A 60,948-nucleotide genomic window follows, 5' to 3' on the forward strand; every position below is an offset into this window, starting at 1 on the left:
CCTCAGTGAGATGCACCATCAGGCCGTGATGAGGAGGAAACTCAGGAATTTTCTCATGGCCGTGCCTAAAGGGGACCACTGGGACTACTATGGGGTCGGGGGGGGCAGTGGAGGACCGAAAAAAGCAGCAGGAATTTTTCTTAACTGGTATTTGCTTGGATAGTTGATCACTAGGGGTGTAATTTTGACATTGTGCGATAGTGTAAAATGGATGACAGCCAAACAGCAGCCCTCTTTACATCTCTCCCGGTTTTTATTTCCATTGACTTCAAACAGTCTGTTGATTTGCTATCACCCGTTTTACACTATCGTATAAAATCAAAATGACTCTCGCCCCAATCAGTTTTCAGACCGAAGCCAGTGGGAGCTAAATTGGCCATTTTTTAGGCGCTAGGCTGCCAAATAAGACACAAAAATGGGGTCCAAGATGCACGCGCACAATTCCGATGGGAAGTGCGCAGGATGACATCTTAGTAAAGGGGTTTGCGCATGAGCACGCCTAATGACCGCCGGCAGCATGCACAGCAGCGAGATGATGGCGCGAATGAGTGTGCAACGCTGAGTTGAAGCCACCGCCAGCCAATGCCCTGTCTCAACCTCACACAGCTGAACACAACGTTAAACAGAATAAAGGACCCCCCCCCCAACCAGCGCTATTTAAAGGGATCATGAAGTACTTACAGGTTAGTTGCTGGGTTATTTCTTCTGGTTGCTGCTGCAATTGTACACATTTTTGGAGGTTTCCTATACTTGTCTAAAGTTTGAGTACTCTACAGGGAGTTGTGATCCCACTGACCACAGAGTCTTACAGTATGCTTTTTGTCATATTGAACATGACCAGGAGAATGAAGAGAGGCCAGGCAGAGCAGGACAAGCTGCTAGAAGAGGGAGGAGGGGGAGGGATAGAAGGGCACAGAGCAGGAGACCATATCCACGGAGGGTCTTCAGGGAGCAATTCTCTTACCTCAACTCGAGTGAGGACCAGTGCATGAGATATCTTCACTTTATAAAAGAGGTCGTGAGTGACATCTGTCAACTGCTGCAGCCACAACTGCAGCCTCAAAGCAGGGCAAGGACAGCAATGCCTGTGGCTATCAAGGTGACCATGGCTCTTAATTGTTCTGCATCTGGCTCCTTTCAGGCTGCTGCTGGAGATATAAGCAACATCTCGCACTTTGCAGTTTACTGCCGTATAAGGGAGGCCACTGAGGCACATGAGAAACACATTCATCTTATTCCTTCTTGCCAGAGACAAGCAGGAGGAGTGAGCACAAGGTTTTGCCCGGATTGCAGGCTTCCCCAAGGTGCAGTGTGCCATTGACTGCAAACACATTGCCTTGCGTAGTCCTCATCTGAACGCGGCCATTTTAATCAACCGACAGGGATTCCACTCCCTCACTTTGCAGCTGGTGTGCAACCACATGTAGGTGAATACCCATATCCAGGCAGCGGTCACGATTCCTTCATTCTGCGGCAATCCTCTGCGCCACCTAGTTTTTGAACCACCACGGCAAGTCAAAGGCTGGCTACTGGGCGAGAAAGCTTATCCCCTCAGGACATGGTTCGTGACTCCAGTCAGGAACGCACGCGCAAGTGCACAGCAGGCCTACAGTGGGAGCTATGCTGCCACTGGGACATTATAGAGCACACCATCGGCGTTCTCAAGCAACGCTTCCGTTGCCTGGGCGGCTCTGGAGGAGTCCTGCAGCGTTCAGCTCCTGACTAGCGGGACAGTCTGGAGCTTGCTCCTAGGCTCGATGTTCATCTTTATCAAGATTTGTGGTGCTATGCTGCATGCTGCACAACCTGGCCACTATGAGGGACGAGTACTGCGATCCCCATGCCTGTTTTCGGGGGTTATCCAATTTAGCTCCCAGTGTTGCTAAAAGTGATGATTTTGTTAATGATTTATTGATTTTCTGCTTTTTTTATGAGAGAGAAATCATTCCCTCGCTCCTTTCCATCCCCATGTATCATGCATGTTACTACGATAGTGCAAAATCAATGGAGTGAATTTTTACTTGTACGGCTGGCCGGTAGCAGATCAGACGCCTATTTTACACCCCGCCCGTCTTTCATTTCATTTGTAGGCAACAGAAACGAAAATCGGGCAATCATGGAGTAGATCATGGTGTTAACCTTCCCTTGCAAAGGAAGTCCTACAAAGGGCAGTGGCTCTTGCGGAAGAGGAAAACCAAGTTACCCTGAAATTTTGATAGCAAAATACTGCAGATGTTGGAAATCCGAAATAACAACAGAAAATGCTGGAAAAACTCAGCAGGTCAGGCAACATCCGTGGAGAGAAATTTGAGTTGGCGTTTCGGGTCGAACCCTTCTTCAAAACTGGAAAGAAAAGAAAATAGATCGAAGGCAGGGCTGCGATCGGACAAAAGAAGTGAAAGAAACAAGAGAGGTAAAAGAGACAATAAAAGGTGTTCGAAGCTAGGCGAGATGGTAATAGGCTGAGATTAGGTGTAAAGTGTACTGGCAGGGCAAGAGATAGCTGCCAGGTGTGAGAGAGAAACAAAAGGAAAGGGGGGGGGAAAAGAGTGGAAAAATTACAAGTAAAAATGTGAAAGGGGCCGAGGTTATGATCTGAAATTGTTGAACTCGATATTGAGTCCAGAAGGCTGCAGAGTGCCTAATCGGAAGATGAGGTGCTGTTCCTCGAGTTTACGTTGAGCTTCCGTGGAACAATACAAGAGGCCAAGGACGGTGAGGTCCCCTTTCACATTTTTACTTGTAATTTTTCCACTCTTTCCCCCCCCCCCTTTCCTTTTGTTTCTCTCTCCCACCTGGCAGCTATCTCTTGCCCTGCCAGTACACTTCACACCTAATCTCAGCCTATTACCATCTCGTCTGGCTTCGAACACCTTTTATTGTCTCTTTTACTTCTTTTGTCTCTTTCACTTCTTTTGTCCAATCGCAGCCCTGCCTTCGATCTATTTTCTTTTCTTTCCAGTTTTGAAGAAGGGTCCGACCCGAAACGTCGACTCAAATTTCTCTCCACAGATGTTGCCTGACCTGCTGAGTTTTTCCAGCATTTTCTGTTGTTATTTCTGAAATTTTGATCATTTACTTCTAAAAAAAAAACAAAATCTACCTTAAAAAAACAAGTTATAGCTTCCACCCAAAAAATATTCCTATGCAGACATGTCATTGTTTAATGTTTGCAATTGTTCCAAATATCTCGCTGAAATTCAAGTGACAATGAGTCACATCAATTCTGCTGAAACATTCCATTATTAATTTATTTCAAAGTCACACCCTTTACTCCAACAATGTCTATCTCCCATAAATACGCCAAGATTCTGCATTTTCCCCTCCCTTTATCAGCACTGTCTTTGAGGAAACGTAGAACTAATATTTTTCATCAAATACAGGAGCTGAAATAGACTTTGTTGAGATTCAGGAGGTCAATTTATACCGAGCACCGACAGCGATAATCTGACAACTGGAACCCAAGATTTAAAGGATTGTGACAGCTTAAAATATGATGTTTTATTCACATAAACGTAAGTATTTTCTAATTTTTCTGCCTCTTTCATTTTTATATCTCCCCTGCGATACACACTTCCTTCCTCCTGACTAGCGGGACAGTCTGGAGCTTGCTCCTAGGCTCAATGTTCACCTTTTTCCCTGCCAGTTTTTCTTATCTCTATAGTAAGCCAGGACCTTCAAATTCTTAATTTCTATGTGAGAGTATTGTGGGTTTTTTTCTCATTTATATCTGTGACAACACAAGCTTAACATCATCTTCATATATGGTCTTTATCTCCATAAGATAGGGTGCCAGGCATAGCAACTTCATTCATTTATCTGGCTGTGCATGTACCATGTTGTGTCAATAGCTTTAACTCAGGCTCACTTTTCTCTGCATATGTGTTCTTCATCCCTATGCTGGTACTTTTGCCTTAACAGAGTGTTCTTTTTAATAGTCATGAAAGCTCTTGTCCACCTCATTCAGATGGCTCATCAAAGTTGAGCACGAGTTTGGATGCTGTTATGATATATTTGAGAAGCACTCTGTCACAAAGCCAGTTTCTTCATTGCTTACACGTGGGGTGCAACTGCTACACTATAAACCTCTACCAGCAGCACGCCACCACGGCATTAAGTAAATGTTCATCATTAATGCCAGTTAGCTGGCTCGTGAACTGCTTCAAACTTAGGAAAGGATCATGATTGCAGCTATGTCGTGATTAGGCCCATTTTATCTCCTACGAAGCAACACGACAAAATGGCTCTAAGCTTGGTTGGTAGCCAGTAAAATCGTCATTGAGTATTGCTAACTTTTATTACTGAAAATGAATAAAATATAGCATGAGATTAGTCTTGGGGTGACTGAGCTATTATTTTTCCCCTCCCCCAGCAGCTCCCCTCCCCATAGCCACATGGCGGAGACAGCAAAGCCCAGTGAACCGTATCTCTTTTGGAAGATTAAATCATGTTACTGTACATGTAAACAGTTAAATCTGATGATTGGTTATTTTGCTTGAAAAGGGACTGCAGTTGCTCAGACTTAATTGCGTAACAAATCAATATAATAATTGATGTTCCCTCTAATTTTTTTTTCCCGTGCGCGGGCCCTTTAAATTTGCTGCGCGGCAGCACGTGCGCGGTATCTTTTCCAGCGGCAACAGCTGGTGAGCGGCCAGCGCGGGGCCTCCCGATTGACGAGCGGCTGCGCACCTCAGGGGGAACGTTGATAATAATGTAGCGCAATCCCAGTTTTAGAATCTGCGTGATGAATTGTTAAAAATGAGGATGCAGTGGAATAAACCTCATGAATTTCCCTGCTTGATTTTCAACTGAAATTTTTTTTTCCCTATTTTTAAATAAACGGTGGCAGCCACAATTCTTTCGTTGTTCTCAGGATATGGCGATGCTGGCAAGGTCACATTTAGTACCCATTGCTGGCTGCCCTGGAATGTGGTGGTGGGCTTTCACCCTTTAACCACTGTAGTCCTTATGGTGATGGTGATCCCATGATGGTTGTGATTGTGGATTTTCTTTTTACTGACGGAGGCCACTTCAAAGGACATTTAATAATCAACTGTATAATGGGACCTGAGTCACGCATAAAAATAAAACAAAAAAGGTGACTCAACCGTGGCTAACAAGGGAAATTAAGGATAGCATAAGATCCAAGGAGAGGACATATAAATTGGCCAGAAAAAGCAATAATCCTGAGGATTGGGAGCAGTTTAGGATTCAACAAAGGAGGCCAAAGGGATTAATTAAGAAGGGGAAAATAGAATATGAGAGTAAGCTTGCAGGGAACATAAAAACTGACTGTAAAAGCTTTTATAGATATGTGAAGAGAAAAAGATTGGTGAAGTCAAGCGTAGGTCCCTTGCAGTCAGAATCAGGGGAATTTATAATGGGGAACAAAGAAATGACAGACCAACTAAATACATATTTTGGTTCTGTCTTCACAAAGGAGGACACAAATAACCTCCCAGAGATGCCGGGGAACATAGGGCCTGATGAAAGGGTGGAACTGAAAGAAATCAGTATTTGTAGAGAAATGGTGTTAGGAAAATTGATGGGACTGAAGGCCGATAAATCCCCAGGGCCTGATAATCTACATCCCAGGGTACTTAAGGAAGTGACCCTAGAAATAGTAGATGCATTGCTGGTCATCTTCCAGAACTCGATAGACTCTGGAACAGTACCCATGGATTGGAGGGTAGCTAATGTTACCCCACTATTCAAAAAAGGTGGTAGAGAAAAAGCGGGGAATCATAGACCGGTAAGCCTGACATCGGTAGTGGGGAAAATGCTAGAGTCCATTATAAAAGATGTAATAGCAGAGCACTTGGAAAGCAGTGACAGGATCGGACAAAGTCAACATAGATTTACAAAAGGTAAATCGTGCTTGACTAATCTACTGGAATTTTTTGAGGATGTAACTGGTAAAATAGATAAGGGAGAACCGGTGGATGTGGTGTATTTGGACTTTCGGAAGGCTTTCGATAAGGTCCCGCATAAGAGATTAGCGTGCAAAATTAAGGCACATGGGATTGAGGGCAAGGTATTGACTTGGATAGAGAACTGGTTGGCGGATAGAAAGCAAAGAGTTGGAATAAACGGGTCATTTTCCGAGTGGCAGGCAGTGACTAGTGGGGTACCGCAAGGATCGATCCTAGGACCCCAGCTGTTCACAATATATATTAATGATCTGGACGAGGGAATTGGATGTAATATCTCCAAATTTGCAGACGACACAAAGCTGGGTGGGAGGGTATGCTGTGAGGAGGATGTCATGAAACTCCAGTACGATTTGGACAGGTTGGGTGATTGGGCAGAAGCATGGCAAATGCACTATAATGTGGATAAATGCGAGGTTATCCACTTTGGTGGCAAAAACAGGAAGGCAGACTATTATTTGAATGGCAATAGATTGGGAGAAGGGGAAGTGCAAAGAGACCTGGGTGTTCTTGTGCACCAGTCGCTGAAGGTAAGCATGCAGGTGCAGCAGGCGGTTAAGAAGGCAAATGGTATGTTGGCCTTCGTAGCAAGAAGGTTAGAGTACAGGAACAAGGATGTCTTGCTGCAGTTGTACAGGGCCTTGGTGAGACCGCACCTTGAGTATTGTGTGCAGTTTTGGTCGCCTTATCTGAGGAAGGATGTTCTTGCCATGGAAGGAGAGCAGCGAAGATTCACCAGGCTGATACCTGGGATGGCAGGAATGATGTATGAGGAGAGATTGTGTCGATTGGGCTTATACTCACTGGAGTTTAGAAGATTGAGAGGGGATCTCATCGAAACCTATAAAATTCTGTCAGGCCTGGACAGACTAAATGCAGGAAGGATGTTTCTGATGGCTGGGGAGTCCAGAACCAGGGGTCACAGTCTAAGGATAAGGGGTAAGCCATTTAGGACTGAGATGAGGAGGAATTTCTTCACCCAGAGAGTGGTGAACCTGTGGAATTCTCTGCCACAGAGGGCGGTGGAGGCCAGTTCATTAAATATATTCAAGAAGAAATTAGATATATTTCTTAAGGCTAAAGGTATCAAGGGATATGGGAAGAAAGCAGGGACAGGGTAATGAATTTGGATGATCAGCCATGATCTCATTGAATGGCGGAGCAGGCTCGAGGGGCCGAATGGCCTACTCCTGCTCCTATCTTCTATGTTTCTATGTTTCACACACAGGCAGGCAGCAGATTCCATTCCCTGAAGGGAATTAGTGAACTAATTGGCTTTTGTAACAAACCAACAGCTTTTGTGATTGCTTCTTTTCCTCCGCTGCCACTTTCACTGAATTCAATTCCACAACTGGCTGTTGTGGAGTTTGAACTCGGGCTTACGAGTTCAGTGCCATGACCATGACACTCCTGTGCCAACTCAGTAAGATAAAATCTGTGAAGCAGATTCCACTGCAGAATTAAGAGTATGGATTTAGAGAGGTTTAGGGAGAGAATTCCAGAGCTGAGGGCCATGGCAGCTGAAGGCGCGGCTTGCTCCTTTTAATAGTCTTTTAAAGAAAAGTTTGAATGTACAGTCTACTCCTGTAAATTCAAAATTACTGGTAATTCAAATTTGAATTGCGCTTAACAACAACAACAACTTGTATTTATACAGCGCCTTGAACGTAGTAAAACGTCCCAAGGCATTTCACAGGAGCATTATCAAATAAAATTAAACACCGAGCCACATAAGGAGAAACTAGGGCAGGTGACCAAAAGCTTGGTCAAAGAGGTAGGTTTTAAGGAGCTTCTTAAAGGAGGAAAGAGAGGTGGCGAGGCGGAGAGGTTTAGGCAGGGAATTCCAGAGCTTAGGGCCCAGGCAACAGAAGGCACGGCCGCCGATGGTGGAGCGATTATAATCAGGGATGCTCAAGAGGTCAGAATTAGAGGAGCGCAGATATCTCGGGGGGGGGGGAGCGGTTGTGGGGCTGAAGGAGATTACAGAGATAGGGAGGGGCAAGGCCATGGAGGGATTTGAAAACAAGGATGAGAACTTTGAAAACGAGGTGCTGCTTAACCGGGAGCCAATGTAGGTCAGCGAGCACTGGGGTGATGGGCGAACAGGACTTGGTGCCAGTTAGGGTACTGTGCAATTTTAGTGCAATTGCCATATTTGAATTTCTGGATAATTCAAATTTATGGGGGCGGCGGGGGTGGGGGCAAAAATGACTTTGAATTATCAGGAGTAGATTGTAATTTTAAACAAATATTACTAATTGTTCTGCTGCATCAACAAAGCTATTGGAATGACACAATGCCAAATAAGTGTATGGATACCTAATAATTTTGCATAGAATTCAGTAGCCCAGTCTATTTTGAGATTTGGTCACCTGCCCTAATTTATGCTTATGTGGATCGGTGTCAAATTTGTTGTCTTAAAATACTCCTGAGCAGCGCCTTGGGACGTTTTACTATGTTAAAGGCGCTATATAAATACAAGTTGTTGTTGTTGTTGTGTCAACGACTCTGAAATTTGCAGACATAGGAAGTTCGTGAAGTGTTCATATACTATTATTTTCACGCATAATTTCAAGACAAAACTTGTTTTCATCAAATACACCCATCACTATTTAAAGCTATATTTTTATGGCCAGGTTTAGCAGATTTATTAAACATTTAGCTTATTGCAGACACTTAACCAATAACCTGATAATATGAAACTCCATTTGGATCCACAGTACAAATCTAGAAAAGATTTACGAGAATGATTCCAGGAATGAGGAACTTCCGTTACGTGGATAGACTGGGGAAGCTGGGGTTGTTCTCCTTAAAGCAGAGAAGGTTGAGAGGAGATTTGATAGAGGTGTTCAAAATCATGAGGGGTCGAGATGGGTTAGATAGAGAGAAATTGTTCCCATTGGCGGAAGGGTCAAGAACCAGAGGACACAGATTTAAGGTGATTGGCAGAAGGGTGGTGGAGGCAGACTCAATCGTGGCTTTCAAAAGGGAATTGCATAAGTACCTGAAGGAAAAAAAATTGCAGGGCTATGGGGAAAGGGCGGGGGAGTGGGACTAGCTGAAGTGCTCTTGCAGAGAGCCGGCACGGGCTCGACGGGCTGAATGGCCTCCTTCTGTGCTGTAACCATTCTATGATTCAATGATTCTATATGGAGCATGCTAAATAAATGATGAGTTACTGTAATGTTTTGTACCATTTGATTCTAAGTGGGTTAGGGATCATTCAGGCACCTAGTGACATGGCAATTAATTCCAGTGAAGATGCAAAGAACAAATTAATTATAGCTGGTTGTTACTTGTTTTTGAACACTGTGATGTTCTCCAGAATATGCCTCAAACTAATTAATAGAATAAATAGATCATAATACCACTGAAGGAGTATTATAGATAATCTTATTGGTGTACAAGAGACGTTGACCCAAGTCAATGAAATCCACACAAGGCAATTTAATCACTTTACAAGTTGTTCGATGTGAAGCTTGTACCTTCGATCCCATCGCCACCACAAAAACACAGGCCACAACACGTACTCTAGGTGGCATCAACTTACAGTAGGAGTATTTTCAGCGTCAAAATGTCCCACTTTACACAATAATCATGCAATTTAATATTGTTGTCTGAACTAACTACTCTATTTTTATATTTGATATACAAGATAAACAGGAGTATTATGCATCAATAAAACAGTGTGCATCATTTCTCAATATCATAGAATCATACAATGATACAGCACTGAAGGAGGCCATTCGGCCCATCATGCCTGGGCCGGCTCTTTGCTGGAGCTGTGTCAGCTGTGGCTCAGTGGGTAGCGTGCTCGCCTCTGAGTCAGAAGGTTGTTGGTTCAAGTGCCCACTCCAGGAACTTGAACACATAAAGCTGGGCTGACACTCCAGTGCAGTGCTGAGGGAGTGCTGCATTGTCGGAGGTGCCGTCTTTCGGATGAGACATTAAACCAAGGCCCCGTGTGTTCTCTCAGGTGGGTGTAAAAGATCCCATGGCACTATTTTGAAAAAGAGCAGGGGAGTTATCCCCGGTGTCCTGGCCAATATTTATCCCTCAATCAACATCACTAAAACAGATTATTGGGTCGTTATCACATTGCTGTTTGTGGAAGCTTGCTGTGCGCAAATTGGCTGCCGTGTTTCCTACATTACAACAGTGACTCCACTTACTTCATTGGCTGTAAAGCGCTTTGAGACATCCGGTGGTTGTGAAAGGCACTATATAAATACAAGTTTTTCTTTAGCTCTCCAATTAGTCCCACTCTCCCCGCTCTTTCCCCATAGCCCTGCAAATGTTTTCTCTTCAAGTATTTATCCAGTTCTCTTTTGAATGTTACTATTGAATCTGTTTCCACCACCCTTTCAGGTGGTGCATTCCAGATCCAGAGTTAATCCTCTTTTCTTACTGAAGTATAATAATCTTGGTTTACCATTCTAATGTTATAAAACAACCCTCAGATATTCCCTTCTATAATCTACAGGCCTTTGAAACCCAATTTAAAACCTAACCAACACTTCTTGATTCACCTTGTTTTCTCAGCAATTATTTTTAACCTTGGGGGTGTTGTATGAACTTATCATAAATACTGACTAAAATGTTTAGGAAAACCTACAGAAAATTCAATTACCAGTCCTTCTGAAATCTGTAAATCTGTGCTGAATATTTTCTACTAGGTAACAGGATAGATAAAAAAGACTATTGAACTAGTTTTTTGTTAGTCTTTCATGGGATGTGGGCGTCGCTGGCAAGGCCGGCATTTATTGCCCATCCCTAATTGCCCTTGAGAAGGTGGTGGTGAGCTGCCGCCTTGAACTGTTGCAGTCCGGCCGATATATTTCTAAGTCAGGATGGTGTGTAACTTGGAGGGGAACTTGGAGGTGGTGGTGTTCCCATGCGCCTGCTGCCCTTGTCCTTCTAGGCGGTAGAGGTCACAGTTTTGAGAGGTGCTGCTGACGAAGCCTTGGCGAATTGCTGCAGTGCATCTTGTAGATGGTACACACTGCAGCCACGGTATGCCGGTGGTGGAGGGAGTGAATGTTTAAGGAGGTGGGTGAGGTGCCAATCAAGTGGGCTACTTTGTCCTGGATGGTGTCGAGCTTCTTGAGTGCTGTTGGAGCTGCATTCATTCAGGCAAGTGGAGAGTATTTCATCACACTCCTGACTTGTGCCTTGTAGATGGTGGAAAGGCTTTGGGGAGTTCAAAGTTGAGACACTCACTGCAGAATACCCAGCCTCTGACCTGCTCTTGTTGCCACAGTATTTATGTGGCTGGTCCATTTAAGTTTCTGGTCAATGGTGACCCCCCCCAGGATGTTGATCTCGGTGGATTCGGCGATGGTAATGCTGTTGAATATCTAGGGGCGGTGGTTAGACTCTCGCTTGTTGGAGATGGTCATTGCCTGGCACTTTTGTGACTCGAATGTTACCTGCCACTTATCAGCCCAAGCCTGAATGTCATCCAGGTCTTGCTTCATGCGGGCATGGACAGCTTCTTTATCTGAGGAGTTGTGAATGGAACGGAACACTGTGCAATCATCAGCGAACATCCCCACTTCTGATGATGGAGGGAAGGTCATTGATGAAGCAGCTGAAGATGGTTGGGCCTAGGACACTGCCCTGAGGAACTCCTGTAGCCATGTCCTGGGGCTGTGATGATTGACCTCCAACAACACAACCATCTTTCTTTGTGCTAGGTATGACTCCAGCCAGTGGAGAGTTTTCCCCCGATTCCCATTGACTTCAGTTTTACTAGAGCTCCTTGATGCCACACTCGGTCAAATGCTGCCTTGATGTCAAGGGCAGTCATTCACACCTCACCTCTGGAATTCAGCTCTTTTGTCCATGTTTGGACTAAGGCTGTAATGCGGTCTGGAGCAGAATGGTCCTGGCAGAACCCAAACTGAGCATCAGTGAGCATGTTGTTGATGAGTAAGTGCCGCTTGATAGCACTGTCGACAACACCTTCCATCACTTTGCTGATGATTGAGAGTTGACTGATGGGGTGGTAACTGGACAGATTGGATTTGTCCTGCTTCTTGTGGACAGGACATACCTGGGCAGTTGTCCACATTGTCGAATAGATGCCAGTGTTGTCGCTGCACTGGAACAGCTTGGCCAGAGGCTAGTTAAAGAATCCAGCATTTAATGGAACAAGGCACTTCATAGTTATGATCTAAGTAAACTGTGTAGGAGTGGTATTTTGTCACATAATGTTAGTGTTTGGTTTATAGTATTTCATTCAGAGCCAATGCACAGGACTGTTAAAGTTTAATCTGTAATAAACGGAGAAGACTTGTAGGGATTAAGATAAGTGGAATAGAAATAGCAAGTGGTTGTAATCATGTTGTCAACATCCGCGTAGGAACTCTCCAAACCCTGCTTTATCTTGCAGAGTGAACAGCAGCCCTAATGATGTCGACAGGCCTCCATTTCAGTCATACATAATCTCATTGCCAACAGGGAGATAGAACAGGTGGCCATGACATTAGATGATGAGATTAGTAATGAGATAAGTGCATTTAAAATAACAAAAGGGGCTATATTAAATAAACTAATCAAACTCAAAGAGGATAAAGCCCCTGGTCCGGATGGATTGCATCCACGCATTTTAAAAGAATCTAGGGAAAAGATAGCAGAGGCATTACTACACATATTTAATAATTCGTTAGAAAAAGGTGTGGTGCTAGAGGACTGGCCGATAGCTAACGTAATACCTATATTTAAGAAGGGGGATAGAACATGTCCAGGGAATTATAGACCAGTCAGCATAACACCGGTGGTAGGAAAAATAATGGAATCCCTACTGAAGGAGAAAATAGAATAACATCTAGAAACCAAAAATATAATAGTGAATAGACAGCATGGATTTCAAAAGGGAAAGTCTTGCTTGACCAACCTTATTGAGTTTTTCGAAGAGGTAACAGAGAGAGTAGACAATGATAATACAGTAGATGTAATTTATCTGGATTTTCAAAAGGCCTTCGATAAGGTATCCAATAATAGACTGATGAACAAGGTCAGAGAATGTGGAGTCAGGGGACAAGTAGCAGAATGGATTGCTGGCTGGCTTCAGGACAGAAAGCAGAGAGTAGGAGTAAAGGGTAGCTATTCACAGTGGCAGAAGGTGGGTAGCGGTGTTCCACAAGGATCAGTGCTGGGACCACTGCTGTTCACAATTTACATTAACGATTTAGACTTTGGAATCAAAAACCCAATTTCTAAATTTGCGGATGACACCGAATTGGGGAGGATAGTCAATACTGAGGAGGACTGCAACAAGCTACAGGAGGACATTAATAAACTTGCAGAATGGGCAAATAATTGGCAAATGAAGTTCAACACAGATAAATGTGAGAGATTACATTTTGGTAGGAAGAATAGGGAGGTCACTTATCAATTGGAGGGTGCGAGTCTAGGTGGGGTAGAGGAACAAAGGGATCTCGGAGTACAAATACACAAATCACTAAAAGTTGCGACACAGGTTAGCAAGGCCATAAAAAAGCAAACCAAGCTCTAGGGTTTATTTCTAGAGGTATAGAATTGAAAAGTACAGGAAACTTTCGTTTAACCGGACGTTAAATGTCCGGAAAGCTCTATCTACCGGCAAAATTCAGGAGCCGTTTCCTATAAGTTTTTTTACTTCTCGTTGCTTTTTTTTTCCAGTCGTGGCTCCCAAGCGTCTAGCTGAAGCTGTTGCTTAGCTACAGAGATGCTTTTAAGCTGCGGCCGACTGTTTTGAAGCTGTTGCTAAGCAACAGGGTTTGTTGTTTCATACGGAGCTGAGAAGCTCCGTATGTTTTAACATTAGCGCTGATTTATACGGCAGTTTTGATGGTACGGCACCAACTCGGTCCCGTCGGTGCCGGATACCAGAAAGTTTCCTGTAATTGAAAAGCTAAACCTGCATCGAACTTTGGTTAAACCACACTTAGAGTACTGTGCACAGTTCTGGTCGCCATATTATAAAAAGGATACAGGCACTGGAGAGAGTGCAGAGAAGGTTTACAAGGATGATACCAGAAATGTGAGGGTATACATATCAGGAAAGGATGAACAGGCTGGGTCCCTTTTCTCTTGAAAAAAGAAGGCTGAGGGGTGACCTAATAGAGGTCTTTAAAATTATGAAAAATTTTGATAGAGTGGATGCAGAGAGAATGTTTCCACTTGTGGGGAAGAGCATAACTAGGGGCCATCAATATAAGATAGTCAGCAAGAAATCAAGTAGGGAATTCAGAAGAAACTTCTTTACCCAGAGAGTGGTGAGAATGTGGAACTCGCTACCACAGGGAGTGGTTGAAGCGAATAGTATAGATGCATTTAAGGGGAGGCTGGACAAACATATGAGGGAGAAGGGAATAGAGGGTTATGCTGATAAGACGGGAGGAGGCTCGAGTGGAGCATAAACGGCGGCATGGACTGGTTGAGCCAAATGGTTGTTTCTGTGCCGTATATCCTGTGTAATCCAATGTGAAAAGACAGCTGGCAAACGGTGTTATACAGTGGGAGACAAAACTTACTTGTAATGATGTGGAAATAACATTATAGCTTGGAAATTACAGCTGGTGATGTTATTGCATGAACACTTAACAAGATCATATCAAATTGCTTTCTGCTATTTTAAGGGACGAATAAACCCTTTTATTTTAAAGGCATTAATGCCTACATTACAACAGTGACTACACGTCAAATGTATTTCATTGGCTGTGAAGCACTTTGGGATGTCCTGAGGTTGTGAAAAGTGCTACATAAATGCAAGCTCATTCTCTATAGTAATGGAGAAACAAACTTGTTGCAAGCTGTGGGCATGTGTTTAAAAGGGTAAGCTGAGGGAACTGGGATGGAGAGACTTAGCATGCAGAAGGAGGTATATGAACAAGTATAGTGAAGAGGCAAAGAGTCTGAAATAGTAAACTCAAGGGTGGGGGGGTGCATGGTAGTAAATAACTTAGAGCAGATAGGAGAGGGTTTAGGAAGAATGTGAAAGAAGGAATAGAAAAGGATACTAAGGAGTATGAATGGACACGGCTCAGTGTTTAATGAACAAAGCATTAGAAATAAAATTGGGGATCTAGACACACTAATTAGAATGGGGGGATTTGATGTTCTAGGTTTGAAGGAAGATTAACTTCAGCCACAACTGGAAATGAAATATCCCTGGTGATAAATTTTCGGGAAAAATAGTGAGGAAAAAGGGGAGGTGGTTCTGTTAATTGAGGATGCAATTGCAGTCATAGAAAGAAATGTTTCTTTTTTAATGCTGGTGCTTAGTTGGAGTCAGTCTGAGTTGAGTTAAAAATAATAAAGGATATGTGACCGTACTGGGATCATATTAGAGACCACTGAGTAGTGGGAAAGAAATCAAGGGTAGAATTTATGGGCAATTTTGAGGGGTTTCCAATGGTAACAGAGTGGGATTTTAACTATTCTGAGATAACACAAATGTTTGTAGTCAAAATGAAAAGGAGCTCTTAGAATACATTCGGGACTGTTTCCTCAATAGGTACGCTGCATGGTGTAGGAACACTGGGATAGGTAAGCTATTATATTAAACAAAAGAGACCAGGCATATCCTTTACCCCATCACCTTAATTTCTCAAATAGAGCCTACCTTCTCCCATCTAGGGGCAGTGCCAATTGCCTAAATTTGGCTCACTGAACCTCCTACAGAGACCAGTTTAGATTATATCAACATCCGCGTTATCAATCATTTACTGGGACAAGTAGTTGGTCCTTTTTGTACGTCAAAGTAAGTGTTCCTTTTTACAGAATCCTCTACTTCAATGAATCCAGACCTTACCTTCAATTTACAATTCCTTGGACTGACTACTTGCTGGTCAGTTTCTTAGACTAATGCAGTGCTAGATCTAGTCCTGGGTAACAAAGCAGAACAAGTAAATGATCTGAAGGTTGGAGAACACTTGAGAAATCGTGACCATAACCTAATTTGATTCACATCGAAAAGAAAAAGAGGTATCAAAGATAAAGGTGTTGACTGGAAATAAGCTAATTTCAGCGGGATGAAAATAAATCTTGTTCAGGTTAATTGTTTGGAAAAGAATGTCAGGTCAAAGAATGGACCAGCAATGAGAGATCTTTAAATATGGAATAGATAGGGTACATGTTAAATATATTCCCATTAGGAGTAAAGTGGGTGTGATGTGCCTTCAATAACCACAAAACTAGAAGTTATAGACTTTAACAAGTTGGCTTTTAATCACTAAGATCAGAGCTAACATCTCAACACACCGACTGGCTCACAGGAATGAGTCATACAGATCCTGAGATCTTTAAGTAAGAGAAGTCAGGGGCGGAGCCAAGAGCCAAGACCCGGAACCTTCCAGGTTAGTCAGGAAAGAGGAAGTGAAACTATACACCGTGTGGGGGAGGGTAATATACATGAGTGCAAAACGAATACCGGCAAGACAAACAGATTTCATTACAGGGTGCATCAAAGCTGGGCTTCTGTGGATAATTAGAGCAAAAGTGAGATTTAGGAAAGAGGCATGTGATAAATATAGCCACGATAATACAGAGGAAATCTATGAGAGATGTAAGAAGTACAGAAGAGAACCACGAGGAGAAATTAGAAAGGCTAAGAAGGAGTATGAAAAAAAGACTGCAATTCAACATAAAGGGAAACAGGGCTTTTGGAAGTGCGTAAGAAGTAAAACGATATTCAAAGAACTGATGGAACCACTTGGAGAAGAAGAAGGTCATCTTGTAATTGAGAGTGAAGGGAGGGAAGTGATGCTCAATAAATGTTCTACCTCCATTTTTACAGAAGGTGAAAATAGGGCTGTCGGAATACCTGAGGAGAACTTGGAGGAGCTACTGCTGGAAATAAATATTCAAAAAGAAACTACATAAAAAAATGTTAATGGGACTGAAAGTGGAAGAGTCACAGGCCCAGATGGTATGCACCCCAGAATATTTCAAGAGGTTGGGGAACAGATAGTAGAGACACTAACAATAATTTTCCAAAATTGGAATTGTGCTAAAGGAGTGGAGTTTGGCAAATTTTACACCCCTATTCAAGAAAGGGGCAGGGAATAAGCCAGTTAATCTTATCTCAGTTGTGTGTGGACAATTCACTGCACACCCGGTGCGCTCACAGCACTATTCATGCCCATAAAAACTTGGCACATCAGTGCTAGAGTAGGCAAGGTCTGCTTGGCAGGCTTTCTTAAAGCTGGTTTGTTGCTGTTTTAGCTGCATTTGTAAATCAGATTTTTTTGCTACTAACATTTACAAGTTTGCGCATTCATCATTGTGCGATTATTTTTTGGGTTCAGTGGAGCTGACCTTTTGCACAATCCTCACACTTGTGCTTCTGCCGTTACAGAAGGATGGCCCTCGGTTCTAAAAAGCGGCATCTTGATTACTGCAGCTCCTGCCGAAGGGCTCAGTCATTGAAAGGAGCACAACGCCCTTTCCAGTTATGGTGCAGCACTTCCAATGTTGTTCTGATTAGGGGAAAAAGCGACTTCCCTTTAAAAGAGAACATCCTCTCTTTAACAGCTGCTAGCCAATTCAATTTTGTGATTGGCAGAGTGTCTTCCACACACCGGGAGCCTTGACAAATCAGAGAGGTGGGCTAGATTGGGATTCCCTGCACCTTTAAGAAAAATGCCACAAAGTGTAAGATAGTTTAATGATCTATCCACAGGGTTCTGTTACTTAAATTGGCCTACGGGTTTTTCTTTGTCTTCCTTGCCTTTCCCAGGAGTTTGAGTGGCTGCATGTGGCAGGGGGGCATGTTGGGAATAGTGTGCGGAGAGGTCACTCCATGCCAGTGTAGAATAGGCTCAATGGACAAGCTGGTCTTTTCCAGTCTTTTATCGTAGGTTCATGGGTTGAGTGGGAAAGTGCTGAAAGCAGGTTGTAGTGCCTCCTACATCGAGTGTACAGCACAAAAACAGGCCATTCGGCCCAACTGGTCCATGCCGGTGTTTATGCTGGACACAGGCCTCCTCCCACACCTCTTCATCTAACGATATCAGCATAACCTTCTATTCCTTTCTCCCTCACGTGCTTATCTAGCTTCCCCTTAAATGCATCTATGCTATTTGAACGAGCGGAAGGATGAAAAATTACATGAAGAGAATGATTCCCACGCAGTATCTGGTGCCAGGGGATAAAGGTATACAAGGGAAAACTTACACGAATACTCCTCAAAAAATAGAACAAATCTTCAGCAACCAAGTTGGTGTGCTTCCTGATTCAACTCAGATGGCTCAAGTGAAAAAACCTTAATTTTTTTGGCTTCACCCGACGATAAACACTTTGGGCAAGTAAAGAGTCTGTCAGTTTCCCTGGCACCTTTCACTGTGTAATTTCACTCTCAGTGAACCTCAAACAAGGTTACAAGTTGGCACGCTGCACTTTATTGCGGAAGTGAAGTAGCTGCCAGTGGCAGCCTGTTCGACATTTGGCACAGCTGAAACAAACGGCATGGCCCATCATCTCCTGGCAGCCCTGGGAATGTAATTAGCAGAAAAAATACGACATTTTTACCCAGTCACAAGTCAGCAGGGTGGAAAATGAAACCAGCGGAGCTGCCAGAGCTTCAAAAATAAATGTGAATGAGATTCTCGGGCACAGTGAACCAGCCCTGACCTCACCGCTCAGCCACAAGCTGCTATACAGATGTGGTGATAACACAGCTGTTTGCACATTTTTGGAGTGAATTTAACAAGGCAATTACTGAATTTCATGTCTATTTTTTTGGTACCTACTATAGAAAGAACAACTTGTATTTATACAGCATCTTTAATAAGGAGAGCCGGCCCAAGGCACTTCACAGAAACCTATAAGGAAAAATGGATGCTGAGCCAAAGATTAGGAGGAGTCAACAGAGGCTTATTCAAAGGGGGATATGAAAGAAAGAAAGACTTGCATTTATATAGCGCCTTTCACAACCACCGGACTTCCAAAAGCTCTTAACAGCCAATGAAGTACTTTTTGAAGTGCAGTCACTGTTGTAATGTAAGAAACACAGCAGCCAATTTGCGCACAGCAAGCTCCCACAAACAGCAATGTGAGAATGGCAATGTTGATTGAGGGATAAATATTGGCCCCAGGACACCGGGGAGAACTCCCCTGCTCTTCTTCAAAATAGTGGCCGTGAGATCTTTTACATCCATGTGAGAGAGCGGACGGGGCCTCGGTTTAACGTCTCATCCGAAAGACGGCACCTCCGACAGTGTAGCACTCCCTCAGCACTGCACTGGCTAGTCAGCCTAGATTTTTTGTAGTAGTGTAGTGGTTATGTTACTGGACTAGTAATCCAGAGGCCCGGACTAAAAATCCAGTGAACCAGACTAAAAATCCAGTGAATGTGAGTTTAGTTTGAGAATTCGAATTCGTTTTTTTTTAATCTGGAAATTAAAAGCTGGTATCAGTAAAAAGTGGCCATGAAGCTGTTGGATTGTCATAACTGGTTCACTAATGTCTTTTAGGGAAGGAAACCTGCCGTCCTTACCCGGTCTTTCCCTTTATCATTTTACATATATGATTGGCCAAGATTAGGATTATGTGACTATCCCACCAACCTACTCTTAAATTACTCTGCCCTCACAAATAGTATGGCATTATTGCCAGTTTGGGCCAAAAGTGTGAAATGGTTTAACCTGGTATAGGTGAGGTCCACCCATTATAAAATTGGGCCTTTTGGCATTACCATTACCACATCGTTGGTCGTCAGTTTCCTAAAGGATTCATTACCGTCTGCAAAATTGGCAAACTGTGTCATCCTCCAGCTGTGTCTTAGTTGTGACAAAGGAGAGCCCAAATGTTCCACTTACAACATAACAACTGACCACACTTCAAAGGAAAATCATTGTATGTGAAATGCCTTGAGATGTTCTTGGGGGATGTCATAAGGCTCTATATAAATACAAATCTTTCTTTCCTTTTCAATCATTCCAGTATCTCCCTTCCCTTGCAGTGCAGTTTAACCTCAGCAAGTCAAGGTGACAAAATACTCTCAGATTTTGTGCTTCTATCAGACTAATCAGAATCTGATTTTTATTTCATTACCTGTATTTAAGAAGTATGTCATTTCGTATTTAGTCGACAAACCAGTCAACCGTTTCCATCAAAAGATAGTCCCAAAGGCAACTCTTTAAGGATTTCAAAGACAACTGTTCTCAGCAATGACCTCAGTAGTGCCTTTGTTATATCCACACATTTACACTATAATAAACTTCTTCGGTTTCCAAGACCCATCAGTTGTTCCAATCGAAGATCCTTCAAGCCACAAGGGCACCCTTACTTTAGTTGGGACTCTATCTACTTATGATATCTTATGCATGATATCTCACTACAGTAGACACTTTGGAAGTTGTCAAATTCCACTATAAACTACTTTTAAATTTCAAGATCAATAGATATATATATAACTTCTCATTATTCACCCTGGCCCATCTTCATTCATACGTAAGACTGGATGACTTCCTCAAATATGCCCCTTCTCACCCCATTAGATCCTGCTCAGAAGGAAGTGACAGCAGGGTTGCATTCCCAGGTGCCATATTTCCTGCATTTTCTCTGATTCCCGTTATTGTAGGAATTGCCAGAATCGCCAGTTCCTCCTTTCTAAGAAAAGGAACAGGGACTAGCTCGTGATCAAAGAGAATGAACATCCTGTTTCTCTTACTATTGTTATATTTAGCAAGGTATAAAGGAGGGACCATCACAAAGAAGCACTACTTTACACCCACATGTACTTTCTCACTAAAATGAACAAATAACGGAAAAGATACCCTTAAACCTTTTTTTGTGATTACCTGTATTTGCAGGTTCCCCATTGCATTTAACAGAAAACAGTGTAATCATTGAAAATGAATGGTAAACTAAAATGTGTTACCTTTTTAACCAATCATATCTCATTTTATTTGCTATTGCCTAATGATTATTTCCTCATTTTTAGTGTTTCACAGGTCCGTAGGCTTCATTACATTGATGATGTTAGTGCAGAACAGCGCTACAGATGAAGAGTGTGCTACATCAACTTTGGCAGCTCACTATCAAAATGTGATTTCTGTTCTACTGAATGAAACGGTGCGTTAGCTGATCGTTGTTAAGGTTAAACTTATTTAAGTCAAATATTTTGTTCCATTATTTTTTTTTCAGTATTTTAGGATAGCTTACGTACTGGTGCAGCTGTACATTTTGCTTATGTGAAGTTTGCAGCAGCATTGTTACAATGGAGTCAGGATTGCTACGGGGACTGTGGGGGGAATTCCCTTACCGTTTTCTGTGCATTTGTGGTGAATAAGCAGCGCAGCAAATGTTGTCCCGGCAGGAAAATCGGGTGGAAAGCCATTTTCGCCCGATTTCCACCATTACAACTTCCCCTTGCGCTTTTTGTCCCTTCCGCTGAGTCCTGAGCGTGCGGAGACCTCCGATCTGGAAAAAATCTACGGACTTTCCTGAGGACTCCCGAGGTCCGGACATTTCCGATCCTGGGCCTCTCCAAACTCAAAATGCGCAGGGACCACGTATCCCAGGGGCGCAGGCGGTTCGCAAGCGTCCCTGGGATCACGTGGGCCATGGGGAGCCAATAAGAGAAGGGAATCTCCCTTCATACACTTGATAGATAGACCTGTCAAATATATGAATGGAGATCACCCCAAAAACACAGTAAAACATTTTTTAAATCACGTTTTTAAAATTAGTTGAAATGGCAATAAATTAAATATTTTAAACAAAAATTTAATTTTTTGGAATAAATAATTAAAGTTTTTTACGGGGCTAAAAGTAAACTTCGCTTTTTTAAAAGTATTTTAAAATTATAAATGAGTGAAAATATTTTTTTTAACTTTTTTTCAACTCTTATGCTGGTAAAAGCAAGCCTTACGCCTGCTTTTACCAGGTGTAAGATTTCTAAGGGTTCTCTGAGGGCGGAGGTTCTCCAGAAAGCGGAACTAAACACCCACTTCTCCAGGGCAGGCGTCCGATCTGTCAAGAGCATTCGTGACAGATTGGAAATACTGGTTTTCAGCGCATGCGCTTTACATGCCTGAAACCGGCATTTACGATGTCCCTACGGGTGTGTACACAGCTCGTACACACCCGTAGGCATCGGAATATACGGCCTATAGAGTATAATGAGGGCCAGTGGCACTGCGAATCCGAGTTTCCTGCTTTTACATTGGAAGTGCACGCTGGGGAACTCAGACTGAGATTTAGAAGGTGCAGCAGCTGCCAGCATCAGTTGGTACATTTTTTTCATTGAGGTGGTGATCCAGGCTCCTTTGACAGCTCAGAGAGTTTAATCAATGCGTAGTTAGAACCATATCGATAAGGCATGGATCCAGGTTCGATCCCCAGTATGTGTTAAGCTGAAGAAATCGGCCACACACTTCACTACATTTGACTTGGGTTGCTTCCCACCCAAAGTACATTACACAGTTTGCATTGCTACAAAGGCAAGATCATTTTGGATGGACACAAAATGTATAATATATATCAGATATTTTATATTGCATAGTCCAGTCTAGGTCACCCCTTACACAGACAATAATAAATAAAGGGGCACTGCAACCCAGTTCTGTTTTTCTTCGACTGTTCACTAAACAACAATTGAGCAATTCTACAATAGCTTATTCAGCTAAGCTTGGGTCGGTGAGTTAAACATATGCTGGATAATTACGGAACTGCACAGTAATCTATAACCAGGCAATTAATCACCCACCAGAGTTCGAATGTACCACTAGCCCTGATGCGAACTCAACACTTGCTGCATTCAACATGAGCTATCTTATTCAGCCTCTTGAATCAACTGTCCTCCAGAGAGATTACAAATCTGTCAGATTGTTTGGCTGTGAACAGCCTCTTTCACACAGCTATATGTTTACTTTTACCGCCATTGCACTTCACTCCGCACACTGCTTCCCTGTCTGAGGTCCAGCGTTATTTTTAACATTAAAAGCATGCCATTAGTCAATAAAGGGCAACTAACTAAAGAGAAGCTGACATTCGCCACTGCTAATGAGTGGTTTTGGCCTCCATCTAGAACATGGGCAATAGCAGGCAATCTGAGCTCTCTTTCTCAACACCACTATGAAAAGGTCCCTCCATGAACGTCTCAATGCCCTCCCACCCATAAAACGGAGACTGACCACAATGAAAATGGGCAGATAAAGATGAACACTCATGCCAACCCTATAATAGATAGCAACCCAATCCAACATACCTGCCCTCTACCTCCTGAACAAACTGCCCCAGTCTCAATGCATATTGCCACCCAAATAGCATTAGTATTTAGATGGACAATAGCTCTTCCTGTCAATTTAGACTATCTAAAATCATTGAAATTGGTCAAGGCAAAATATTGCTTACTGAAGATGAACCGATGTGAGCCAAGATGAGCTATGATTTCTGAACTGAATTAATTTTCCCCACGTGCCCTCGCTACTGGATGCACGTGATCCTTTGATCTTGAGCTACAACTTATGTGTGGAACATAGATGGCAATTCGTGAGACCCTTCCTATGAAAAAGAAAATGCAAATTATGCAGGCTTTGCCAGAGAAAGAGAAAAAAGCATGGGGCCAGAGAATAATTTGGCATCGGCACCTCCCCTCTATTGACAATGCTCAACAACATTTTTGGGGACAACCACTTGTAGGGAGATGACACTTGAATGTGTGCATGACAGTCTGCCCATATGGATGTGGATGAGGTGCTATTGTATTGGTTTCACAAAGTATGTGCCCAAAGTCTGTCAGTTCGCCTACTTCTAACAAGCACAATTGCCCTTTCACAGCAACTTGAAGTGGAAGGACACAAGGCCACCAATAGGGGGATCAGGAGGTGGAAGAACTATCATGACATCAAACTGCACGAGATCTCTGGTGAAGCAGACCCTGTGGTCCCAGGTGTCATGGATGGCTGGTAGGAGAGGACATTCCCCTTTCAATCAGAGTATGAGCCTCGGGACATTTTTAACATTGATGAAACAGGTCTGTTTTGCTGTAGGTGCCCTGCATTTTTCTAGAGAGACATATACAGGTAGTGAGATAAGTAAGGACTGAGTGACTACTGTGCACCAATATGGATGGCAGTAACAAAATCAGGCCCTTTCACATTAGGACAGCAAAAAAGCCACCCTGTTTTCATTACAACTATTAGCTTCCTGTGCGTAACAATACCAGTTAGGTGTGGAGCAAGACACTAAGCCTGTTCAAGGCCTGGGTGAGCACCTTTTTAAAATTTTTGTTCCTAGGGTGTGGGTATCACTGGCAAGGCCGGCATTTATTGCCCATCCCTAATTGCCCTTGAGAAGGTGGTGGTGAGCCGCCTTTTTGAACCGCTGCAGTCTGTGTGGTGAGGGTACTTCCACAGTGCTGTTAGGGAGGGAGTTCCAGGATTTTGACCTAGCGACAATGAAGGAACAGCAATATATTTAAAAGTCAGGATGGTGTGTGACTTGGAGGGGAACTTGCAGGTGATGGTGGTCCCATGCGCCTGCTGCCCTTGTCCTTCTAGGTGTTCGAGGTCGCGGGTTTGGGAGGTGCTGTCGAAGAAAGATGGATAGCAAGATGCAAGTAGAATATGACCATATCCTTCTCCTATTTTACAATTGCAATGCACATGTAGACATTGGATGGGGACAAAGATCAAGCTTGGCTTGATGCTATCTCATGGTGAAAGAGCTAACTGATACTTAGTAGGGGTAATTTCTGATCTTCTGCTCCCAACAGGATGCCTCGCCCATTGTGAGAGCACACTAGAAATTCAAGCAACTATTTCATGTTGCATTTAAATGTTCAGTGAGTACCCGAACTTATGTTATAGGTTGGAGAATAATTCCAAATATATGGTTTTACACATTAAGAACAGCTACTTTGGTGAGATAAAGCAGAGCTGCTGGTGCCTCCGCATAAGTCATGGACTTCAGGAGAGAGGGAATGAGAAACAATGGAGGAGAAAAAGTAAACATCATTAATTTGAGTTAGCTATAGATAAATTAGTACTAAATAACCTTCAGTTCAGGGTCAGTGTAAACACTAAGACCTAGAAATTCACTATGGCCCCGCCAGCTGGCTAACGGCCAAGAGTTAGAGCTGGGCGCGGAGCCATGTGCGACCGTCCGATATTCACTTTTTGCACCCCAAGTCGGAACCGGCCACTATTCCAGGGTGTGCCCGCCCCCGCTTGGGGCGCTGAAACTGAATTTCAGCGCTCTAAGTGCCACTGCGCCACCCGATGCGGTGCGGCAGGCTGCGGTACTGCAGGCCTCCTCCTTCTCTTAAGGTGGAGGTGCCTGCAACGGGGAGATCGCCGCTGGATTGTGCTGGCAAATGAGCCCGGCACCACGGAGAAGTGCCGGACTCGCGGAAAGCAGCCGGCAATGCCGCGGGGGGGGGGTGGTGGAGGAGGCCGGGGAAGGAGGTGCGGGCAGGCGGCCGCCGAAAAAGCGGCCGGCCGCACCTCCACCTTTATGCGCCCCACTAAAGCTGCAGTAAGGCCCTGGTCTCCGGATGTTAGTAGCGGCCGCCACAGAGGAGGTGGCGGCAACTGAATATGGGCGTCGGGCCGGCATCGGGGCGGAAATGGGGCACTGCGCACACCGATGACGTCATCGGTGCCGGCGCAGCGCTACCGGCTACCGCCGCCATTACCGCCGAGCTCAATATCAGCGCAACCTCCTATACTGGCGCAGAAGCCCTCTTTAGGCGGTAACTGGGCGCAAAGCTTGCAGCGCCTTACTGAATTTCTAGGCCTAAATAACCTACTATAATAAAAACTGAAAGTGCTGGAAATACTCAGCAGGTCAGGCAGCATCTGTGGAGAGAGAAACAGAGTTAACGTTTCAGGTCGATGACCTTTCATCAGAACTGGAAAAGTAAGAGTTATAACAAGATTTTAAGCAGGTGCAGAGGCAGGGAAAGCTGGGGGTGGGGGGGAAAGAACATAGGTTTTGAAATGATTTCTATTGCCACACTATCAGATAGTACATACAAGTCTAAAAGAAGACAAGGTTGTTAGCAAAAATTTTAATTTATATGAACTCAATCATTTCACTGCCTTTGTGCAGTCTATTACTTAATATACAATAGTAAAGGACTGCATTCTGAACTAGGAGAATGATATTTGAATGGTATTTGAGCTTAGGCTACTCATAGAAGTTCAGTTTTGCCAATCTCATATCCATTAAAAAAAGGGAAAAAACTAGGAAAGCCAGGCGTCTTTCTAAATTCTTCAAGCGTGTCACCACGTAAATAGCCACAGTTTGCCCATACTGCTTCACAATAGGTCAGGTAGCTCAGCTGGTTAATTGAGGTCTGATGACCCTGGGTACAAGCCTTTTATCTTTCCGAGGTGGATAAAATTAAGTGGGCAGAAAACTGAAGACTACAGGCACAATGAAAAGTGCTCGTCACCTTGTTAGTTGCATTGATACAGTATTTCCTGGCTTTTCTGCATTAACAGGAGGATAAGTACTGTATGCAATAGGCAGTCTGTGCCAGCTTGGCTTGGTTGGTAGCATTCATACCTCTGGGTCAAAAGGTTGTGGGTTCAAGACACCCTCCGGGACCTGAGCATAAAGTCTTGGCTAACATTCCAATGCAGTGCTGCATTGTCGCAGGTGCTGGCCTTCAGGTGAGATGCTGAACCAAGGCTCCACCTCTCTGTTCTGGTGATTCCAGTGGAAGTAAAAGATCCATGGCGCTATTTGAAGAGGAGCGAGGAGGTCTCCCTTTTTTTTAAATTCATTCCTGGGATGTGGGCGTTGCTGGTGAGGCCAGCATTTATTGCCCATCCCTAATTTCCCTCGAGAAGGTGGCGGTGAGCCGCCTTCTTGAACCGCTGAAGTCCCTGTGGTGAAGGTGCCCCCGTAGTGTTGTTAGGCAGCGAGTTCCAGGATTTTGACCCAGCCATGGTGAAAGAAAGGACGATATATTTTCAAGTCAGGATTGTGTGTGACTTGGAGGGGAGCGTGTAGGTGATGGTGTTTCCATGTGTCTGCTGCCCTTGTCCTTTGTAGAGGTCGTGGGGTTGGGAGGTGCTGTCGAAGAAGCCTTGGCAAGTTGCTGCAGTAAATGTCCTAGCCAACATTGCTCCTTCAACCAACACCATCAAAAATTGGTCATTGATCTCATTTGCTGTTATTGGAACTTAGTTACAAATTGGCTTGTCTCATTTACCCATGTAAGAGTGACTGCATTTCAACAGTGTAATTTATGGGATGTGAAGCGCTTCGGGATGTCCTGAGGGACATTATAAGGCGTGATATATAAAGGCAAGACCACTCGGCTCCTGACCTCATTACAGCCTTGGTCCACACATGGACAAAGGAGCTGAATTCCAGAGGTGAGGTGAGAGTGACTGCCCTTGACATCAAGGCAGCATTTGACCGAGTGTGGCATCAAAGCGCCCTAGTAAAACTGAAGTCAATGGGAATCAGGGGAAAAACACTCCACTGGCTGGAGTCATACCTAGCACAAAGGAAGATGGTTGTGGTGGTTGAAGGTCAATCATCACAGCCCCAGGACATCACTTCAGGAGTTCCTCAGGGCAGTGGCCTAGGCCCAACCATCTTCAGCTGCTTCATCAATGACCTTCCCTCCAACATAAGGTCAGAAATGGGGATGTTCGCTGATGACTGCAAAGTGTTCAGTGTCATTCACAACTCCACAGATAATGAAGCAGTCCATGCCCACATGCAACAAGACCTGGACAACGTTCAGGCTTGGGCTGATAAGTGGCAGGTACCATTCGCGCCACAGAAGTGCCAGGCAATGACTATCTCCAACAAGCGAGAGTCTAACCACATCCCCTTGACATTCAATGACATTATCATCGTCGAATCCCCCTCTATCAACATCCTGGGGGTCACCATTAACCAGAAACTTAACTGGACCAGCCACATAAATACTGTGGCAACAAGAGCAGGTCAGAGGCTAGGTATTCTGCAGCGAGTGACTCACCTCCTGACACCCCAAAGCCTTTCCACCATCTACAAGGCACAAGTAAGGAGTGTGATGGAATACTCTCCACTTGCCTGGATGAGTGCAGCTCCAACAACACTCAAGAAGCTTGACACTATCCAGGACAAAGCAGCCCACTTGATTGGCACCCCATCCACCACCTTAAACATTCACTCCCTCCACCACCGGCGTACCGCGGCTGCAGTGTGTACCATCTACAAGATGCACTGCAGCAACTCGCCAAGGCTTCTTCGGCAGCACCTCCCAAACCCGCGACCTCTTCCACCTAGAAGGTCAAGGGCAGCAGGTGCATGGGAACACCACCACCTCCAAGTTCCCCTCCGAGTCACACACCATCCTGAGTTAGAAGTATATCGCCGATCCTTCATTGTCGCTGGGTCAAAATCCTGGAACTCCCTCCCTAACAGCACTGTGGGAGTACCATCACCACACGGACTGCAGCGGTTCAAGAAGGCGGCTCACCACTACCTTCTCGAGGGCAACTAGGGATGGGCAATAAATGCTTGCATTGCCAGCGACGCCCACATCCCATAAACAAATTTTAAAAAATCTTTCCTTTCTAATGGAGACTGACCTCCACAGGTATTATCTCTCTCATCTCATTCAAGTTCATCTGAACTCCATTGGTGTCGAACTACTTCCATACAGCAACTTTTATAAACTGCAGATTCATACATCTACTTATTAGATGCTTTCTCTTTTGTAATTACAAGTTGTGCTTCAGAAGCAAGGTTGCACAAGTTATGGTTTCTAGAGAATACCTTGTTTAAAAGCAGAGAGAAGTGCATTCACTAATTTTTTTTTCCATTTTTAGATCGAAAAAACAAACTCCATTATACAATTGAGAAATAATGCATCATTGCACTGGAATAAAACTGGGGTAGGCAAATCTATTTTTTTGTTTCTGTTGACAGGTATATTGCGTGCGCATTTCTGCATGATTTTTCTCCAATTATTATTATTTCAGCCTACTAAACTGCTGTTTCTACCCTGCGGCTTCCAGCCTCTCTCACACATCTGCTCACCTATTGTCGTGGTTTGCATTCCATTTTAACACACAGGAGACTGTCTGAAGCATGTCTTAAGCTTTATTCCGAAACATCAACTCATGCCTCAGAGCACATGGTGCTGTTTCTGTAAAATCTCCACCTCATCTGACCACTGGATGGCTCTATTCAGTCTTATATCCATCATCATATCTGGGTGGGTTGCACATGCTTGCAGAGATGCCTGTTTATTCTGCCTGTAATCGGCCAGGGTCAATCAGGTGTGTCCCAAGTCAGACACACAAGGTCCACAGCCCAATTTTGTAACATGACCACCGCCAGCAAGGCTCCGTGTCGTAAGCCTCAGAAAATCGGGGAGCTGAACTATTTTCTCTTAAAATTTAGACTCTATGGGGGAAAAATTCAGTATCGCCCCATTTGGGGCGCCATTATCGGCCGTGCAAAAAGTTTAGCGCCTGGCGCTAATTATCGCCTCCAACAGCAAACTTGGCTTTTATCGCCCCGGCAGGTGTTTGGAACGCTAAATCAGGCGCTTCACACCTGTCTTAAGGCGCAAAGGCCGAGGAGCGAGGCGCTACCTCAGAGTGCTGGCGAAGCAAGGAAGGGCAAATCAAAATAAACCTGCAAAGTGCTGCTCAGTACTCAAAACTCCTTCACACAGTGTTGAATCTCTCCAGAAGTCTCTCTCTCTCAGAATGCGTGGTGCAAACATGTCACCGACAAAAAAAGGCAGGAAGCGGTCGCCTTTAAATAGCGCTCCCCTAGTCCCTTTCTGACAGCATAACGCTCCCCTCAACCTGTCGCTGCTAGCGGCAGGCGGTAAGGCAGGGGGCGCCACTCAATATCCGGTCCAGGGTGCTAACGGGGCGTTGCGCACTCGACTGACCTCACAATCTGCCGGCGCAGGAGTTCGTGGCGGTAGTGTTTAGCTTCGCTGCAAAATGTCTAGTTAATTTCGCGAGCGGCGCAAACATCGCCGCGCCCGGGCACTAGTTGCTTTGCGCCCCATTAAGGCGCTAACAGGAGGCGCAAACAACTGAATTTTTCCCCCTATGAGCATAACAACAATTTTCTCTTTAATGAAGTTGCCTACGATGGATTCTTACTCACAAGACTTGTCAAATTGTTTACAACTCTATTACATATTGACCAATTCTTTCTCCTGGAGCTTGAACCCTGGTATTAAGCACATGTCTTTTGTAGGCAATATTTTTCTGAGGCGTGAAATACTCCTCAAACCATCTTCAAAGTTCTGTTTTCATTTTCTCCATGCATTTATGACACTTGCATTTAGTCTCCGGGACATGTAAACCTTCTGCACCTATCCAGTTCTTATATGATGTAAGGGTTTTGTTGTCTTCTGCCACCCGTGTCCTTACTCGCACCAAGTCCCGCTCACCCATCTCCCCTGTACTCCCTGACCTACATTGGCTCCCAGTTAAGCAAAGCCTCAATTTTAAAATTCTCACCCTTGTTTTCAAATCCTTCCATGGCCTCACTCCTCCTTGTCTCTGTAATCTCCTCCAACCCTATAATCCCCCTAGACCTCTGTACTCCGCCTATTCTGGCCTTTTGAACATCCCCGATTTTATATGCTCCACCATTGGCGGTCGTGCCTTTAGCTGCCTAGGTCCTAAGCTCTGGAATTCCCTCCCTAAATCTCTCCGCCTCTCCACTTCTCTTCCCTCCTTTCAGACGCTCCTTAAACCTACCTCTTCGACCAAGCTTTTGGTCACCTGCCCCAACATCTCCTTGTGTGGCTCAGTGTCAATTTTTTTTTTATAACACTCCTGTGAAGTGTGAAGATCCCAAGCGGATCTTTCGGCCACTACACCCCTACTTTTAAGAACTCTCTCCCACAACCACTTCACCGACTTGCCAGTCTTCCTTCCTCTAAAAGCCTCGTAAAACACTTTTTTTTAACCAACCTTTCGGTCTGACCCTCACAATATCTCCACTCACTTTCTCTTCTTCCCCTATTAAAGCACTCTGTGATACTTTTCTACATGAAGGTTACTATAAAAAACAGAAGCTGCTTTTCAGTCTGCTTAAAAAAAATACCTGGAAAAGGCTTTACCCTTCACTTGAAAATAATAGCATCATAATTTAGAAAGAAAATTGAAATTGGCAAAGTGCTGTTTGAGATAATTAGCAGGGAGCGCTTAATGGCTTCACATGACATGCCTCTGTCAGCAGCTCACCTATTTATAGTAAATGAGTTAACGGCAGCATTAAAATAGCATATAGAGGAATGTCATGTGAACACATTAAACATTCATTTGTTCAGTTAGCAGCAGTAATTTCTGGGCTTATATTTTTAAAATCGATAACAAAAATGCCTTTTTCTGTGGCAAGTCTCCCAATTGAGTTGTGAATTTCAGGCGGCCTTGGGCTGTCATGTTAATACCTATCCAGACATTCTGATCTTGCCAACTCCGATGGGAAATTTATTTTTCCACCCTCTGGGTTACAGATTCATTTTAAAACTGAGGCTGAGACTCCCCTTTTGCTTGTGTTTTTAAAATGTATTTTTTTTTAATCCTTATTCCTTTTCGGTCTTCCTACATGCAGTTACATTTGGGTAGCCAGCCTATCTCATGCGGGTGCCAATCACACTCGGAAAGCAGCCACTAAGGGTGATCCTCTCTCCCTTTCTGTAGGGTTGTCATCACATCGTGGCAGCACAACTGAGATAGGGAACTCATTAGGGGTTGCTTTATGATCCTTCGCCCACTAACGGCGCAGTTAATAATTTGGGTGCGCACGGTGCAGGAACCTTGCCCACCAGCAGTGGCCCAGATTTTCAATCGCGTTGCCAGCAGCCAAGGGGTCGCTGCCAGCAGTATGAACTCCTAAAAGTATCCCCAGTGGGTAGAGAACTGGATTGGAAAGCGGAACCCGTCAAGAAGGAGCAGCGTGTTGATGCTCCAACCCATGGCGCCCCCGCGTTGCGTTGAGCTGAAATCACCTTTTAAAGAAAGTTGATTTAACTTGAGGAGATCCTCATTTTAACGATAATTAATCCAGCTTAATTTTGAAAAATAGATATACAGCTTTGAATGTTGTCCCTGCTGAGACCATCTCTGAGTATCTCCCTGGAAAATGCTGAGCAGCAGTGCAAGTTAGAAGAAGCATTTAGCTAAGTACTAACAACTCAGCCTCTGTGGAACTGGATAAACAGTCCCTCTGATTGGGAGGCAAGGAATTCTCATAACTACTTTAAAAGTATAACCTTTTTTTGAGTTTTTATTGCAGCTTCATAATTTTCAGAAGGGTTCTCAAGGATACGAATATTACAGAGCTCCGCCCTTTTGGAAAAATCCTTCAGAATTAATATACAAACATATACGGTTGTATTTTCCAATCACCATTGCACAATTTGCCATGATTCTCATTGGGAAAGGACTGCGCGCTACTGTCGCCCTGATGTAGCGGACATTGCAGGGAAGATATAATGCACAGACTGGAAATCAGCATTTAAAGGGGCTCAGTTGATTTTGGATTGTTGTACAGTAATATGAAATTGCATATCGAAGTGAAGATTTTTGTCATTGATTATTTTCAGTGCCATTTGGTTGCCCAGTTATTTGTGTAGGTTTTGTGCCAAAAGATATAGCTGAGATATTTTTAGTTGGAGCAATTATAATTTACAATATGGGCACTTCAATGTGAACTGTGTTGTTTGTCTGTTGTTTGAGGAGAGAAAGAGGAGAAAAGAAGGGAATGCCAGACGAGTGGGACTGCACCTGAGTCAGACTGCTCACATCTACCGTTACCCACAGACCTGCATCTACAAGCAGAGGCACAACTACCTTGACCTGTCTGAGAGAGACATATATGAACCAGAGATCAGGATAAGGATAAGGCAGACACAGGGATCCATGAAAGGAAGCAAACCAGTACATACATGAATGCTAGAAGCATTATAAATAAGATGTCAAAGACTGGAGGCTGTTGTGACAGCAGGGAATTACAATGTAGTAGGAACATCAGAAGTATGGTTCATAGAATCATCGAAGTTTACGGCACAGAAGGAGGCCATTCGGCCCATCGTGTCTGTGCCGGCTGAGAAAGAGCTACCAGCCTAACCCCACTTTCCAGCTCTTGGTCCGTAGCCTTGTAGGTTACGGCACTTCAAGTGCATATCCAAGTACTTTTTAAATGCGATGAGGATTTCTGCCTCTACCACCCTTTCAAGCAGTGAGTTCCAGACCCCCACCACCCTCTGGGTGAAAGAATTTCTCCTCAACTCCCCTCTTATTCTTCTACCAATTACTTTAAATCTATGCCCCCCCCCCCCCCACCGGTTAGCTCCTTCCTATCCACTCTATCTAGGCCCCTCATAATTTTATACAGGTTCACTTCGGAGGATTGCAATAAGTGTAACATCCCGGGCTTCAGCATATTTAGAAAATAGAGAGTGGCCAGAAAAAGATATGGTGTAGCCCAATTGTCAGGAACACTTGGAAAGTAAATAAAATCAATCCAGCAGGAGGTAGGAAGCTACACAATGAACTACTCTGGTTAGACATCTCCAATACAAAAAAATCCATAGTAACCAAGGGTGTGCTGCACCACATCTCTCGACCCCTCCACTGTCTCTAAATTGTCAGACTGCTTGTCCGACATCCAGTACTGGATGGGCAGTAATTTCCTCCAACTAAATATTGGGAAGACCGAAGCCATTGTCTTTGGTCCCCACCACAAACTCCGTTCCCTGGCCACCGACTCCATCTCTCTGCCTGGCAACTGTATGAGGCTGAATCAGACTGTTCGCAACTTTGGTGTCGTGTTTGACCCAGAGATGAGCTTCCGACCACATATCCGTGTCATTACTAAGACCGCCTATTTCCACCTCCATAACATCACCCAACTCCACCCTTGGCTCAGCTCATCTGCTGCTGAAACCCTCATCCATACCTTTGTTACCTCTAGACTTGACTATTCCAATGCATTCCAGGTCGGGCTCCCATCTTCCACTTTCCATAAACTTAAGCTCATCCAAAACTCTGCTGTCCGTATCCTAACTTGCACCAAGTCCTGTTCACCCATCACCCCTGTTCTCGCTGACCTATAATTTTAAAATTCGCATCCTTGTTTTCAAATCCCTCCATGGCCTTGCCCCTCCCTATCTGTGTAACCTCCTCCAGCTCTACAACCCTTCGAGATATCTGCGCTCCTCCAATTCTTGCCTCTTGCGCATCCCCAATTTTAATCGCTCCACCATTGTTGGCCATGCCTTCAGCTGCCAAGGACCTAAGCACTGGAATTCCCTCCCTAAATCCCACTGCCTCTCTACCTCTCCTTCCTCCTTTAAGACGCTTCTTAAAGGCCACTGCCCTAATATCTCCTTATGTGGCTCGGTGTCAAAGTTTGTTTGAAATCACTCCTGTGAAGCGCCTTGTGACGTTTTACTACATTAAAGGTGCTATATAAATGCAAGTTGTTGTTGTTGTTGCACACCACCAGTTCAATACAAGAAGGAAGACCGTTTGCTTTATGAAAAGGTTGGAAGCATATGTGAGAACAGGAAATTTATATTAATGGACAACATTAATCAAGCAAACATAAATGAAGAAAACCCAAGCAGTTTATAGGCAGAGTTGATTAATGTAATGCATAACTGCTTCATGACCCAACACGTCCAGGAAACCACAAGAGGTAGTGCTTATCTTGAGCTGCTATTCATGAATGACTCAGACAACATACAGAAAATGGAAGTCATGGAGCCCTTAGAGGATAGTGACCACAGAATTGTTCATTTCAACATGAAGTGGGGTTCAGAAATACCAAAGACCAGGAGCCAGGTATATAACTTAAAAGGGCTAACTTCAAAGAAATGAGAATCAATTTAAGCAAATTGATTGGCAGACGTTGTTCATCAATACTTCAGTAGGGGACAAGTGGAACACCTTTGAAGGCATGTTACGTATTTTGTCCAACTAATTCTGTGTTTCCCAAGCTGTATCTCAGAATAAATCCCCCAATATGTTATAATCTGCAAATTTTGCATTGAGTTTCTGAATCCAATTTGTTAACGAAAATTAGTTGGTCAAATACTCCATAGGACATGATGGCTCCCGTGGTGATATGGCCTGGGAAGGGAAGTTGTTATCTCTGAAGAGCAGCCAGCCAAGGCTGTATAGTGGAGATGTGGGAATGGATAGATATTCTGGAGTTTTGCGAGTACTTTTGGGGGGCAGTGAGTATTTGTACAGAACTTTCCTTCAGGAGGTTTAAACAGGTGGGGTAGAGTCCATGATACACTAGACTATACCTGGTTTCTGGGAGAAATGGTCTAAATGCGTCAAACAGCCATTTTATTATTCTGTCCTTTCTTATGTTTTCATGGCTGAGAAGAGAGGATGAGCCACTTGCTCGAAGCCAGCTGCTATTACTGCTGATCCAGAGTCTCTGTCCAATTTTAATTCCTTTTATGGGAGATGCCTGATCTCCACATGGTGCCTCCCCCTGCAGCACCCCTGAGATTGGAAACTCAGTAGAGTGTGAGAATGAACTTGTGTCCTTTTAGTCCGCAGCACTGTGTGATGCTGTTGAAACACACGCCACCAACCCCATCCACTACTGTCTGGTTATCTAACGAAACGGTCCACAGCACATTGAGATTCTAGGATAATGTGTCAAGATACGCATTTCAACTTAACAACTTTATTTTTGTGTTTTAGAATAGTAGAGTGCAGTCCAGCACACGGACCAAACCTGTAACGTCACCACGTGACATCAAAGCTTTGGTATGTAAGATAGCCGGAATCCTTTAAATCATCTTTTCTGAAACGCCAATCTGAATCTGGAAGTCACACACACTGAACACATTATTTACAATAACAACTACTCCAAATCAGAACTAGAAACACTGGCCCAGGATACTCCGTGGGATAATATCTTACAAATGTTTAATCCATTTCTATGAAATTCCTTCCTCCGCTATTTTAGTAGAGCCATCAACCTGTTTAAAATAACTGGGTTAATGCCTCCACAAAAATAGCAGAGAGAGGAATTTCAGACTCTGTGTTTCAATGTTAATATCCCACAGCGTCAGTTCAAGGCTATTATGATTTTGATTTTAAAAAGTGCTCCACAACTCCTCTTGCTACCCTAATGATGCTCTGTTGTAATATTTTCTACTCTAACAAAAATTTGTATGGATAAGAGCCTGGATATTCTAATGTATCCAAACACTGTGATAGAAATACTGATTCAGCACTCAAGCACACATGACTTTCTGCCCATTCGCTTTAATGGGTGGAAAATTGCATACTGACACGTGCAGAATCAGAATTTCAGCTCCAAAACCTAGGGGGTGAAATGGCTCTTCACCAGTGAAGCAAAATGGGCTGACAGCAAATTAGCAGCCCGCATTACACTGCACCGGATTTTCTATTGATTTTGATTTGCAGTGAGCCCATTTCGTCTTACTGTCGAAGACCAATTTCACCCCTAAATCCCTGCAATGGGGGAGATTAGCAGATAAACAATAATGGTGACCATGAAACTACCGGATTGTTGTAAAAACCCATCTGGTTCACTAATGTCCTTTAGGGAAGGAAATCTGCCGTCCTTACCCGGTCTGGCCTATATGTGACTCCAGACCCGCAGCAATGTGGTTGACTCTTAACTGCCCTCTGAAATGGCCTAGCAAGCCACTCAGTTGTATCAAACCACTACAAGAAACTATAAGACCTTCACGACACGGACTGCAGCGGTCCAAGAAGGCGGTTCACCACCACCTTCTCAAGGGAAATTAGGGATGGGCAATAAATGCTGGCGTTGCCAGTGACGCCCACATCCCATGAATGAATTTTTTTTTTAATTGTCTGGCGGGAAAGGCTGCAGGTAGGTTTAGTGGTAGTGAGAGGTAGAAGTCGTGGGAGGAGGAAAGTTGGGGGGAGTGGAGACATTGTGGGCAGGTCGGTGATCGCAGTTGGGGGGCGAGGGTAGATTTGGGGGGTCGGTGATCGCGGGGGGGCGTTCAGGGGAGATTGTGTCAGTGGGGCGGTCGGACAGATCACGGGCGGTGGGGGTGGAAGGGGTTTACAGGGATAGCTGGTTGGGCCTGGAGGAAATACTCCTGCTCCTCTGGCCCACACGTAGTGCTGCGAAGGCAGTTACCTTATGGATCCAGCCCTTCTCGCCTCCTTTTACCTGCCGGGTTTCCCGAGGCCTGGGAAACCTGGCCGACATGAGTTAAAAATAGAAACCTTGTTAAAATGGAGGCACGCAGCTTTGTTAAAAGGTTTCAACGACCGATCCACCTCCTGAGAGCGGACTGGTCACCCGCCCTAGTCCCGCCTCCTTTAAAACTGGAAGTGGGCGGGTTCGAGGCAGCTTGGGTCCAGATTTGAAATTTTTAACATTTTAACTTACCACCCGAACCAACCTCCCCCCCCCCCCACCGTTTATGGGGATTAAAATTACCCCTGTTATCTCACTAAAGTAAATGACTCGAGATATAAAATTCCTTTGACTGCTATTTTACCAGAGGTGTTAATTAACCTGTTTACAATAAATTATCTTTAATACGTTTATATCAAACAGGGAAATTTGACATGTTAAGTGTTTCCAAGATAATATCGCGCAGCTAAATTGCCAGTCTGTGATGGTCCAAAGCCATTATTTCCTGTAGAAAGATTACCCCGGTTACCGCTTTCGTTCTTACATAATAAGATCAGCTTTTGACAGGAAGCAGCTGTCAGTGAGCCCTCACATCTTAGAATGTTTCAGCACTAACATAGCCACGGAGTCAACTGTGAAGAATCCACTAGGTTTAGGTCTTGACCCAGTATGTTTTTTAATATTCGTTCATGGGATGTGGGCGTCGCTGGCATTTATTGCCCATCCCTAATTGCCCTTGAGAAGGTGGTGGTGAATTAAATAGAACCTACAGCAGAGAAACAGGCCATTTGGCCCAACTGGTCTATGCCGGTGTTTATACTGCCGTATATATTTTAAACAGATTAGCACCGCCACTAAAGAGAGGAATTTCAGACGAGTGCGATTCACATGCTGATATTGCACGGCATCATTTCAAGGTCTTTGTGATTAGAGGAGTGTTAAATTATTGATCACCGGTCTGATGGTCTGCATTAAACAGGCACATGTAAGAAAAGATTCTCATTCCTTTTAAAGTGACAACAGTGGGGTTGGGGTCAGCACGCTGTCTCTCTGACTTTTATTTTGGCTTTGCCCATTTTTTGGACCATAAAGATTGCAAGAGAGTCTGGAGTGAGAAAACGCCACTCAGCTCCTGAAGCCCACTCCTTCCAAAGTCCACACATGTGATTATTCTGTTGTGGTTTTTCCTTCCGTACCAACTCTTAAGGAACACTATGGTCCTGAAATTACCCCACGAGATACTAACCTCCAAGCCTCATTTCCTGATGCATGCTCCCGTTATGCAAAGTTCTGCGCTGCGAGTGCCAATTCCGAACATACACCCATAATGAAAATAATTCAATCAGTGATGAGATGTCCCACTTCAACTTGCCCGGAATGCATTTAGGGAAATTGCGACTTGCAGGCCGGTGGTTTTTCGTTGATTCATTTTAATGGATAGAAAATCACAGGCCGGCATTGCACACTATCCCGATCTGTGCTCCCGGCAAGTGCTGAAGCAGAAAATCTCCCCTAATATGCGTAGTTTCTGTGATAGCAACTATTTGGGGTAATGTGTCTGCATTCCAGAGCTAACATCCTTTTCTCATTTTTATAAGGTATGTGAAATTTTATGGAAAACAAAAGCATTAAATATTGCCAGTGAATCATTAAATGACCTGCGGGAGAGTATACATGTTCTACGCATAAACACAGTCTCTGCCTTGGTACGTATACAGAATCCAGGATTCGAGTCAGTGAGATTACTCAGGGAAATGTAGCCTTTTAGAGATGGCTTGACACAGTAATACCCTCAGTAAGAACTTTCACAAGAGCTCACGTTTTCAAATTAGGTTTCTGTATTTAAATTATGTTTTAAAATTTAACCCTTACCTGGCCTCCAAGGGTTAAATTACAAGGAGAGATTACACAAACTAGGCTTGTATTCCCTGGAATTTAGAAGGTTAAGGGGTGATTTGATCCAAGTTTTCAAGATATTAAGGGGAACAGATAGGGTAGATCAAGATAAACTATTCCTGCTAGTTGGGGAGTCTAGGGCTAGGGGGCCTAGTCTAAAAATTAGAGCCAGACCTTTCAGGAGTGAAATTAGGAAACACTTCTAAGGATGGTAGAGTTTGGAACTCTCTTCCACAAACGGCAATTGATGCTAGGTCAATTGTTAATTTTAAATCGGAGATTGATAGATTTTTGTTAACCAAAGGTATTAAGGGATGTGGGGCAAAGGCGGGTAGATGGAGTTAGGTTGCAGATCAGCCATGATCTCATTGAATGGTGGAACAGGCTCGAGGGGCTGAATGGCCTACTCCTGTTCCTATATTCCTATGATAGCATGTTCGGTTTATGGCATGTATGACCAGACCATATAACAGTGAATGACTATGGCACAGGTGGTTTCGGATCAAGTAGGATAACCACTCAATCATATTGTCCCTTACTGCGTGCTCTTTTTGAGCTCCAGATAAATATTTCAGGGGTTCATCTGATCGTCCACTGTGACTTTGTTTATGCCGTTTATCCTTGGGTTTCCATGGCTTTTCCACCGAAGTTACGGTGGACGAGTGGGAGAACCCCCCCTCCCGTGGAAATTCGTCCCCTTAGACACATCCCGGGGCTGATTGTGCGAAAATGCGCTCCTGGCGCGAAGCCTCATTCACCTAGAACGGAAAGGAGTATTTGGGCGCAAGCCCAGTACATGCTCCTGGCAGGTGAGGCTCTGCACCGAGAGTGTGACGTTACCAAAGCATCAAGTAGTGTTTCAGGTACAGCTGAGTGTACATACAAGTCATCTTGACTTGAGCAAATTCTTTATGAATACAAGTTGTTGCTAGACCCATATTTTGTTCCTTACATGGATTAATAATACAGCTATCCTTTTGTAGTAAAAACAGAAAATGCTGGAAATACTCAGCAGGTCAGGCAGCATCTGTGGAGAGAGAGAAACAGAGTTAACCGGGCGCGATCTTGCCAGCCCTGGGGGGGCAGGTATGGAGGCAGGACTGCCGGGAAAATGGCAGAATTTGGGGGCGGGTACCCAACCCGCCCCCAACCCGCCTCCGTGCCATCTTGCCAGGAGGCGGGTAGCCGTCCCGTGCTGGGTCCCATCTCCTTGGAGGCGGGAAGGGATTACAGCCACTTAACTGCCTGTTAACAGGTAGTTAACAGGCAGAAAATAGGCTTATCACCATTTTGTCCACACAAGTGCGGGCTTCCCAAAGGCTCCGAACCCCGGCAGGGTCACCAAGGCGAGCAATGGGTCTGCGGGGTTGGGAGGGGTGCAAAAGTGTGCTGTGGAGGTAAGTGATGGGTACAAGTGTGGAGAGGTGAATATGTGAGGTAAGTGCAAAGTGTTAGAAAGAGTGTACTTACCTTTGTTTCTTCCTGCAGACTTCAATCGGTGGGTATGCGGAGAGTCTCGCGCCTCCGCGTTGGAGATGACAGATGGCCGTTGCATTCTCCAATGCAACAACCAGCTCATTTCTGTAAAAGAAAGAGGTTTGATGAGGTCTTGAATTCAAGAACTCATCAAACTGTAGAGAATGTCAGTGTTTGACAGCTTCACAGAGCTGTCAAACGATGACAATTCATCTGTCAAAAATTTTTGGCAGATGAAACGTCATATATTGACGTTCTCTGCAATCGGCTTTCCCTTAATTGGCCTGCTAAACCTGCTGGGCGGGCTTAACAAGGTCAATTAAGGGAAGATAGCGTGGGTTGGTCAGAAGTTGATGGAGGCGGGACTGAAACCCGACAAGTGGGAGTCCCGCCTCCAAAAGCTCCCCATTGGCAAAATCGCCCCCAACGTTTCAGGTCGATGACCTTTCGTCAGAACTGGAAAAAGCTGGAGATGGAACAGGTTTTTAAGCAAGTGTAGGGGGCAGGGAAAGGGGTGAGGGGAGGAAAGAACAAAAGGGAAGGTCTGTGATGGGATGGAAGGCAGGAGAGATTAAGAGACAAAAGGGATGATGGTGCAAGGCAAAAGGAGATGGTAATGGGACAAGTTAAGAAACAAAAGATGGCGCTAGATGAAGTGTAAATGGCAATGGCAAAATGATCGACAGCTGCCATGTGAGAGAGAGAGAAACATGGAAAAAAAGTTAGGGGCAGAGGATATGGTCTGAAATTGTTAAACTCGATGTTGAGTCCAGAAGGCTAAAGTCCTTTTGTCGTGTTCACTATTGATTGGTGCACCTCAGTCAATACAACAGGATAGTAGTATGGAAACAGAAATAACACAAATTACAGTAAAGGATATGAAATATGTTATGAATAGAAAATATTGGGATGTTACCTTGCTGTGTGATATTTGCATATTTGTGCGGCTATCCTTTGTAACTTTGACATCCTATTTGGCCCTGAACTGAGCTTCCCATCCCATTTCCTCTCCACCACACAGACTACCTACTTCCACCTCCATAACATCACCTGCCTCCATCCAACCTCAGCCCACCTGCTGCTGAAACCCTCATCCATGCCTTTATCAACTCAGACTTGCCTATTCCAATGCTCTCTTGGCCAGCTTCCCATCCTTCACCCTTCACAAACAAGCTCATCCAAAATTCTGCTGCCCGTATCCTATCGCTCACCCACCACCTCTGTCCTTGCTGACCTGCATTGTCTCCCAGGCTCCCAATGCCTCCAATTTAAAATTTTAATCCTCATGTTTAAACCTCTTCATGGCCTTGCCCCTCCCCATCTCTGTAACCTCCTCCAGCCCTACAAGCTTCCCAGAACTTACTGTTCCTCTGGCCTTGACCTCTTGTGTCTCCTACCCGCCCCCTACCACCAGACACGGTGGCATAGTGGTTAGCACTGTTGCCTCACAGCACCAGGGACCCGGGTTCGAATTCGGCCTCGGGCGACTGTCTGTGTGGAGTTTGCACATTCTCCCCGTGTTTGCGTGGGTGTGCTCCGGTTTCCTCCCACAGTCCAAAGATGTGCGGGTTAGGTTGATTGGCTATGATAAATTGACCCTTAGTGTTAGGGGGGATTAAATACATGGGGTTACGGGGATAGGGTGGGATATGTGTTGGTGTAGGGGTTACGGGGATCGGGTGGGATATGTGTCGGTGCAGGCTCGATGGGCCGAAATGGCCTCTATCTGCACTGTGGGGTTTCTGTGGTTTCTGTGAACACCCCCCTCCCCACCCCCTTAACCCACCTTTGTAGACCCTGCCTTCAGTCACCCAGGAGCCATGCTCATCAATTTCCTCCCTAAACCCCTCTGCCTCTCCATCTCCCGCTCCTCTCAGATCCTTCTGAAAACCCACCTCTGCGGCTAAGCTTTTAGTCACTCCTCCAAATATCTCCTTCTTTGGTTCAGCACCCATTTTTGTCTGACTACGCTTCTGTGAAGCACCTTAAAAAGATTTTCTATCTAAAAGTGCAATATAAATGCAAGTTGTTATTTTAATGGAGATATTAATTGACTTAAAATCAAACACCTTGTTAAAATAGCAGAGGGAGCAATTTTATACAAACGTGTTAAGTAATTGCATGCTAACATTACACAGCATGATTTAACCTACAGATTGAATAATGGTCTCAATTTCAAAAGATTAAATAAACATCAAAAGCAAAATGACAGCCTAATCTGAGGTGGAACCACTTTGATGTGATTGTGCACAGGTGATCTTAGCGGCTGAGGGATTGTCTTGCATGTTTGTGGAGCGGTATCTGATTCTCTGCCGGTCATAGTACATGGAAAATAGCAGTTAGAATTTACAGTGATACCCCGAAGGAAATAGAAGCAACAAAGGATCAGAGATGAGGATGGCAGGGAAACAACACAGCAACTCTCAGTTTAGTAATATTAATTAATGTCACATAAAAGACCTGGTAGGAAATTCTATCCATGGACTCCGACAGGAAAGAAAACTGAGGAAGACCTCAAGACTATTTGGAGAGGTGGCACCACCGAGGGCAGAGTATCATGTTGAAAGGAATGCTATAGCCAGCAAAGGACGGTGACTTTCACATACTGTGCTTGAGTGATCAGAGAGAGATTAGTCTGTCAAAGTGCTCCACACAAACACAAAAAAAATAGCAGTCGGTGGTTTAGTCTGTCATTTTTCTGGTACGTCCACTGTGATGAATAGGGGATCGGTCGCAATTCAAATCCTAAGAAAGGCTATATATTTTTAATAACAACAAAAAACGCTGGGAAAACTCAGCAGGCCAGGGCAGCATCTGTGGAGAGAGAAACGGAGTTAACGTTTCAGGTCGAAGACCCTTCGTCAGAACTGAAGAAGGGTCTTCGACCTGAAACGTTGACTGTTTCTCTCTCCACGGATGCTGCCCTGGCCTGCTGAGTTTTTCCAGCATTTTCTGTTGTTATTTCGGATTTCCAGCATCCGCAGTATTTTGCTTTCATTATATATTTTTAATGACTTTCTGAGATGTGACTGGTCACCAAATTTAGGCTGCTGCCAGTGTGCTTTCCCCAAGCTGGAGAACATTCATATTACTGTCTGGAATGTAAAAGGTCACTTCAAAGACATTCCTATGCAAATTGTTTAATGTAGACTGCTCGTTTTGTCCTGAAATCTGTCAAAGGTAAAGTGCTTGGTGACATACGGCTGGCGGTCTTGCACCTGAGGGGACTTCATTGTGTCAAGTTGACAAATTTGCTTCAACTATGAGGGACGCCTTTAGAGTTGTGATGAAATAACTCTGTGTTCTGGCATTTGTATTGTTGTTGTTGTACTTGTTAATGTCTGGAATGTTCCACTGGTGTAACGACTAATGCTCCTCCCTAGCCCCGCCCCTCTTCTGGAATGTTCTACCAAGGGCTGGGTCGGTGATGACTGTGTTAACTTGATGCCATGTTCTTACTTAATAAAAGCCTTTAGTTTTAAGTTTTAACCTCGTGGATTCAGGCAGTTATTTGGCACATCAATTTTATTAAGTAACAACTTTTGGAAGATGGATCGATTTTTGAAACCAGAGCGTCTGGATATCGATCCCCATTCGGCAGACGCGTCGAAGAAATTTACGCATTGGCTTCGATGTTAACAAGTTGGGTCTTCTAACCAACTTGGTAAGTCATCAAACTTACTCGATAATTGAAGATATTACTACATATGAAGAGGCCCTCGCAGCCCTTAAGGCCCAGTACCTTAAGTCGGTTAATGAAGTATACGCCAGGTATCTTTTGTCTACTCGCAGGCAATTACCCGAGGAATCTCTGGACGATTTCCTGCAGGACCTTAAGGCTTTGGCTAAGGATTGCAACTACAAGGCTGTCTCTGCCATAGTGTATCAGGAAGAAGCCATCCGCGATTCTTTCATATCTGGCCTCCGATCTAATTATATTAGACAGAGACTCCTCGAGAACGACTCGTTAGTTTTAAAAACGGTCATCGCTACTGCTCGATCGTTACATGTAGCCCAGAAGAATTTAGAAGTGTATGCATCAGCCCATGCGTCTCTCTCAGCCTCGTGTGTTCCGAGTATGGAGGCATCCATAACACCAATGTAGCCTCCACTTAATCCTATTGTTGCGGCTGTACCCCATGGGTCTAAGTGTTATTTTTGTGGCCAATCTAAACACCCCAGGCAAAGATGCCCAGCCAGAGAGGCTACCTGTTTTAAATGTAAGAAACGGGGACATTTTAGTAAAGTGTGTAAGGGTAATCCTGTACCCGATGCCTTCTCTGCTGCCGCCCATCGTTTTACTCTAGCCTCGGCTACGGTTGACCAGACTATACTGTGTTCCTTGTCGAAATCTATGATGGACATCAAGATTAATGGTCGTCCTACTGGGTGTTTGATAGACTGTGGCAGTACTGAAAGTTTTATACACCCCAACCTTGTTAACTCCTGTTCATTGAAGGTGTATCCTACTTGAAGTGAAATGTGATGGCGTCCAAGTCCCTTACTTCGGAGGTAACTGGATATTGTAAAGTCACATTGAACGTTAAGGATGCGGAGTATAAGGACTTTAAACTCCTCATATTACCTCAGTTGTGTGTGAACTTAATTTTAGGCTTGGACTTCCAGTGTCAGCATGAGAGCGTCACCCTTAAGTATGGTGGATCTCAGCCTCCACTCACAGTCTGCGGCCTTTCTACTTTAAAAGTAAGTCCGCCTTCTTTGTTCGCGAACCTTGCTCCTAATTGTAGACCTATAGCGACTAAGAGTCGACGGTATAGTTCAGAAGATAAAACATTTATAAAAGAGGAAGTGGAAAGGCTTCAACGGGAGGGAATCATCGAACACAGTAGTAGCCCGTGGCGTGCCCAGGTGGTGGTGGTTAAAACTAATGAAAAGAAAAGACTTGTGGTCGATTATAGCCAGACTATAAACTTGTATATCCAATTAGACGCCTATCCTTTGCCTCGTATTTCTGAGATGGTGAACCAGATAGCTCAGTACCACATGTTCTCCACCATTGATTTAAAGTCTGCCTACCATCAACTCCCCATTAAAATAGAAGACCGACCTTATACGGCCTTCGAAGCTAATGGGCGCCTGTACCAATTCCTTAGGGTGCCCTTTGGAGTGACGAATGGGGTATCCGTCTTCCAGCGGGAGATGGATCGTATGGTGGATGAATACGCGTTGGAAGCAACATTCCCGTACCTGGACAATGTTACTATCTGTGGGCGCGACCAACGGGAGCATGATCAAAATCTCGCGAAGTTCCTAGAGACTGCAAAGAGGTTAAACCTGACCTACAACGAAAACAAGTGTACCTTCAATACCACACGTTTGTGTGTTATTGGTTGCATTGTGGAGAATGGGGTAATCGGGCCAGATCCTGAAAGATTACACCCACTTAAGGAATTACCTTTACCTCACACTGTAAAAGCTTTAAGAAGGTGTCTGGGATTATTCTCGTACTATGCCCAGTGGGTGGCTAACTACTCAGATAAAGTCCGACCTCTTATTAAGTCGACATCTTTTCTGCTATCGGCGGAAGCTCAGGAGGCTTTCCTTAATATCAAACGGGACATTGAGAAGGCAGCGGTATGTGCCGTGGATGAGAAGATCCCTTTTCAAGTGGAAAGTGATGCATCTGATTTTGCGTTGGCAGCAACTCTTAACCAAGCTGGTAGACCAGTAGCCTTCTTCTCTCGTACATTGCAAGGACCAGAAGTTCGACATTCTTCAGTGGAAAAGGAGGCACAGGCGATTATCGAAGCAGTCAGGTATTGGAGACATTATCTCGCTGGCCAATGTTTTATGCTCATTACTGACCAGCGGTCCGTGGCCTTTATGTTCAACACTAAGCAGAGAGGCAAGATCAAAAATGATAAGATTTTAAGATGGCGAATAGAACTGTCAAAATATGACTATGATTTTCAGTACAGGCCTGGAGTATTTAATGAGCCATCGGATGCTTTGTCACGAGGAGTATGTGCTAGTCTAGGTATAGATAAGCTTCAAAGTCTCCACGACGCACTCTGCCACCCTGGGTTTACCAGAATGAACCACTTCATTAAGTCCCACAATCTACCCTACTCTATTGAGGAGGTCCGGACAATGACCAGAACCTGTCGTGTTTGTGCTGAATGCAAACCCCGCTTCTATAAGCCGTCCAAGCCAGCTCATCTTATTAAAGCAACTCGACCATTTGAGCGTTTGAGTCTCGATTTTAAAGGTCCCCTTCCATCAAGCGACCGTAATGTCTATTTTCTTAATATTATAGACGAGTACTCTCGGTTCCCTTTTGTTATCCCCTGTCCGGATGTGACTAGTGGTGTTGTAATTAAATGCCTCTGCCAACTGTTTTCCTTGTTTGGCATGCCTAACTATATACATAGTGATAGGGGTTCTTCCTTTATGAGCGAAGAATTGCGACAGTTTTTGCTATCGAAAGGGATTGCAACGAGTAGAACTACCAGCTATAACCCTCGTGGTAATGGGCAGGTCAAGAAAGAAAATGCGACAGTGTGGAAGGCTATCGTACTGTCTCTGAAGTCACAAGGCCTGCCGACCTCTCGCTGGCAGGATGTCCTGCCAGATGTGCTGCATTCCATAAGGTCTCTTTTGTGTACAGCGACGAATGCCACCCCTCATGAAAGGATGTTTAGTTTTCCAATAAAAGCTACTAATGGAGTAATGTTACCCACATGGTTGACGACCACGGGCCCTGTGTTGTTGCGCAGACATGTGAGAGGCCACAAGACTGATCCACTGGTGGAGGAAGTACAACTCCTCCATGCTAATCCCCAGTATGCGTATATTCAATATCCGGATGGGCGAGAGGATACGGTCTCTATTAAAGACCTTGCACCTGCTGGAGCTCGAAAAGAGTTCGACTCTGAGAGTAGAGTTTTCAATCGTGGTATTGGACCTTCAGAGACACAAACCCTCAGTGTGGAAAATACTGATGATTCTGGGAATTCGAATGAACCGGAGTTAGTACTCCGGGAGGAGCCTCAGCAAGAGTTACATCATTCCCAGAGGATTATAAGACCTCCTGACAGACTGAATCTATAGCAGGGGGTGAATGTGATGAAATAACTCTGTGTTATGGCATTTGTATTGTTGTTGTTGTTGTACTTGTTAATGTCTGGAATGTTCCACCGGTGTAACCACTAATGCTCCTCCCTAGCCCCGCCCCTCTTCTGGAATGTTCGACCAAGGGCTGGGTCGGTGATGACTGTGTTAACTTGATGCCATGTTCTTACTTAATAAAAGCCTTTAGTTTTAAGCTTTAACCTCATGGATTCAGGCAGTTATTTGGCACATCAAGAGTACTCAGTGGTAGTAATCTTGCCTCTGAGTCAGTAGGTTGTGGATTCAAAATAACAACAGAAAATGCTGGAAAAACTCAGCAGGCCAGGCAACATCCGTGGAGAGAGAAATAGAGTCAACGTTTCAGGTCGAAACCCTTTGTCAAGACTGAAAAAGCACAGGAAATGAAACAAATTGAAAGGCCAGTTTGGGGGCTGGGGTGGATTCAAATCTGGCTCCAGACCACATAGCCTAGGCTGACATTTCAGTGCTGCACTGAGGGAGTCTTGCACTGTCCGAGGTGCCATCTTTCATATGAGACCGTAAACCGAAGCCCTGTCTGCCCTCTCAGGTGGACGTAAACATGGCACTATTTGAAGAAGAGCAGGGGAGTTCTCCCTGGTGTCCTGGCCAACATCTATCTCTCAACTAAATTCAGTAAAAGAGATTTTTTGATCATTATCTCATTGTTGTTGGTGGGAGCTTGCTGTGTGCAAATTGGCTGTCATGTTTCGTTACATTACAACAGTTACTACACTTCGAAAGTACTTCATTGGCTGTAAAATGCTTTGGAACATCCTGAGGTTGTGAAAGGTGCTATATAAATGCAAATCTTTCTTTTGTTTCTTTATTAACATCTGCCCTAAAATCTATCACCTACTCTCTACTACAGCTTATTTAAAAAATGGACATAAGGAAGTTATTCCAATGCAGTAAACTTATTTCAGGATTTCTTTGGCAGTTAGAAAGTTCATTGCCCTGGTTTACAATGTCTTATAAACCCAGGTATATTGCTAACTGAAACTGCTATTTGGTGAGTCATTCTACCACCAAGCACGCTCCATTATTTAAGAAGGGTAGGAGAGATAAATTAGGAAATTATATGCCCAGCAGTTTATCACCTGTTGTGGGGAAGTTATTAGAATCTGTTATTAGGGACAGAGTGACTAAGATGAACTGATCAGAGAGAGCCAGCGTGGATTTGTAAAGGGTAAGTCATGTCTAATGAACGCAGTTGAATTTTTTGAGGATGTAACTATAAAAGAGTAGATAAGAGAATCTCTATGGATGTTATTTATATGGACTTCCAGAAGGCACTCGATATGGTTCTACATAAGAGACTGTTAACAAAAATGAGAGCGCATGGAATTGGAGGCATCCTATTGGCATGGGTAGGGAAATGGTTAGGAGGTAGGAGACAGAGAGAAGGGATAATTAGTACGTACTCAAATTGGCAGGATGTGACGAGTGGTGTCCCCCAAAGGATCTGTACTGGGGCCTCAGTTTTTCACTATATTTATAAATGACTTAAATGAAGGAATAGAGAGCCGTATATCCACTACCGAACATCAAACCACCGTTTCCAAGACTGTCACTGACCTCATCTCCTCTGGAGATCTTCCCCCCGCTGCCACCAACCTCATAGTTCCCCAACCCCGCACAGCCCGCTTCTACCTCCTTCCCAAGATCCACAAACAGGACTGCCCTGGTAGACCCATCGCTTCAGCCTGTTCTTGCCCCACGGAACTTATCTCTTCCTATCTTGACTCTATCTTTTCTCCCCTTGTCCAGTCTCTTCCCACCTACATCCGCGACTCTTCGGACGCCCTCTGCCACTTTAACAGTTTCCAGTTTCCTGGCCCCAACCGCTTCCTTTTCACCATGGACATACAATCCCTCTACACCTCCATCCCCCACCCGGATGGCCTGAGGGCTCTCCGCTTCTTCCTTGAACAGAGGCTCGACCAGTCCCCATCCACCACTACCCTCCTCCGCCTGGCTGAACTTGTTCTCACATTGAACAACTTCTCCTTTAACTCCACTCATTTCCTCCAAATCAAAGGTGTTGCCATGGGTACCCGCATGGGTCCTAGCTATGCCTGCCTTTTCGTGGGCTATGTGGAACAATCTTTGTTCCTGTCCTACTCGGGTCCCCTCCCTCACCTCTTTTTCCGGTACATTGATGACTGTATCGGTGCCGTTTCCTGCTCTCGCCCCGAACTTGACAATTTCATTCACTTTGCCTCCAATTTCCACCCTTCCCTCACCTTCACATGGTCCATCTCTGACTCTTCCCTTCCCTTCCTCGACTTCTCCGTCTCCATCTCTGGGGATAGGTTATCGACCAATATTCACTACAAGCCCACTGACTCCCACAGCTACCTGGACTACACTTCCTCCCACCCCGCTTCCTGTAAGGACTCTATTCCATTCTCCCAGTTTCTCCGTCTCCGCCGTATCTGCTCCGACGATGCCACCTTCCACACCAGTGCTTCAGACATGTCTTCCTTTTTCCGCAACCGAGGATTCCCCTCTACCGTAGTTGACACTGCCCTCGACCGTGTCAGTTCTATCTCCCGCACTTCAGCCCTCACCCCTGCCCCTCCCTCCCGGAACCACGATAGGGTTCCCCTTGTCCTCACCTTTCACCCCACCAGCCTCCACATTCAACGGATCATCCTCTGGCATTTCCGCTACCTCCAAAGTGATCCCACCACCAAACGTATCTTCCCCTCCCCTCCCCTTTCAGCATTCCGCAGGGACCGCTCCCTCCGAGACACCCTAGTCCACTCCTCTATCACCCCAAACAGCCCTTCCCCTTCGCCTGGCACCTTCCCGTGCAAGCGGAGGAGATGTAACACCTGCCCCTATACCTCCCCCCTTCCCACTGTCCAGGGCCCCAAACACCCCTTCCAGGTGAAACAGCGATTTACTTGTACTTCTCGCAATCTAGCATACTGTATTCGCTGCTCACGATGCGGTCTCCTCTACATTGGGGAGACCAAACGCAGATTGGGTGACCGCTTTGCGGAACACCTCCGTTCAGTCCGTAAGGGTGACCCCGAGCTTCCGGTCGCCTGTCATTTTAATTCACCGCTCCATTCCCACTCGGACCTCACCGTCCTTGGCCTCTTGTATTGTTCCACGGAAGCTCAACGTAAACTCGAGGAACACTCGATTAGGCACTCTGCAGCCTTCCGGACTCAATATCGAGTTCAACAATTTCAGATCATAAGCTCGGCCCCCATTTCATTTTTTCTTGTAATTTTTCCACTCCTTTCCCCCCCCCCCCTTTCCTTTTGTTTCTCTCTCACACCTGGCAGCTATCTTTTGCCCTGCCAGTACACTTTACACCTAATCTCAGCCTATTACCATCTCGTCTAGCTTCTAATCTCTTTTACTTCTTTTGTTTCTTTTATTCTTTTGTCCGATCGCAGCCCTGCCTTCGATCCAGTTTCTTTTCGTTCCAGTTTTGAAGAAGGGTTCGACCCGAAACGTCAACTCAAATTTCTCTCCACGGATGTTGCCTGACCTGCTGAGTTTTTCCAGCATTTTCTGTTGTTATGCCGTATATCCAAGTTTGTTAATGACAGACACCAAGTTAAGTGGCACAGCAAATAGTGTAGATGGGAGCAGCAAGTTGCAAAGGGACATTGATAGATTAAGTGAGCGGGCAAAACTGTGGTAGATGGAGGTCAATGTGTAGAAGTGTGAGTTCATCCACTTTGGACCTAAGAAAGATAAATCAGAGTATTTTCTAAATGGTGAGAAGCTCGAAACTGTGAATGAATGGAGAGATTTAGGGACCTAAGTACAGAAATCACTAAAAGCTAGTGTACAGTGTACAAAAAATAATTAAAAAGGCTAATGAAATATTGGCCTTTATCTCAAGGGGCCTGGAATACAAAGGGGTGGAAGTTATGTTACTGTTGTATAAAGCTCTGGTTATACCCCGTTTAGAGCACTGCATTCAGTTCTGAGCACCGCAACTCAGGATATACTGGCCTTGGGCGGGGTGCAGCGCAGATTCACCAGAATGATACCGGATCTAAAAGGGTTAAATTATGAGGACAGGTTGCATTGACTAGGCTTGTATTCCCTTGAGTATAGAAGATTAAGGGCTGATCTAATTGCAGTGTTTAAGATGATTAAAGGAGTTAATAGGGTAGATAGAGAAACTATTTCCTCTGTAGGGGAGTCCAAAACAAGGGGGCATAAACTTAAAATTAGGGCAAGGTCGTTCAGGGGTGATGTCAGGAAGCACTTCTTCGCACAAAGGGTAGTGAAAATCTGAAACTCTCTTCCTCAAAAAGCTGTCGATGCTGGGTGAATTGAAAATTTCAAAACTGAGATTGATAGATTTTTGTTAGGCAAGGGTATTAAGGGATATGGAACCAAGGTGGGCAAATGAAGTTGAAATACAGATCAGCTATTGTAATGTATATACCTTTAAGGGGGGAACTACTTTTTACAGCTCATGTATACTGTAGTACTGGCAGTGACCACACCTGTATATAGCACTGAGTGGTAATCTGTACAGTTCAGTTCCAGAGTGAGCCACGTTGAGTAAACACCTGTTGTACCGTTCTCCTGCAGTCTGTGTCTTACTACTGACGGACACAACATTGGCGATGAGGCAAATTCGATCCTACCTGCAACTCTGCATCACCTCCCAGGGATTTGATCCTGGAGACCAGTAGATTGGAGGTCAAGGCCAGAGACATGGGCGTTGACCACGGGCAACCGCCCAGTCATCCAGCAGAGACTCGAGAATTGCGGGGGAGGCTGTTGAGAGCCAGGCTTGGCTTTCCAGTCACGGTGGTCCAGTGAAACGGGCTGGCAACAGGTAGTGCGCAGACCCTTCCCGGACAGCGGCGGGCTAGAGCCCGACCGAGCGGCACAACAAAGGGCCGAGCAGCGTCGACGGGAGAGAGAGAGAGAGGGCAGAGCGCACAGAGCGCAGCTGGTGTTCAGGGGCCGAGCAGCGTCGAGGAGAGAGGGAGAGACGCGCAGAAACCCGCGAGGCGCCGCCATTGCCACGAGGACCGCCGAGAGCGGCGTTGGCAGCAGCGCAGGAGAAGCGCGCGAAACCTACAGGGCGCCGCCATTGCCACGAGGACCGCCGAGAGCGGCGTTGGCAGCAGCGGGGTAGGAAGGAAAGCGCGGGAGATGCCATTTTAAGCCATTTTAAACCACACCCAAAATGCCGAAGAGTGGCAGTATCACCGCATTTGACAATGAAGTCGAAGATTGGACTACATATGTCGAACGAATAGAGGTATACTGCAAGGCAAATGAGGTGTCAGATGACAAGAAAGCGCCGGTATTGTTAAATTTAATGGGTGCGAAGACGTATGGCTTATTATGAAATCTAGTAACCCCAGCGAAGCCAGTGGAAGAGAGTTTTGGAGACATAGTGACGATACTACAGGAACATTTAAACCCCACACCGCTGCTGATAGCAGAAAGATTCAAGTTTCACAAACGGAACCAGCATAAGGATGAAAGCAATGCTGAATATTTAACAGAACTGCGCAAACTATCGAAACACTGCCAGTTTGGAACGGGACTGGCAAATACCTTAAGGGACAAGTTTGTGTGTGGGCTTCAAAGTGAAGGAACCCAGAAACGGCTTTTATCTGAAAAGGACCTTACGCTGGACAAGGCTTTTAGCATTGCAGTATCATATGAAGCAGCAGCATGGGGCTCTGCAGAGATACAACAGAGACCGCAAGAATATGGCACAAACGAAATGTCATACAGAACAGAGAAGTGCTATCACTGCGGCAGAACAACACACGACCACAATGATTGCTGGTTCAAAGACAAAGTGTGCAGACAGTGTGGAAAAGTAGGACACATAGCACGAGTCTGCAGGTCGGGAAAGAAAACCAGCAATAAGAAATCTCCAAAAGAAAAGTACCAGAAGGTACATAAGGTGATGGAGAATAGTTCAGACGAACAAAAGAGTGATACCGACTCCGAAAACAGGGAGCTGAGTTGTCTGAAACTACATAATGTGATCAAAACGGAGGATCACCGAACCATTTGGGTCACTCTCAAGATAGCAGGAGTCCAGGTAAAAATGGAATTGGACACAGGATCAGCCCTAACAGTCATAAACCGACGGGACTACGAGCGGCTATTCTCACACATACCCTTGAGAGACACAAAAATTATTTTGAAGACGTACACGGGGCAAAAAGTCTACCCCAAAGGAAAAATAAGGGTGACCGTTATATATAACGGTAAGGAAACACCAAAACTAGACCTGTATGTATTGCAAGATGGAGGACCACCATTACTGGGATGTGAATGGATCCGGAAAATACAGCTGGATTGGCATTCCATACAAGCACTGACTGTGGCTGCCAAAAAGGATGACAACGTCACACCTGGGCGACTGTCAAAGATCCTAACCGACGCGCAAGAAGTGTTCCAGCAAGGACTCAGAACACTAAAAGGCATGACAGCAACAATTAAAATCGAAGAAAACGCAAGCCCAAAATTTTTTAAGGCCAGACCGGTACCTTATGCGATCCGCCCAGCTATCGAAGCAGAGCTGCAGAGTTTGGAACGTTCAGGAGTACTGTCCAAGGTAGACTGGAGCGAGTGGGCTACACCCATCGTCCCTGTGATGAAAAAGTCGTTGAGCAGCACGCCTGGGGAACCAAGGAAGGTTCGCATCTGTGGGGACTTTAAGGTAACAGTGAAACCAGTCCTTCACACCGTGCAATATCCACTTCCGCGGATTGAAGATATTTTCGCCTCGCTATCTGGAGGGAAACGCTTCACTAAGATTGATCTGGCCCAGGCGTATCTGCAAATGGATGTAGAAGAAGCATCAAAAAAATACCTCACAATCAACACCCATAAAGGTCTCTACCAATACAACCGGCTGGTATTCGGGGTAGCATCAGCTCCGGCTATTTGGCAAAGAGCAATGGAACAAGTCCTGCAAGGGATCCCAGGGACCCAGTGTTATTTGGACGACATCCTGGTCACGGGCGAAAATGACAGTGATCACCTCGCCAACCTGGAGCAGGTGCTCACTAGATTGAAGGAATATGGGCTCCGAGCTAACCGCCCCAAATGCGAGTTTTTAAAAAAAACAGATCTCGTATTGTGGCCACGTTATCGATAAAGAGGGGTTACATAAGTCCCCTGAAAAGATTGAGGCAGTAGTCAAGGCTCCAGCACCGGAAAACGTGTCACAACTGAGGTCGTTCCTCGGGCTGGTAAACTACTACCATAAGTTCTTGCCAAATTTGTCTACAATACTACACCCACTGAACACCCTACTGCAAACTGGAGTGCCATGGAAGTGGAGTGACGAATGTAAACGAGCTTTCCAGAAGAGCAAAACACTAATCACATCGAAAGAGGTATTGGTCCATTTCAACCCAGCACTACCAATTCGGTTGGCGTGTGATGCGTCACCCTACGGCATTGGAGCGGTGCTGTCGCACAAATTCTCGGACGGCTCAGAGAGGCCAATAGCCTTTGCGTCATGATCACTAACCTCAGCCGAGCGTAACTGCGCCCAGATTGACAGGGATGCCCTCAGCCTAGTGTGGGGAGTGAAAAGGTTCAATCACTATCTGCATGGGCAGAAATTCACCTTGCTGACTGACCACCAGCCTCTTGTCTCCATTTTTAATCCGAAGAAGGGCGTTCCGGTGATGACTGCGCAACGACTACAAAGATGGTCACTCTTTCTAGGGGCGCACCACTATGAGATTGAATATAAGGGCACGAAACAGCATGGAAATGCTGATGGGCTATCATGCCTGCCACTGCCTACTGCGGAGGAAGCACCAGCAGTGGATCCTGTCGAAATATTTCATTCGACTATAGTTGAATACCTACCGGTAACTAACGCTTGTATAGAAAAGGAGATCCGAAATGACCCGACACTGTCTCGGGTATATGATTTGATGGTGAAGGGATGGCCAGCACATTGCGACTCACTGTTGCCAGCATTCTCGACAAGAAGAGAACAGCTGTCAGTGTGCCGGGGGACCTTGATGTGTGGATCCCGAGTGGTAAGTCCACCCAAGTTAAGGGATAGAGTGCTCAATGAGCTTCATGAGGGTCATCTGGGAGGGGTAAAAATGAAAAGCCTTGCCAAGGCTTATGTGTGGTGGCAGGGAATCGATAAACAAATCGAGGACCTGACCAAGAGCTGCTCAGGATGCCAGAAAGTCCAAAATGCACCACCACATGCCCCTCTACACCCATGGGAGTGGCCCTCATCTCCATGGCAACGGGTGCATATTGATTTTGCTGGTCCATTCATGGACTCATTGTTTTTAATAGCCGTGGATGCGCACTCGAAATGGCCTGAGGTCATCAAAATGTCCTCCACCACCACGGAGAAAACTATTGCAGTCCTACGGACCATTTTTACCAGGAACGGCTTGCCAGAACAAATTTGCTCCAATAACGGACCACAGTTTGTGTCTGAAGAGTTCCAGAGGTTTATGCAGAAGAATGGGGTAAGGCATTACACATCCGCCCCGTATCATCCAGCCACAAATGGATTGGCTGAGAGGTTCGTACAAACATTTAAGAAGGCAATAAAGGCTATGTACAATGACAACATTCCGCTGCAGCATAAGGTGGACAATTTCCTGTTCGCCTACCGGAATGCGACACATGCAGTCACCAACCAGGCCCCAGCCATGATGTTCTTTAACCGAAGGTTAAGATCTCGCCTGGATTTGCTCAGACCAAACGTACGAAGAGATGTTGAGAGTAAGCAATTCCAGCACATCCATGAGAAGCCAACAAGGAGCTTCAATGTAGGGCAACCAGTCTTGGCCCGCGACTACCGAACAGAAAAATGGCAGCTAGGAACGATATGCACATGGCAGGGCCCACTAATGTACACAGTGGACGTTGGGGAGAACATCGTGAGACGCCATGTTGACCAGATCCTAGAGTCACAGGAACAAGTCGACCCCATGCCTCGCCCATACGTACCTGGTGAGGAACCCGACGTACAGGTCGCATCTACCCCAGAAACAGTAGCATCGGAAGCTGATGACCCAACCGACGACAGGGTGCCAGAATCGCCTCCGCACCAAGAGCGAGACACTCGGGAAAGGTGCTATCCAGAAAGGATCAGAAAGCCTCCCCAAAGACTGAATATATAAATGGACTATTTTCAGCTAACGTTGTATGTTAAAAGTGTTAATTGTAATTAGTTTGATATTTAACTGTTAATCTAAAAGGGGAGGAATTGTAATGTATATACCTTTAAGGGGGGAACTACTTTTTACAGCTCATGTATACTGTAGTACCGGCAGTGACCACACCTGTATATAGCACTGAGTAGTAATCTGTACAGTTAAGTTCCTCTGTACAGTTCAGTTCCAGAGTGAGCCACGTTGAGTGAACACCTGTTGTACCATTCTCCTGCAGTCTGTGTCTTACTACTGATGGACACAACAGCTATGATCTAATTGCATGGCGGAACAGACTTGAGGGGCTAAATGGTCTATTCCTGTTCCTATTTTTATATACAAATATACTAAAGGTGATCTTAACTGCCTCCTCAATTTAGTTAAATGAACCATCCACACAATGCGTGATTGGGCAGAAGCATGGCAGATGCAATATAACGTGGATAAATGCGAGGTTATCCACTTTGGTGGCAAAAACAGGAAGACAGATTATTATCGGAATGGCAATAGATTGGGAGAAGGGGAAGTGCAACGAGGCCTGGGCGTTCTTGTGCACCAGTCGCTGAAGGTAAGCATGCAGGTGCAACAGGCGGTTAAGAAGGCAAATGGTATGTTGGCCTTCGTAGCGAGAGGGTTTGAGTGCAGGAACAAGGATGTCTTGCTGCAGTTGTACAGGGCCTTGGTGAGACCACATCTTGAGTATTGTGTGCAGTTTTGGTCACCTTATCTGAGGAAGGATGTTCTTGCCATGGAAGGAGTGCAGCGAAGATCACCAGGCCGATACCTAGGATGGCAGGAATGACGTATGAGGAGAGATTGGGTCGATTGGGCTTGTACTCGCTGGAGTTTAGAAGAATGAGATGGGATCTCATTGAAACTTATAAAATTCTAACAGGACTAGACAGACTAGATGCAGGAAGGATGTTCCCGATGGTCGGGGAGTCCAGAACCAGGGGTCACAGTCTAAGGATAAGTGGTAGGCCAGAGATGAGGAGACAGAGATGAGGAGGAATTTCTTCACCCAGAGAGTGGTGAACCTGTGGAATTCTCTACCAAAGAAGGCAGTAGCGGCCAATTCATTAAATATATTCAAGAAGGAGTTAGATATATTTCTTAAGGCTAAAGGGATCAAGGGATATGGAGAGAAGGCAGGGACAGGGTACTGAATTTGGATGATCAGCCATGATCTCATTGAATGCCGGAGCAGGCTCGAGGGGCCGAATGGCCTACTCCTGCTCCTATCTCCTATGTTTCTATGCCTCTCTGGGGAAACAGAAGGGCTAGCATTTCATAACATAATGTTCCAACAACAGGGCTGCATAGTTCAACCTTGGTGGTATTTTGCACCATGACCCTTTACCATGGTTTCTCCATGAAAACTAAAGCTTCAGTTGATGACTATCAGGTGCTCAATCCAAAGAACTGTGCATGGATAAAGTTTGAAATGGTCATTTATGGCTCGACCCTGCTGCCACATTTTTGACATCCACTCAGCATTTCCTTAATTTTTCTCTAGGAAATCTGTGTTGGTGTGATATCTGTAAACACTTCCAGCTCCCTGGTACTGTCTCTCCTATATGGAAGATGAGTTGTCAGATTCATAGATTTGTGAATCTCTTTGGTAAGGAACTATTTAACTCCTTCCAGTAACTGAAAGACAAGTTTGCATAAACCAGGAAGCCTTTTCTAACCAGCTGCAGATGTATCATTTAGTTATCTACAGAAACTTGGAGAGCTTGGGGCCTCCCCTATCCCCTCTAGACCAGTCCATAGACAGAACTTTCTGTTACACTAAACTAGTTTCAGGAGTTTATGGTCTATTATGAATGACAAGACCTCCATATTCTATAGACTTTGTGGAAGGGATGGAGATCAAAGCATTGATGATGAATGATTGAATGCAGTTGGATCCAAAACCAGATGTACATATGATCTCTGTACTAATGTGCAAGTGCTGTGGACTTTGTAGATACATTTTGTCCAAGGAATTCGCCAATTCCGAACTGAAATCTCAAGATCCTTTTTGCTAGAATCCATTGGAATACAGTAGTATATCCTTTAGATATAGCTCTTGATTTCTATTTTGTGTTCGACAGATATGGTAACAACTCTTGCCAAGCAGTGCATATTACAAAACCTGATGCCTCCCAATACCTTTATCTGTGGTTGAATTTAATGTGGGACATTATTTCAATTGGCAATAATTCCCATTCAGTTGAACAGTGTGTAACCATACTTTACAGGGTTTAGGTTCCTTCTCTGGGTTCAATAGGCATGGTACATCTGTCCTAGAGTAGACATCCATTAATTACCCCGAGTTTTCTCAATCACTGGGTTTAGTTGACTTCCTTCATGACCCCAGTAATCATGTTTATTTATTTTCCACTTCTCTTTCGCACTTCTCAATAACAGATCGGTTAAACTCAACAAAGTCCAATGAAGACAGACATTCTAACTTTAGTTACAAAAATCTTACTCAATACGTTTGAGAATGTCGCCAAACTGTGTACAACAACAACAACTTGTATTTATATAGCGCCTTTAATGTAGTAAAACACCCCAAGGTGCTACAGGAGTATTATAAGACAAAAAATTTGACACCGAGCCACATAAGGATAAATTAGGGCAGATGACCAAAAGCTTGGTCAAAGAGGTAGGTTTTAAGGAGCATCTTAAAGGAGGAAAGAGAGGTAAAGAGGTGGAGAGGTTTAGGCAGGGAATTCCAGAGCTTAGGGCCTCGGCAACAGAAGGCACGGCCACCAAAGGCTGACCGATTCAAATCAGGGATGCTCAAGAGGGCAGAATTAGAGGAGCGCAGATATCTCGGGGGGTTGTGGGGTTGGAGGAGATTACAGAGATAGGGAGGAGCGAGGCCAAGGAGAGATTTGAAAACAAGGATGAGAATTTTGAAATCGAGGCGTTGCTTAACCGGGAGCCAATGTAGGTCAGCGAGCACAGGGGTGATGGGCGAACGGGACTTGGTGCGAGTTAGGACACGGGCAGCCGAGTTTTGGATGACTTCAAGCTTACATAGGGTAGAACATGGGAGGCCAACCTGTAGTGCATTGGAATAGTCAAGTCTAGAGGTAACAAAGGCAATAATGAGGGTTTCAGCAGCGGATGAGCTGTGCCAAGGGCGGAGACGGGCAATGTTATGGAGGTGGAAATAGGCGGTCTTAGTTATGCCACGGATATGTGGTCAGACAAAATATGACATATTAAAATTCTCTGTTCACAGGGAAGATGTTGCAAGTTGAAGAAAACTATACGAAACCGTAGAAGATCTGCACTCAGGAAACTGAGAGAACTGCTGCATAACTTGCAACTATTCTGGCAACAATTAACAAAATCTGCAGTATAATAGAAATCTCTTTGATGGCACTACAGACCAGTGTTGGAAAAATGTTTTCAAAGTTAACCCCCCATCAAGACAGATTTTTCTAAACTTGCCAGAATGAACAATTCTCTTTCCAAAAACTCTTACGGGAAGTTTAAACAGAGGCAATCAACCGTCAAAGAGCTGCGACATTTTGTATCCAGTGAAAACCAAGCAAGGAACAATAAATGACGAAAGACAGGAGGGATAAAAACATTGGCATTACTTGCCAGCTGGCAAGTTTCACTGGATTACAGCTTACCGACAGGAAAATAATTGGCTCAAAATTTATTGACGACTGACAAATTACAGCCCTGTTCCAGATGTAACATAAAACTCTTTTTTTACTTTTTAATCTCTTTGTTTCATTAATCACACCGTTGAGTGTTTTGCTCCATAATGAAGACTTAGCAATTTTGTGATTATACAGAAAGGTAAGTTTAAGTGCACAATGCTCTCTTCAGCCTAGGTAAGCTTTAAAAAAAACTTAGTAGGAGAAAGACTTATCAAGGCTGATTTCCCTCTGCTTTATGCCTAGGAAGGGCAGAGACTAATTTCAATCGTCTTTGCACCCTTTGTGTTGCCTCAGTACATCTGGGGTTCTGCGGGGAGCGATGCAGTGCTTGTTTCTGCAGCAGGCACAAGCATTGAAATTGTATGGCAATCAGGCGGAAGTGATGACAAAAAGCCCGCCACCTCATTTGCCTGGGCCTCTGCTTGCTGAACACTCCAATGAAGGTTCACCGGCAACAAGCGAGCTTTGCTGCTTGGGTCCAGCCCCCTCAGATTGGAGGACATGAGAGAGGCAGGCAACAAGTACGTGGGAAGGCACAAAAAGGTTAAGTACCTTCTTTTATTCAGAGCCAACAGGATATCAAATATCATACGA

At 44.8% G+C, this 60,948-nt stretch overlaps 1 protein-coding gene across 1 annotated transcript; it reads left to right on the plus strand.

Moving 5' to 3' along the window:
• The first annotated feature begins 18,017 nt into the window (after nucleotides 1-18,017).
• Nucleotides 18,018-60,414, plus strand: LOC147108066 (uncharacterized). Its single transcript, XM_086005986.1, has 7 exons — nucleotides 18,018-18,075; nucleotides 20,866-20,996; nucleotides 28,709-28,774; nucleotides 35,588-35,623; nucleotides 36,966-36,968; nucleotides 38,633-38,740; nucleotides 59,922-60,414. Exons 1-7 carry the CDS (start codon nucleotides 18,018-18,020, stop codon nucleotides 60,042-60,044), a joined length of 525 nt encoding a protein of 174 aa, XP_085862112.1. The 3' UTR covers nucleotides 60,045-60,414.
• The last annotated feature ends 534 nt before the right edge of the window (nucleotides 60,415-60,948 follow it).

The sequence above is a fragment of the Somniosus microcephalus genome, chromosome 13 (genome assembly GCF_052327205.1).
Source record: "Somniosus microcephalus isolate GS21.2 chromosome 13, FLI_Smic_1.0, whole genome shotgun sequence".
NCBI lineage: Eukaryota > Metazoa > Chordata > Chondrichthyes > Squaliformes > Somniosidae > Somniosus > Somniosus microcephalus.

Coding starts and splice junctions, on each gene's coding strand:
- LOC147108066 (XM_086005986.1), top strand. CDS start 18,018: ATGAAAAATTACATGAAGAGAATGATTCCCACGCAGTATCTGGTGCCA. Junction 18,076..20,865: donor TCTGGTGCCAGGGGATAAAG/GTATACAAGGGA, acceptor CCTCATTTTTAG/TGTTTCACAGGTCCGTAGGC. Junction 20,997..28,708: donor CTGTTCTACTGAATGAAACG/GTGCGTTAGCTG, acceptor TTCCATTTTTAG/ATCGAAAAAACAAACTCCAT.